Below are 72,089 nucleotides of genomic sequence, written 5' to 3' on the forward strand. Positions count from 1 at the left end.
TATTGCTGAAGCCTGGCTTGGAGAATTTTGAGCATTACTTGACTAGCATGTGAGATGAGTACAATTGTGCGGTAGTTTGAGCATTCTTTGGCATTGCCTTTCTTTGGGATTGGAATGAAAACTGACTTTTTCCAGTCCTGTGGCCACTGCTGCATTTTCCAAATTTGTTGGCATGTTGAGAGTGGCACTTGCACAGCATCATCTTTTGAGATTTGAAATAGCTCAACTGGAATTTCATCACCTCCACTAGCTTTGTTCATAGTGATGCTTCCTGCCCACTTGACTTCGCATTCCAGGATGTCTGGCTCTAGGTGAGTGATCACACCATCATGATAATATGGGTCATGATGATCTTTTTTGAATAGTTCTTCTGTGTATTCTTGCCATCTCTACTTAATATCTTCTGCTTCTGTTAAGTCCATACCATTTCTGTCCTTTATCGAGCCCATCTTTGCATGAAATGTTCCCTTGGTATCTCTAATTTTCTATATAGTCAGGAAGCAACAGTTAGAACAGGACATGGAACAAAAGACTGGTTCCAAATAGGAAAAGGACTACGTCGAGGCTGTATATTGTCACCCTGCTTATTTAACTTATATGCAGAATACATCATGAAAAACCTTAGGCCTGAAGAAGCACAAGCTGCAATCAAGATTGCCAGGAGAAATATCAATAACCTCAGATATGCAGATGACACCACCCTTATGGCAGAAAGTGAAGAGGAAGTAAAAAGCCACTTGATGAAAGTGAAAGAGTGAAAAAGTTGGCTTAAAGCTCAACATTCAGAAAACGAAGATCATGGCATCTAGTCCCATCACTTCATGGCAAATAGATGGGGAAACAGTGGAAACAGTGGCTGATTTTATTTTTCTGGGCTCCAAAATCACTGGAGATGGTGATTGAAGCCATGAAATTAAAAGACGCTTACTCCTTGGAAGGAAAGTTATGATCAACCTAGATAGCATATTGAAAAGCAGAGACATTACTTTGCCAACAATGGTCCGTCTAGTCAAGGCTATGGTTTTTCCAGTGGTCATGTATGGATGTGAGTGTTGGAATGTGAAAAAAGCTGAACACCAAAGAATTGATGCTTTTGTACTGTGGTGTTGGAGAAGACTCTTGAGAGTCCCTTGGACAGCAAGGAGATCCAACCAGTCCATCCTAAAGGAGATCAATCCTGGGTGTTCTTTGGAAGGACTGATGCTAAAGCTGAAGCTCCAATACTTTGGCCACCTCATGCAAGGAGTAGACTCATTGGAAAAGACAGATGATGGGAGGGATTGGTGGCAGGAGGAGAAGGGGACGACAGAGGATGAAATGACTGGTTGGCATCACCGACTCGATGGACATGAGTTTGGATGAACTCTGGGAGTTGATGATGGACAGGGAGGCCTGGCATGCTTCAATTCATGGGGTTGCAAAGAGTCAGACTGAACTGAACTGAAATGAACAGAATTTGGCAATAAGGAGTTCATGACCTGAGCCATGGTCAGCTTCTGGTCTTGTTTTTGCTGACTGTATAGAGCTTCTCCATCTTTGGCTGCAAAGAATATAATCCATCTTATTTCGGTATTTACCATCTGATGATGTCCATTTGGAGAGTCTTCCCTTGTGTTGTTGGAAGAGGGTGTTTGCTATGTCCAGTGCATTCTCTTGGCAAAACTCTATTAGCCTTTGCTCTGCTTCATTCTTTATTCCAAGGCCAAATTGTCTGTTACTCCAGGTATTTCTTGACTTCCTACTTTTGCATTCCAGTCCCCTCTAATGAAAAGGACATCTCTTTTGGGTGTTAGTTCTAGAAGATCTTACAGGTCTTCATAGAACCATTCAACTTCAGCTTCTTCAGCATTCTGGTCGAGGCATAGACTTGGATTACAATGATATTGAATGATTTGCCTTAGAAAGAAGCAGAGATCATTTTGTCATTTTTGAGATTGCATCCAAGTACTGTATTTTGGACTCTTTTGTTGACTGTGATGGCTACTCTATTTCTTCTAAGGTATTCTTGCCCACCATAGTAGATATAATGGTCATCTGAGTTAAATTCACCCATTCCAGTACATTTTAGTTTGCTGATCCCTGAAATGTCAATGTTCACTCTTGCCATCTCCTGTTTGACCACTTCCTATTTGCCTTGATTCACGGACCTAACATTCCAGGTTCCTATGCTTTATTGATCTACAGCATCGGACTTTACCTCCATCACCAGTCACATCCATAACTGGGTGTTGTTTTTGCTTTGACTCTGTCTCTTCATTCTTTCTGAAGTTATTTCTCCGCTTATCTCCAGTAGCATATTGGGCACCTACCGACCTAGGGAGTTCATTTTTCAATGTCCTATCTTTTTGCTTTTTCATACTGTTAATGGATGTTCTCAAGGAAAGAAAGCGGTTTGCCATTCCCTTTTCCAGTGGACCACGTTTTGTCAGGACTCTCCATCATGACCCGTCTCTCTTGGGTGGCCCTACATGGCATGGCTCATAGTTTCACTGAGTTAGACAAGGCTGTGGTCCATGTGGTCAGACTGGTTATTTTTCTGTGATTGCGGTTTTGTCAGTCTGCCCTCTGATGGAGAAGGATAAGAGGCTTATGGAAGCTTCCTGGTGGGGGAGACTGACTGAGGGGGAAACTGGGTCTTGTTCTTATGGGTGCAGCTTTACTTAGTAAATCTTTAATCCAATTTTCTGTTGATGGCTGGGGCTGTGTTCCCTTCCTGTTATTTACCTGGGGCTGAACTATGGTGGAGGTAATGAAGACAATGGTGACCTCCTTCATGCACTGCCACACTCAGTGCCCCAGACCCTGTAGCAGGCTACCACTGACCCATGCCTCCACCAGAGACTCCTGAACACTCACAGGCAAGGCTGGATCAGTCCATTGTGGAGTCACTGCTCCTTTCTCCTATGTCCTGATGGGCACAAGGTCCTGTTTGTGCCCTCCAAGATTTCTTTAATTAGTATCTTATATTTTTCTGAGTACCAGCCTTTTGCCTCCTTAGGTAGGTTTAATCCTAGGTACTTTATTCTTTTTGTTGCAGTGGTAAATAGGATTGTTTCCTTAATTTCTTCTTCTGATCTTTTGTTGTTAATGTATAGGGATCCAAGAAATTTCTGTGTGTTAGTTTTAAATTCTGCTACTTTACCAACGTTGATGAGCTCTGGTAGCTTTCTGGTATCATCTTTAGGACTTTCTATGTATAGTATGTCACCTGCAAACCATGACAACTTTACTTCTTTTCCAGTTTGGATTTCTTTTATTTCTTTTTCTTCTCTGCTATGTTTAGGACTTCCAAAACTATGTGGTGAGAGTAAACATCCTTACCTTGTTCCTGATCTTAGAGGAAATGTTTTGAGTTTTTCACCCTTGAGAATGATGTTTGCTGTGGGTTTATTGCACATGGTCTTTATTATGTTGAGGTAGGTTCCCTCTATGCCCAAATTTCTGGAGAGTCTTCATTGCAAATGGGTGCTGAATTTCATCAAAAGCTTTTTCCTTCATCTATCAAGATTATCATATGCTTTTTATTCTTTAATTTGTTGATATGGTGTATCACATTGATTTGCATTTATTGCAGAATCCTTGCATTTGGGGGATAAATCCCATTTGATCATGTATATGGTCCTTTTAATGTATAGTTGGATTTTGCTTGCTAGTATTTCATTGAGGATTTTTGTATCTATGTTCATCAGTGATACTAGCCTCTAATTTTATTTTTTTTGTATGAAATCTTTGCCTGGTTTTAGTATCAGAGCCATTGTGGCCTTAGAGAATGAGCTTGGGAGTGTTGCTTCCTCTGCGATTTCTTTGAAGAGTTTTGGAAATAGAGGTGTTAGCTCTTCTCTAAATGTTTGATAGAATTCACTTGTGAAACCATCTGATCCTGGACTTCTGTTTGTTGGAAGATTTTTAATCACAGTTTCAGTTTTACTACTTGTGATTGGTCTGTTCATATTTTTTATTTCTTCCTGGTTCAGTTTTGAAAGGTTGTACCTTTCTAAGAATTTGTCCATTTCTCCCAGGTTATCCATTTTATTGACATATAGTTGTTTGTAGTAGTCTCTTTTATCTTTTATATCTTTTGTATTCCTGTGGTGTTAATTGTGACTTCTCCTTTGTACTCTTCTTAATAGATAGAATTTGTATTGTTTTTTCAGATTATCCAAAAAATATTGTCTGACCCAGGGTAACGAGGAAAATGCTTTCTTAATGCATTACCTTGTCATCCAATGAATATTCTAAGCTACCCACATTAGGAATCTGGCCAAGCTATTGAGTCCATTTTCAGTTAACCTGGTGGAAAGTGTTGGGAGGGAGGATGTGGGGGTTGGGGGCTTGTGAGGGTGGGGGAGAGAACTAGGCAGAGAGTTAGAAAGCCTGACACTGACATCTGACACTCCCCAGTGACACTATACTGAACTTCATTTTCACATTCACTAATTCAGTGAGAAGTAGATGGTCGGACTAGGGAATTTCCTGAAGCCTTTCTATTACTGACATTCCATGAATCGTCTCTAATGTCCACCTATATCCAGTGCATTAGGTTATCAATTTCTGCCCTAGACAGGCACAAAGTAAGAGTATAAAGATTTCAGCTGGTCATTTTTTTCTTATAATGTATGACACGTGAGTTTAGATTTCAAAGAATTATACTGTCAATGAAAATAGACAAGGAAATTATCTGTGGATTTGTGGATTTACGTGGCATCTGATTTTCATGGAAAATTTAGAATTGGATAGTCTTTTTCATAGAATCATTGCTAAACAGACACAGATTTTTCTTTCTACTCTTCTTTGGCTACAATAATTTCTGAGTTCTCTCCGTGAAGTCATCGCTCATTCTAGTTTTCAAGAACCAACTAGTTTCTTAAAGGCTTTCTGTCCATTTACCTCTCAACTGTAATTATGACATCCTCATTTGTACCCAATCAAAAAACACATCAATTCCAATGTCTTATTACATTTGAATGATTTGTTAGATTCACTCAAACAGTGATGTCTATGGGATTAAAGTTGAAATCACTGGGGAAAAGAAGACAGAAGAATTGTGTAGACTTGGCTAAGAATTCCCAAGTGTGAATTGTTTTAATCGCCTCTTCTTCACCCCATTGGTGAATGAAGGATTCCCACCCGAGGGTCATGAGAATGGCCAAACACACGATATTCAACACTGGACAGATGAGACAGCCAGAAGTTTATTAGTCACATATACTCATAGCCTGGAGGAGCAGGATGCTATATAACATGGATATGTGGGATGTACCTGGGAGCAGAGTGAGCACTCAGAAGCTGTGAGAGACAAGCTTTGTAGTTTCAAGACAGTGAAATACTTTGTTTCCCACAGTAGGATATAGTTGTCTGGGAATAACCCACAGCCTGGCATGGAATCAAAAGTTGATACTCAGGGATAAACAAAAACTGTGCCTGGTCCCCTCAATATGATATGACTGTTTCACAAGGGGACCTTATTAGTAGGAGTAGAGTGGGGAGGGGAAGTTGAAACTAGGCCAGTCAAATATTCTCCCAATTTTAGCATATGTCAAACAGCACATAATATTGGACTTTATTTTCAGCCCTTTCAGCACATAATATATGAAGACTTTTTTATCTTAAAGCAAACTGATGAGAATTAAAGCAATCGTATTTAAATAAAATATGCATAATTTTATCAGTGAGAAACATAGACTAACTTTTAAGAAAAACATGCCAGAAGATAAAATGACATCAAAATCCAGGAGAAACTTTATGTTTGGGCAGAAAGAGCTGAGTGAATTTTATATTTTTTTCAGTTTTAAGCTTTTGTAATTTTTTAAGTTAGTTAAATGAACTTTGTTTGTCTTTCTCATAGATTTTGTTAATAAATATCTTTTGGGTTTTAATTTCCCTTTTTGTTCTAAGGTCTTTTACCCTACATAACTTATGCTCTTTTTGCAACTTGCAAGGTTGAACTTGGCTTTTCTAGTGTTTATTTTCCTTGGCTTTCACAGTGAAAATTTGTATTTGTGATTTTAGGTTTGCTCAGCATCTTTTCTATATAAGAAAATGCTTTGTAAATGGCAATTCAATAGATTGATTTGTAAATAGAATGTACATAAGTGACAAAAAGTTGTAAATGAGAAGAAACTGCTCAGAATAATAGTATTAATGATGAACCTAATGCTATTGAAAGGTTATTTTTCAATAAATACTACTGCCAAATTATAATCTTCTATTATGGGAAATGCATATAGACTGACCAGCTCATTCCAATTTGCCTAGGACCTATTTAAGCAGTGAAAGTCCTGCACCATCAGAAACCCTTCAGTCTTGGCATATCAGTGTAGTTAGTCACCCTAGTTGAATTCTTATTAGAATCTCTATTTCAACAGATCAGAAATAGGTGCGAGGTGACTAGCAGTGGCTTCATAAATGTATTTATTGATTGTTGTAACCCTGACACTTAAACAATTTCTGGGTACATATTAGATTTTCAAAAAAATAATTGATAATTGAATAACTGAGAGTATAGCCAACCAGTCAGTGTTTAATTAACTCAGAGGAGAAGCTTCATCTCCCTAGGAGAGCATTCTAAACTGTTAGGGACCATCTCTTCTAATTCAAGTGAGATCAAATAGTTTTCTGACTTGAGGATATGAGGATGACCCAGCGGATGCTGAATCAATGGAAAGGTATGTGTGTTTCAAAACTTGAGTATGAGTCAATTTGTAGTGAGTGTTGTTGAAACCTATTCCCAAGTTAAAAAGTCAAATGCTTGTTTATTGTGTTACTCAGAGCATCTTTCTGACATACCCCAACCTCTATAATTACAAACTTCACTGAACTCCTAATGAAGATTGTACATGTACACTCAGATCTGATGGTACAGATCTTGTGTAGGGTCTGTGAGGCTGCCTGAGGAGTCTGTCCAGCAGAGGGCATTGGTGCACCTATGCAAAGATCAGGGCTCACCTGGGATGAATGGCAATGATCAGCAGGGTGCCTAGGGCCTGTTTCTAAGTGCTGAAAACTAACAGCAATGGAAAAATATTTCCTGCAGAAAAGCAGTGAGACTTTCTGATAAAAATACAGCACCATCTCCCACAAGTCATGGTGGCCCGGTGAACTCACAAATGTATGAAGTCTCAGAAGTTTAACATAAAATAAACATGTACACACTACTTTATATAAAGTGGCATATATATATGTGTGTGTGTATAAACTATATATTTATATATATATAAAGTCTACTTTATATAAAGTGTCAAAATGGTTTCCCCAATGGCTCAGCAGGTAAAGAATCTGCTTGCAATTCAGGAGACCCAGGAAATGCTGGTTGGATCCCTTGATTGGGAAGATCCCCTGGAAAAGAAATGATAACCCACTCTAGTATTCTTGCTTGGAAAATCCCATGGACAGAGGAACCTGGTGGGCTACAGTCCATGGGTCACAAAGGGCTGGACACGATTGAGTGACTAACATTGTCAGTAACTTATATAAAGTAGATAACCAGCAAGGATCTACTTATAGCATGGGGAACTATATTCAATATTTTGTAATAACCCATAAGGGAAAAAAATTTCACTGTGTTGTACATGTGAAATTGAAGCATTGTAAATTAGCTAGAGTTCAATTTTTTTAATTGAAAAAAATAGAAAAAAGCAATAAAACTATGCATAAAAATAAATAAATAAAATAAAGGCAACACTCTAGTGAACTGTCATTCTTGAGAATGCACAATAAAGCTCATTTTAGAAAAAGCTTAAATACTCCAAAGCAAGAAAGAGAACAAATGTATAAAGTCTAAAGATATATCTGAAGATTCTGAAAATAATCTTAATTATTTTTCTAACTTCTAATGATGATAATTAGCATATTCATATTTAGTGTATTAAAGTTTCCCAAACTTATAATATTTTAAATATTTCAACCCTTTCAGGTAATTAAGACTCTGGCTACTACTACTGTTTTACATGTAAGACACCTATGGCACAGAGCAGTTAAGTGGTTTATCTAAGAACACATAGCTAGATGGATTAGATCCAGTTATTTTGAATACAAGTCTATCTCTGTTTTTTCTCTCTACTTACCTATGGGGCTCTCCAAAGACTCTTGAGAGTCTCTTGGACTTTAAGGAGATCCAACTAGTTTATCCTAAAGGAAATCAGTCCTGAATATTCATTGGAAAGACTGATGCTGAAGCTGAAACTCCTATAGTTTGGTTGATGCAAAGAACCAACTCATTGGAAAAGACCTGGATGCTGTGAAAGATTGAAGGTGGGAGGAAAAGTGGATGACAGAGGATGATATGGTTGGATGGCATCACCAAAGCAATGGACATGAGTTTGAGTCGGCTCCAGGTGTTGGTGATGGACGGGGAAGCCTGGTGTGCTGCAGTCCATGGGGTCACAAAGAGTTGGACATGACTGAATGACTGAACTGAACTGATATTAAATGACACATTACATTTATCATTAATTATTATCAAGCTTTTAACCAAACATAAATATTCCTTACAAGTATGAAGCTAATTTCACAAAGACTGTATTTGATATATAATCTGATTTTTGTCCTAAAAGATCAAATTACCTTGCGAATATTAACTTAGTAAGAATGAGTGAAGTTTTCCAAGGAGCAAAATTCTTTGTGCAAGAAAAAAACACTATTTCTAATTATAGGTAGACTTTTTTTTTTTTTTTTTTTTAGTATTTTAAGGAAAGACACAAAGCACCTTGGAAATGAGATGATAATGGTGAAACCAGGGAAGCTCCTGGTTCACCAATGATATGTAATTTCCTTTGCTGAGAATGAAGAGGAAGATGAGGTCCCTGGGGCAGCTTCCAACATGCCTACGGCAGTATGACATTGCTGAATGCTTTTTCTGACTTCCATTTTTTCAAAATAGTGACAGCTGTTTGGCTTTTCCCACTGGACCCCGGAGCTATTTGTACCCTACAGCAAAATCTGCTTGATCACAGTAAAGGAAAAATGGGTTCTGTGACTTAACATTTGCATTCTGTCCTAGTGCTGTTGGGCTGTATCATCAAAAAGAGACACCTCTGGGACCCTCTTTCCCCAGCCCTGGAAATGACACGGCAAATCCACAGCAAAACTATTTTAGTGCTTGTTTACTTACGAACACTTGAACACCACATGGCCCACCTTCCAACAGGAATCCACCTTAATCGAGCACAATCATCTGACCATCTAATGGTGTGCTGCTAGGCTGGGCTATCAGCTCAACTCTTTATATAATTTGGATTTATTTGAGTCCAAATGATAATCATGATGGTGTGATCACTCACCTAGAGTCAGACATCCTGGAATGTGAAGTCAAACGGGCTTTAGGAAGCATCACTATGAATAAAGCTAGTGGAGGTGATAGAATTGCAGTTGAGCTATTTCAAATTCTGGAAGATGATGCTGTGAAAGTGCTGCACCTAACATGCCAGCTAATTTGGAAAACTCAGCAGTGGCCACAGGATTGGGAAAGGTCAGTATTCGTTCCAATCCCAAAGAAAGGCAATACAAAAGAATGCTCAAACTACTGCACAATTGCACTCATCTCACATGCTAGTAAAGTAATGCTCAAAATTCTCCAAGCCAGGCTTCAGCAATACGTGAATCGTGAACTTCCAGATGTTCAAGCTGGTTTTAGAAAAGGCGGAAAAACCAGAGATCAAATTGCCAACATCCACTGGATCATCAAAAAAGCAAGAGAGTTCCAGAAAAACATCTATTTCTGCTTTATTGACTGTGCCAAAGCCTTTGTGTGGATCACAATAAACTGGAAAATTCTGAAAGAGACAGGAATACCAGACCACCTGACCTGCCTCTTGAGAAACCTATATGCAGGTCAGGAAACAACAGTTAGAACTGGACATGGAACAACAGACTGGTTCCAAATAGGAAAAGGAGTACGTCAAGGCTGTATATTGTCAACCTTATTTAACTTCTATGCAGAGAACATCATGAGAAACGCTGGGGTGGAGGAAGCACAGGCTGGAGTCAAGATTGCCGGGAGAAATATCAATAACCTCAGATATGCAGACGACACCACCCTTATGGCAGAAAGAGAAGAATAACTAAAGAGCCTCTTGTTGAAAGTGAAAGAGGAGAGTGAAAAAGTTGGCTTAAAGCTCAACATTCAGAAAACGAAGATCATGGCATCTGGTCCCATCACTTCATGGGAAATAGATGGGGAAACAGTGGAAATAGTGGCTGACTTTATTTTTCTGGGCTCCAAAATCACTGCAGATGGTGATTGCAGCCATGAAATTAAAAGACCCTTACTCCTTGGAAAGACAGTTAAGACCAACATAGACAGCATATTCAAAAGCAGAGATATCACTTTGTCAACAAAGGTCCATCTAGTCAAGGTTATGGTTTTTCCTGTGGTCATGTATGGATGTGAGAGTTGGACTGTGAAGAAGGCTGAGCACCAAAGAATTGATGCTTTTGAACTGTGGCATTGGAGAAGACTCTTGAGAGTCCCTTGGACTGCAAGGAGATCCAACCAGTCCATCCTAAAGGAAATCAGTCCTGAATATTCAATAGAAGGACTGATGCTGAAGCTGACGCTCCAATACTTTGTCCACCTGGTGCAAAGAGATGACTCATTAGAAAAGACCCTGATGCTGGGAATGATTGAGGGCAGGAGGAGAAGGGGACGACTGAGAATGAGATGGTTAGATGGCATCACTGACTCAATGGACATGGGTTGGGGTGGACTCCGGGAGTTGGTGATGGACAGGAAAGCCTGGCGTGCTGTGGTTCATGGGGTCACAAAGAGTCGGACACGGCTGAGTGACTGAACTGAACTGCAATATATGTTAACCATAACTGAGTTTTTTTTTTTAAATTGAGATTCATGACAACAATAAAGAACATTATTGACAATAACTGAACCCATAATGTAGAATGAACTATATTTAACATATTATATTGCATGCATAAATTGAATCTTATGCATGCATATATGAAACACCTAGAAACAAGGCTCAGATATAACCAAAATGAGATCCTTGTGCTTCCTACCATTTCTTTCTAGCAATGAAGAATTAAAAGAAAAAATGAACCCAATTTTGACCCTGATTCTCCTATTCTGTCATTATTTGTATTGTCATCATTGGCTGACTTAGTCTGTGCTCTTTTTCATGCTGACTGGCCTCAATGCAATCATGTCCCTGCATATGAGCAGATGATGTACTAGTTGAAAGAATTCATCTATTTGCAATCATTTGGAGTTTAGATAGCCTTTTTTTTTTTTTCTCCAGCTGACTCTCCACAACTTGTGTTTCTGTTCTTATTTACTACTATATGCAGCCCTGCAAAGGCTGGACATGTGAAAGTGCTCCATCTCTATGAATGGGCCTATATTAAATCTGATTATACAGTTTCTTCTTATCTCAACTATAGTAGCCCCTCAAAATTGGAATTAGGCACCTGTCCTAGATTTGTGCATCACACACTCTACTTGTCCTCTTACAGTGCTTATCAAACTGTATTGTAATGAACTATCTACTTATTTCTGTTCTCCACTAGACTGTAAGCTATCTTTAGTTATCCATTCATGCAACCAATGGGTTAATTGTTTTCCTGTGGCTTCACGTACCAACTATCTGTTGAGCATCCACTATGTGCAAGATGCATCTCTCTCTCTCACACAACACACTTACAATCAAGGCAGGCATTTTTATTGCACATTTCTTGTATTAGGCAGCCATTAAGCCTATAGTCTAATAGGGTAGGCAGACAATCAAACAGATAAAATGCATGATCATTAAATGTGATGAGAGAAAGAAAGGTATATGTTAATATGAAATTAATTAAATCTAGTCTGGGAGTGAGGCAGGGGGTCAGAGAAGAATGGTCTGTGAAAGTGACTTTTGAGCTGAAATCTGAAAGGTGGCTGAGTTCATCAGGAGGAGAGGTGGAAAAAGAACATTCTAGGTTATAAATCAATAGGCTCAAGATCTTAAGGCAGAATGGAATCGGGTAAGTTTTAGTGGCTTAGTGGTAAAGAATCTGCCTGCAATACAAGAGATGAGAGCTCCATCCCAGGATACGGAAGATCTAGAGAAGGAAATGGCAACCCGCTTCCAATATCTTTGCCTGGGAAATCCCATGGACAGAGGAGCCTGGTGAGCTATAGCTCATGGGGTCACAGAATCAGACACAACTCAGCGACCAAACAACAACAATAATGAAATGCAAGAAGAGCACTGTGTTTAGGTCACAGTGTAGAGTGTGGAGCGGTAGATAATGCTGGATAAACGGGAACGGGATGAATTGTGCAGGGCCTTTGAACCCATTTTAGAGGTGTTAGCTTCTGTCCTAAGAGCAAGAAAAACCCACTGGGGCTTTTTAAGGAGGGGGACCACTTCGGTGTGGAGGATGAATTGTATGGGACCAGAGAAAGTTTATTTTTTTACGTCAAAACTCCTTTTAGAAACCTTGTGTGGCAGGCGTTCCTGAAAGAAACTATGGGTCTTCATTGCTTCATGCAAGCTGTTTCCAGTAGTGAAGAGCAGGCAGTACTCTGTTGTGCATGTAAGAGCTTCTCATTTTGTTTCGGTGGCTGCTCCTGTTGCAGCATGCAGGCTTCAGTAGTTGCAGCTCACGGGCTTAGCAGTTGTGACACACAGACTTGGTTGCTCCTTGGCATGTGGAATCTTCCTGGACCAGGGATCAAACTGGTGTCCCTTGCATTGCAAGGCAGATTTCTTAGCCACTGATCCACCAGGGAAGCTCAGGAATATAGTTTTAAGTCTCTTGAGTTTGAGGAACGCCTGGAACATTCAACTGGAGATATTTAATAGGTAGCTGGTTACATGGGCTATAGCTCAGGCATATAGGGGGAAAAGAGCATATAGGTGATAGTTGAATCCCAGATTGTGCCCATGAGCAAGTGAGCAGAGTCCTGAGGAACTGTGCTTAGAGGAACATGGATATTTAGAAGCAGGTGAAGTAAATGAGAAGAAGACTGCAAAGAGGTTGGAGGAGAAATAGGTCTTGGAGTTTTAAGAGTCAAGGAAGGAGAGAATTTCAAAGACAAGGGAAGAATTAGAAGGAAGGCAGTAGCTTTAGAAGCTGGATTTTTTTTTTTTTTAATGTATTTAAATGCTTCTATGAGAGGAACCAGGAGATGCAGGTTTTGATCCCTGGGTCAGGAAGATCCCCTGGAGGAGAAAATGGCAACCCACTCCAGCATTCTTGCCTGGGAAATCCTATGGACAGTGGAGCCTAGTGTGCTACTGTCCATGGGGTTGCAAAGAGTCAGACGCAACTGAAGTGACTGAGCAGGAGCAAGCATGAGAGAAAGTGCAGAGAATTACCCAGTGGCTCCTGCAGCAATCCAGGCAAGAGTGATAGCGTTTAGACTGAAATTCCAGTAGAGATGGGACAGGGTACGATGAAATGAGGGCCATGTAGCTTTCTGCAAAGTGAATTAAATCTTCCCAGAAGGAACTGGTTTTGAATGATGAACTTTATCTAGAGTGTCCCCACTATGTCCGGGTCATCACTGCATCTCCACTCCCTGGCACAATGCGTGGCATGTGGTAAATGCTTGATTCCTGCTTGCTCAAGGAAAGGCAGAAGAAAGGAAGAAGGAAGTGAATAATCTTTTCAGGCTTTTTATGGAAAGAAAAATATCTGCAAAGGATTCTTCACCACCATTCAAAATTCACAAATTCTATGTTGACCTTTGACAAGAAATAACTTTTCAGTTGAATGCCAAGATTGATTTTGTAGTGACTGCTTTTTCTATTGGGCTGAAAGGGATGCTAAGGCCTGATCTGGGTTCCATGGGAAGAAAGTTATTCCCCTGTAATACTGTATTCCATTCATATGCGCAATAGACAAGGGGGTGGATAAGTGTTACATCCAGCTTCTTCTATAAGTTACTCTGTAATTTACGTGTGTGGCATTGTGATGGAAGCTATTTACTTCCTCTAAAATTTTTTTCTGCTTATCTGTTTTATGTCTACTTATACCCGTGTTGTTGTTGTTTAATCTCTAAGTTATATCTGACACTTCTGTGACCCCATGGACTGTCACCTGCCAGGCTTCTCTGTACATAGAATTTCCCAGACAAGAATACTGGAATGGGTTTCCATTTCCTTCTCCAGGGGATCTTCCTGACCCAGGAATGGAACCCCCATTTCCTGTATTGGCAGGTGGGTTCTTTACCGCAAGCCACTAGGGAAGCCCTGTACTTGTGATACATGTGCTCAGATAAGACACACACACACACACACATTCAAACACACTTACATACATATTTTGATATTGTTATGTTTCTGTCTCAGCTAAAATTGACACTATTAAGAAAATGATAGTTCAGTTTATAAGAGTGATTTTTCTTTGACCACCTGTTGCATTCACTCTTTATAATGGACTCAAAATACAAATGGTTAAATCTTTTTTAATGGTAAAATGATAAACTGGGACAGATTCAAGGACCCCTGCACTTTATCATTTTCCAAAAGCACTATTTTGAGATTGAGATCAATGTCTGTTTGCTCCACATCCCTACTCCACTGTTAATCAATTGCCCCCTTTTCCAACAAGCTTTTTTTTTTTTTTTGCTACCTCCATAGGAACTTCCACTTTACCAATGACTTGAACTTAACTCCTTTCTTTAAGTGTATTGAGTCTCAGACTTATTCCGTGGTGATGTAAGACTGCTGAAAAAGGATTTCTTTTCTCTTTCACTTTTTGTCTTCAGGGGTCTCTAAAGAATTGAGTGTATTTGCTCTCCCCCACAAAGTTCAGAAGTTCAGACTGCCATCTGAACCTTTGAGTACATTCTATCAACATAGCTAACATACAGAGTTAATTCCCTCTGCCATTAAAAGATGACATTAATTGCTCTCAAATTCCCAAATGAAAGAAGACTAAGCAGAAATGTGCAAAGCTAATCCCTATTCATTCCAAGATACCAAAATCCACCAGGAAATCCCAGGAAAAAACATTAAGCCCTTGGCAGGCTCTCTTTGCCCCAGGACAGCAATGTTCAGGATCAGATAATGCAGTTTAGTGCAAAGATGTGCTACTGTACTGCTTTTGCCTGGGAATATATTGCTACTTTACAGTGCAGAAGAATAAGAGTGAATGAATATTTATTTGAATAAGAAATAACAGAAAACACATAGTGAAATAAAATAAGAAGCAAGATACTAGAGGCTTCTAGCGCCTACCTTTCTCTGGTTATCCTCTTCTTCCTGGCACCAAGAGGGAATTTGTACTTCTCTGTCTATCCAATTAGGTTGAACCACATGACGATTTCCTGGGAAAATACCATGAAAGATATGATATGTGTGGTGGCTTCTAGGCTAGAACTTTTAGTTGCTGCTCAGAGCATTCCCCCTCCCCATTGCTTTGACCAAGACACCACTTGTTACAGCTGATATAACTACAGTATGGTGGAGACTAGCTCATCTGAGACCGCCAAGTGATTGCATGGGCCACAGTTGCTCTAGAGAGTCATCAGAAAATCGCAGTAGAATTTACATGAAGTAAATTTACAAGAATTAAATGTTTGCTGTGCTAAACCATGGAAATTTGAGGTTTGCTCCCATTGCATGACCTGGTCTATCCTGCTAATGTAGCAACCTCAGGGGAATTGCTAATTTTCTATCACGGGCAACAGTACTATCAAGTTTTGGATGGTTGCAGCCAATGCCAAAGAATTACGGAAAGCTAAGCTAAGCGATGATGATCTACATCTGTTCCCCTGATTACGGCTTGGTTCTGCCTGGGTGAGTCTGGGTTTGGAATGCACTACCTTGCATGTAGGAGTGGTCTCAAATACACTGTATCAATTTTTTAAAGCCAAGTTTCTTGAGATATAATTCATAAAGCTCACCCTTATAAAGCACATGGTTTTAAAAATCTTGATGAATGCATAGCTGTGCAACCACTGCTTCCATCATGATACAGACAATGTCAATTCTCCCTGTGCTCCTTTGTAATCAGTCTCCGTCCTCTACACCCAACCCAGTAGTCAGTACTCTGACTTTATGTCCCTCTAATTTTGCTTTTTCCAGATATTTATAAAAAAGGAAACACACAGCATAGAAACCTTTTTCGGTCTAACTTCTTTCAGTTAGCATAATGCTTTCGATATTCACCCATGTTGTGTTAATAGTTCATCTAATTTTGGTCCTGAGCAGCGTTTCATTTTATGAAGCCACTATAATTTGTTTATTAATTTGTTTATAATTTGTTTATAATTTGTTATGAATATCCAGCTGTTGGGAGTATTTATGAATTAAAGAATCCATGGACATTTATATACAGGTCTTTGTGTGAATATGTGTTTTGTTACTTTTAGATAAATATTTGGAAGAGATATTGCTTGATAATAAGGTATATTCATTAGTCAAAACCACGTTTCAAAGTCATTCCATTTTGCCTCGCCACTAGTGACATGTATGAGTTCCAGATTGCACATCCTCACCGTACTTTGTATTATCAGTTTTAACAAGTTTATCCACTGTAGGATGTGTATGATAATATCTTAATTTTTAATTGGCTTTTCCTTAATGAATAATGGTGATGAACATCTTTCCAGGTACTTACCATTTAAACTCTTCCTTGGTGAATTGTTTATTCAAATCCTTTGCTCGTTTTTCATTTGGTTCTAGGTCTTCTTCAGTTAGAGTAGTCTAGATTTCCTGGAGGATATATTCTATACACAAATCCCTTATCCACTATGTCTTCACTGCATCATATTTTTAATCAGATATATTCAGGTTGAAAGGGTGTTCTGAAGGATGAGATTAAATACGCCTCATTCTTTTCTCAGATTGACTCTCTAACCCTGCTGATTTGAGAAAAAATGAGGAGTATTTTGTCCCTCTGCCTTTCTGGAACTATGGGGAGAACATTGGATAGAGGCACTATTCATGGCCTCAAGTTCTCTTGTATACTAATGGTGTGACTTCTTCATCTCCTTTCTCTTCTCTGCCACTTTGAGGCAGCATCCAACCACATGCCCCAAATCTCTCAAGACTTTGTCCCAAGTCACAGTGTCTTTAAGACTGATTTGATAGGCACTATTTTGTACGATTGTATGATTTTAAGAGTTTAGCATTTCCTCCCACTGTGACATCTTACATTATTCTCAGCTTAATAAAATTATATTTACTCATGATGGATCCTTGGGGAGAGGGGGAGAACCTTAGTAAATAGAAAAGAATTCGTTTGTTCTGCTGGAAGTTTATCCTGGAATATTAATTTACATTGCTTATTTTCCTTAGTGTCAGAGGATTTCATCACTAAAATGACTTACAATAATGAGAAAGCAGAGTCATTCATGTTTATTTTTCTTTCTCAAAGATACTTTGTAAATTCATTCTAAAAATTTTAGTAACCTTATTTTCTACATTAGTTTTTACTTTTTTCACAGATTTTTTTCTATGTTTGAAACTTACTGCCTCTTTCAGGTAAATAACTTGTTAACAAAGAAGATCTGACTAATACTAACCTCATAATTTTTTATATAACATATGTATTTTTGCTCATTATCTTTTGGGTTAGGAAAAACTCCACTAGAGAAGTTCATTTTAATAATGTCATTGATAATATTTACAAAGTACTATTACCTAGCATTTCTTATTTATTAGATGGCTTCTCTGGTGGCTCAGCAATCAAGAATCTGCCTGCAATGCAGGAGACACTGGCAGATGAGGATTTGATCCCCGAGTCAGGAAGATCCCCTGGAGAAGGGAATGGCAACCCAATCCCATATTCTTGCCTGGAGAATCCCATGGACAGAGGAGCCTGGCAGGTCACAGTTCATGACATTGAAAAAGAGTCAGACATGACTGAAGCAACTGAGCATGTGTATACAGTGTGATCAAGAATATAAAAGGAAAAGTATTCATTGTATAGAATTTGAGTATCATCAGTCCTTCAGTGGAAACCTGCTTCCATGAGGGAACACTACATTCTTTTCACCCTGCTTGATTCATATCACATGAAATTATCCCTTTTCCCTTTCTATTATTCATACAACGATTTTTAAGTTCTTTATTCTGTGCCAACAAAATTCATTTCCATGTAATGTCAATATGATTTAATATAGAATGAAAGTAAATAGTTGTTGAAATAGAACTTGTAAAATGCAAAAGGAAGTTATGATCCCCAAAGCCAATAAAGACAAACCAAGAGATCAAAAGCAAGGCTTGCAGAAAATCTCTGGGGTTCAAGTGTTTTATTTTTTAACAGAGTAGAGGAAATTATAAGCAGCTTCTCTGGTTTAGAACACTGGAGCCTTTAAGGAGTTAGGTCAAAAATCAGATGAAAAGGGACATAAGAGAAGTAAAACAGTAGCAGTTTTACTGCTTTATAGCAGTAGTAGTCACCATTTATTGAACATTTACTACATGCTAACCCTCATTCTTTGTGCTTTACACATATTAACTACAGGTGGTTGCTGACTTATAATGGTTCAGCTTAGAATATTTCAACTTTATAGTGGTTCAGTACTGATATGTATTTGGTAGAAATCATATTTTGGACTTTTCTCAGGCTAGTCTATATGGTAAATTATTTTCTTGTGATGCTGGGCAGTGGCAGCGAGCTACAGCTCCCACTCCACCGTGAGATCTCTGAGGATAAAGAATCATTACAATCACTTTATACCAGAGTAACCATTCTGTTTTTCACTTTCAATACACTAGTCAGTGAATCATAGTAGGCTTTGTGTTAAGTGATTTTGCCAAACTTTAGGCTAATGTAGGTGTTCTGAGTACAATTAGCAGACTACAGTAGGATGTTTTGTAAGTTAGTTGTGTTGACCTAAAAGAAGTAGACTGCCAGGTATTTTTCCTGGCAGCAAAGATGGGTTTATTCAGGATCAGCAGAGAATTGCAACTTGGAATCTTCGGGTATAATGAGCCATGTGCAAGTACCTGCACACCAAGGGAATTAGAAAACTTTTATCAGGTGTTATGGTTTTAGCTGCTTTTTCTCACTCAGTGTCAGGAAGGATGTTTCCTGGGTGTACTGTCTCATTCTGGAGGAAAAGTACACAGATTGGAAACCTATTGAGGTCTTATTCAAGTAAAAATGAAAGCTTAGAGGGAGAATTCTTAGGCATTTTTTATCTAAAAATATGTTTTAAAGTGTCTATCTCTGTGTTAGGGTCACAGACATTGGAGATCATCTGAAGCAGTATGTCATCATCGAAAGTTTGGTGACAAACTCCTAATGGGCCTCACCTGGGTATCTTAGGAGAGTTGTCTCTTAATATATCACCTGCTTCAATTCCAGAAAATCTTTACTCTCAGGTTACCAAATGATCCAGCTCAAGTGCCTCAACTAGCAGATCCAGGTGGAGTTCAACTGTTTTCTTTAGCTATATCACTTAGACAAATCCAAAGGTCTAATCCTTGGAGTTTGGTGGCACAACGGTTTGTTAACAGTATCCATTATGGGTCTTTCAGTGAAGCTGAAGTGAGTTCACGTAGAGGTGTTTTTCTCAATAGATGAAACCTCTAGGTTATAAGATGTGATGCTTAAGATCTTCATCTCCTGAGAATGCACTGTGAAAAGATTGCTCTACCAAATCATGATATATTTTTTTCGTGATTTATTTTAATAGAATTATTTAATTTATTTTTATTTTAATTAGTGTTCTATTTAATTAGCCCTTTTCAATATAACAGCTGCTGCTGCTGCTGCTAAGTCGCTTCAGTCCTGTCCGACTCTGTGAGACCCCATAGACGACAGCCTACCAGGCTCCTCCGTCCTTGGGATTCTCCAGGCAAGAACACTGGAGTGGGTTGCCATTTCCTTCTCCAATGCATGAAAGTGAAAAGTGAAAGTGAAGTCGCTTAGTCATGTCCTACTCTTAGCGACCCCATGGACTGCAGCCTACCAGGCTCCTCCATCCATGGGATTTTCCAGGCAAGAGTACTGGAATGGGTTGCCATTGCCTTTTCCGCAATATAACAGCACCTCTCCTTTTATCAGTTGTGGGTCAAAAGAAGGAACCAAGTGCTGGTGTCTTATGATTAACTTAAAGGATGAGAGTTTATGAATTCCAAAAGGAGTAGATCTGAGATTAAGAACTAACAGCACTTTTAGCCAAAGTATTTGGAAGACCTTTACACATTTGTCAATTGAGTCTTAATAACGCAATTAGTGTATGCCACAAAACCAGAGAATGGAGAGTGGTAAGCACAATGAAAGAGTTGTAAAACCTGCCAAAGAGCACAGACTTGAAGCAACTGGCCAGTAATCTCGGTTTTTCAATTACTTTGAAGTTCTAGAGGAGTTCCCTGGGGATACTCAATATTTTCCAAAAGAACTTTAGCCATAAAAGAGGTAGTACCCTATCTGCAAGGGAAGACTTTAACCCAGTATTGAGTACCTTTTAGGCATGATCAAAGCATATTTATATCCATTAGATATAGGAATTTGCATGAAATCCATTTGCCAGTCCTTGAATGATCCATTGTGTGCTCAGTCACTCAGTCATGTCTGACTCTTTGCAACCCTATGGACCATAGCTTGCCAGGCTCCTCTGTCTGTGGGATTCTCTCGGCAAGAACACGGGAGTGGATTGCCATTTCCTCCTCCAGGAGATCTTCCTGACCCAGGGACTGAGCCAGCATCTCCTACATCTCCTGCACTGGCAGGCAGATTCTTTACCACTGTGCCACCTGGGAAGCCCTACATGATCTATTAGATAGTTTAAAATGCTTTGTGTGCAGTATGAACAGACTCCCTTGGGTTATACTTCAGACAAATCAGCCAAGTGTGGTAGTCATTTTCTGTAGCCTTGTTAATGTTTTTTCACCAATTTTCACACATGAAAGCTATCATTTTGCCAGTAGTCCAGTGAGTTAAAGCATGTTCTGTGGTGTGGACTGGGAATTTTAGTCTTTGGTAGTAGCATAAGTTTGTTATTTGGTCCAAACCAGAACTTTCTCGTTTTATTAACTCAACAATTGTTGATTTTGCAATCTTGTTTTTCTTTTTCTGTTGAGTTTCTATAGTCAGCTTTTCTAAATTATAATTTGGGGAAATATCCTTTTACACTGTGAGTGAGGTTTGGCTGCTGTTGGTCACTTTAAGGGCAGCACTCCTTATGGAAATGTCAGCAAGGTGGTTTTCCTTAGCTTCCAAAGAGCCAAGTGTAGAATGCCCTGGAATCTTAATAGCTAAACAGCCAGTAAAATATTGCATCTAATAATTTCTGAACATAGGAGCCATCTTTCATTTTATTTCCCCTGGAAGTGAGTAAGGAACATTGCTTTCACAACATTCTAAAATCATGAGCTACTCTGAAAGTATATCTACTATCAGTATAAATATTGGAAGTTTTGCCCTTGGCTAAAGCACAAGTGTATGTAAGAGTGTATATTTCAGCTTGTTGGGCCAAAGTAGTCATCACCTTGATAATATTAAAGAGAGTTATGATAGCATACTGAGCACAATATTTGCCAATGTCACTTTTTAATGAATCACCATTCATGAACCATGAGAAGTCAGTGTTATTCAGGAAATTTTTCTATAGACCATCATGAGGAGTCAAGAAGTGGTCCATCAGCACTAAGCAGCCATGAGACACTTCACTGGTGACAGAGAGGAGAAGAGTATCAGGGCTAAGATTATTACAGTGTAAAAGAATTATGTGAAGAACAGTTAATAAAAGGACTTCATAGGAGATGAGGCAGCTGACTGAGAAATGTTGAATGTGGTGAGAATTCAGGAGAGCTTTTACTGAATGAGGTACAAAAGAGGTATAAGGAGATTCCACAGCAATTTTCTCAGTGGTATTACCAAAAAGACAGTGCTGTCCTAGCTCTACGGGGTACCCCACACCACCATATCAAGTTATTGGCTATAACATCCTATGAGTTGATGTTGGTGGTCTCCACGTTTTGGGCTTCCCTGGTGGCTCAGATGGTAAAAAATCTGCCTGCAGTTCTTGCTGGAGACCAAGGCTTGATTCCTGGGTCGGGATGATCCCCTGGAGAAGGAATTAACAACCTACTCCAGTATTCTTTCCTGGAGAATCCCATGGACAAAGGAGCCTGGTGGGCTACAGTCCATGTGGTTGTAAGAGTTGGGCAGGACTCATGTTTTGAGATGAGTAGGCCAATGGCATTCCCTTTCCTTTCATATACAAAAAGGAGAAAGGGAATCTAATAATTGGGATGCCTGAGAGCAAATGGGTTCATTAAACTCTCCTTAAGACCTTGTGGGAGATGGGTTTGAACCCTAGGTCGGGAAGATTCCCTGGAGAAAGAAATGGCAACCCACTCCAGTACTCTTGCCTGGAAAATCCCATGGATGGAGGAGCCTGGTAGGCTACAGTCCATAGGTTGGCAAAGAGTCGGATACAACTGAATGCCTTCTCTTTAAGACCTTGATGACTAGGTTGTCTTTTTTTTTCCCACAAAATTGGGTCTGAGTTGCTATTTTTTAGTAAAACTTACAGACATTTGACTGTAAGAAAGAAAGTTGGAAACAAATTTCATCAGTAACCAAGTAGCCTGAGAAAACTTCAATTTGACACTTAGTTTTGGGTTTGGGGAAACTTAGGATACCATGAAGTTTATCTAAATATAATTAGCCCTTCTAGTATCAGATGGCCTAAATATCAAACCTAGGTTTGGGCAAATTGCCATTTTTCCTTGGTGAGTTTATGTTCCTATGAGGCTAAAAGTTTTAGCCATTGGATGCTCTCTTCTCATAAAGAGGCTTGAGAAGGACAGAAAAGAAGCAAATCATCCACATATGGCAACAGAGTAGAACCTCTAGGGAACTTTAAAGCATCCAGATCAGCCTCTAGGATTTGGGAGAAATACGAGGACTATAAGTAATATCCTGAGGCATTACTGTTCAAGTAAATTGTTTTTCTTCCCAAAGGAAGACAAAGAAGTATTGGCTGGCTTCATCAACTGGAATACTGAAGAATGTACTGCATAAATCAATTAGAGTAAAGAATTTACTTCCTGTGGGAATGGGTGTTACTGACATGTGAGGGTTAATAACAACAAGGATAAACCTCCAACCTCAGCCCTTAGGTTTTCTTCCTGGTAAAATGGGAATTTTACAGGGGTAATAGTACCCTGTAGTACCAGGAGTAATAAGGCCTTGAGTCCTATAATCTTCTATCATGGGCTTTATGCCTTGAAGGGCTTCTTTACTTACCGAGCATTGATTAATTTCTGAGAAGAGGTTTTGAGAAATCTGTCTGAATCTTGAAGGGAGGTGAGCTGTGAATTTTACTAATACAACTGGAGATTTTGCCCATAATGGGGGTGATAGTTGCTTCAGTAGGGGAAAATGATCAGTATTTCCAGAATGTCAGAGACAGAACAAATAAAAGATGTCAGAGAATATTTCAATTACTTGGTGGGTTGCTTTGATGACTACTTCCAATTCTAGAATTATTTTCTCATTTTGCAAGAAAGAGATTTCATCATGATACTTATAAATCTTGGCCTAATAAGTGGCTAATCACTGTTGTTTATGCTATTCAATGTAAAACAGATAATTTCTGTAATTTAACTTCATTTATGGATATCACATCATTTCTCTGTCCAACTCTGTTACAAAGCAACTCAATTTCTCCTTTCTGATTGAAAAAAAGACAAACTCCTGTCTATTTTTGAATAACAGAGAGGTAATTGGAAAGCACATTCTGAACTGTATTCTATCTTGTTACCTGGTCTGGTAGTTTGGGCGGGGCCATCTAAAACTGTGTATACACTAGGAAAGTGTTCCATTTATTCATTATTCTAAAACTGAAAGAAAACATTTTAAAATAATATTTTCAGGGTACAAGAGTTAGCCAAAGAAATCAAAGATATGTTTAGATAAGATTTAGTGTTTCTATATAATGTCTGAGTCCCATCTAGTTTGATGTGGACCAGTGGTTCTCATTAAAAACAGTGCCTTGACCTTGAGGACATGTAGCAATGTCTAGAGACCTGTTTTACTGTCATAACTGAGGGAAGTGCTACTGTATCTAGAGAGTAAAGGCCAGGAATGTTGCTAAACCTCCTACAATAAATAGGCTTTCCAGTCCAAAATGTCAATAGTGCCAAGGCTAAGAAATCTTGGAGTAAATGAACTGCTAATGAGGACAATAATAATAGTATGTTAACATGATTACATGAGTGCATAAACACAAAATGAAGGTAAGTAGATAATTATTAAAATAAGTTTTTAAGCATACCAAATGTTACATCACAGATTGTTTACCTCTTCAACATTTAAGATTCATTTAGGACACAGAGAGGATGAGTAGTTCCAACTCATCTCCTGTAGTGAGTTGAGCAGTGGTCCCCCAAATGATACATCCACTTGGATCATGTAGATGTGACATTATTTAGAAAAAGAATCTTTGTAGATGTAATTAAGTCAAAAAATCCTAAAATGAGAGCATCCTGAATTAGTTTGTCCCTACATTCAATGATAGCTGTCCTAATAACACACAGGAAAAGTCAAAAGACAGGGGAGAAATCTGCACATAGACAAGGGCAGAAACTGGAAGTATATAGCCACAAGTCAAGGAAGGCAAGGAGTCACCAAAAGTTGAAAGAGACAAAGAAGTTTTCTCCTCTAGAGTCTTCTAAAGGAATACAGCCCTGCTGACACCTTGGATTTCAAACTTTGGATTTCAAACTTTGGCCTCCAGAACTGTGAAAGAAAAAAAAAAAGAAAAAGACTACTTCATGGACACAAGAGGTCTGGGATAGTTGAAAAGATCAGAGTGGACCTATCAGAGCTCATTAGCCCTGCAAATAAAATGGGCCAAAAGGACAGCTAAGCCAAATCAGTCTCCCTGGGAGCCCTCTGCTGGACATTATGTTCAGCCAGACTAAACTGGCCATGAGAGATGAGCTCTATATAGACTCTTGTCCAAAAGCCAAGACCAGAACCAAAATACACTTAAAAGGTCAAGGCCAGCAAGGTGAAGTTTGTTAGAACATTTACCCATTGGACTGTATTTCATCTTGAATGTGAAGAACATAGTGTAGTTTGTAGCACATCCAGACAAAAATAAGCCCTATTGCAAGAAGAGTCTTTGAGGATTACCTCTGATCTGTTTTCCTCTTTTTAGAACACCAGAATTATGACTCTAACCATGGAACATCTACTATGTCCAGGATTCATTTATTCAGCAAATACTCATTGAGCCTATTGTTCTAGATATCTGTCCATAATGCAGGACTTTATGAAGTGGACAAATGGATTTGCTGATAGTGACTGACCTGAAGATCAATAGTAAGAACTATATTGAGTTGATCAGGTCTCCTTAGACATGAGAAACTTTATACAAATGTCAAATATGGGCATTGGAGTTTGGCAGTCTATTTCCTGTGGGATAAGAAGTTGGTGATAATTTTTAAGAGCATGGTTGAACAAATAGTATTTTTTTCTATTACCCTTTGCCTTACAAAGTCAGTCGAGATTTGTGTATCTTTCTTTAAAGATTTTATTATTAATCTAAATTATGCTTCTTACACCCTTATTCCAAATACAGCTTTTAAGCATGTATCTTTGGCTTCAACGTGGCGCTAGCGGTAAAGAACCTGATTGCCAATGCAGGAGATGTAACAGTCTCATGGTGACCCACTGCAGTATTCTAGAGATCCCATGGATAGAGGAGCCTGGAAGGCTACAGTCCATAGGGTTGCAAAGAGTCAGACACAACTGAAGTGACCTAGCAAGCGTGCACTTGATTTTTACTGAGAATTTGTTTTTCTTCAATACTTCTTAGGGACTTCTGGTTGGGGCTAAGATGAATACTCAGTGCTACACATACTTTATTTGGCAGCAGTCAGATTAGTATTCTTATCTCTGGAGTGGTACGGAAAGGCTGCTTGAAATCTTTTGTGGGAAAGTTACTCCTTGCTCAGAAAGAGATTACCAAATAGATTCACTGTTGGTTAAAATGTTGGGTGCCATGATACTTCCTGTTAAACAAAATTAACTTTCCTGTTTGCATTAGCTTATCAGGATCAGAGTTCAATGGTGATTTGGGCAGAAGCAGTATCAGCTTAGTCAGTTCAGAGCTCACAGTTTTTGTGTGAGATAAAAAGCATCATTATGTCTTTGGGAGCGAAACAAAGGGTTGTGTTTTAGGAAATCTTTGCTAACTTGATTAAAATATTGGGAATATATTCCATAATTTTAACTTTTAAAAACTCATTGGTCCACATATTTAAAAAGTTAAAACAGTCTTCTAGGATAGTTACATATCCTTACAACCTTACCAGCTCTTATAGTGAAGTATCTTAGGTTTGTTGCCTATGGAGTATTTTCCTTTCATTAGCTGAAAATAGTCCCTTATTGCTGTTGTTTAGTTGTTAACTGATGTTCAACTCTTTTGCGACCCCAGGGACTATAGCCCACGAAGCTCCTCTGTCCATGGGCTTTCCGAGGCAAGAATATTGGAATTGGCTGCCATTTCCTCCTCCAGGGGATCTTCCTGACTCTGGAACTGAACTGCGTCTCCTGCCTTGGCAGGCAGATTCTTTACTAGTGAGCCACCAGGGGGATCAATTATTTATATACCACCATTTCCCTCTTCTTTGTCTTGCCTGCTTTGGACTTAACTTTCTGTTTTTTCATCACTACCTTCAAGGAGTGGAAGGAGAATAAAGCTGAAAGACAAAGCCAGTAAATTTACCACTGAATTTAACTTGAAAGATGTGGAGACAGAATCAAATTTAATAGCTAAAATAGAAAGCTATCTCTGGCTTGATTTACCCATGCTGGCCCTGTTGCTCATTAGTGCTGACACTCAAGTTGATTGTAGTGAAAAATGCCCTAATGTGCAGTTTAATTTTGAATCACTGTCTCCTGGGGTTAAGGCACTCTGCTGGCAAGCCCTGGGTACATTTGTGGACAAACTCGGAAAACTGCTTCTTGAATATGCCATGATAGGAAAGCAACACTGTTATGTCATTTTGAGAATTCCTTCCAGGTTACTAAAATGTGCTTTGAAAGCATTTGCAAAACAAAAAATAATACATGCAAATCATACTATTTTTGTCAGATATCTCTGCCACAAAACCCAGTATGCAGTGCCTCATAAATTTCTTTCTGGTTAAAGAGCCATAGTTCTAATATGAACAAAAATGAATCCAACTCTTTAAGAGAGAAATAATTGGATTTCATTTACAAATGCTAATTAGAAAAGAATAGAATATTAAGGGGCTTCTCAGGTGGCACTAGTGGCAAAGAACCTGCCCACCAATGCAGGAGACTTAGAGTGTGGGTTCGATCCTTGGGTTAGGAAGATCCCCTGGAGGAGGGCATGGCAACCCACTCCAGTATCCTTGCCTGGGGAATCCCATGGGCAGAGGAACCTGGCAGGTTGCAGTCCATGGAATCTCAGAGTCAGACACGACTGAAGTGACTTAACATGCATGCATGCAGAGTATTAAAATCTTTTCCAATACTACCATGTTGCAATGAGGAATCTTTAAATGAATAGGTTACAAAGAAATCTGAGTTTCGGCATGTACCAGTTTCACTAGTTTGTAAAGAAGTATGTACAATATAGCTGCCACATAAAGTATCCCATGTAGGGATCCACCATTTCTTCTTCTGCTGCTAATAGATCACAGTGAGACTCTGAGAAGCAGTGTGCTATCTTCCTAGCCCACACCCTTAATGAACAAAAATAGCCAGCCCTTAGAGTAAATGAAGGGTTCTATTTAAGAGAATTTTCAAAATGATTGAGATTTATTGCTTTAAGCTAAAACTTTAAAAGACATTGAAACATGTATACTATCATGTAAGAAATGAATCGCCAGTCTATGTTCGATACAGGATACAGGATGCTTGGGGCTGGTGCACGGGGACGATCCAGAGAGATGATATGGGGTGGGAGGTGGGAGGGCGGTTCAGGATTAGGAACTCATGTACACCCGTGACGGATTCATGTCAATGTATGGCAAAACCAATACAGTATTGTAAAGTAAAATAGAGTAAAAATAAAAATTAAAAAAAAAAGATGTTAGCCATTTCACTAGAAATTTTGCAGAAATAAATGATAATCCACAGTGTTTTCTGCAACAATAAATCTAACTGCAGTGGACGTATAGTAAACATTTTAATAATCAGTGATTAAAGCAGGCTGTAGTGTGGCCCTGCCCTGGGGAGACTGAGGTGTGAAGAATAGCATTTCTGACACCCACAGATTGGGCTTCCCTGGTGGTCCAATAGCTAAGAATCCTTCTGCCGATGTAGGGGACACAGGTTCAATCCTTGGTTCAGGAACTATGATCCCACATGCCTTGGGACAGCTAGGCCTAAATATTGCAACTATTGAAGCCTGAGCGCTCTAGAGCCCGTGCTCTACTGTAAGAGAAGCCATGGCAATGAGAAGCTCATGCGCCACTAGAGAAGGCCTGCACACCGAAATGAAGAATAAGCAAAACCAAAAATAAACATAAGTTAATTAGATACCCACAGAATGTGAAAGTGGCTTAGTCAAGTCCAACTCTTTGCAACTCCATGGACTATACAGTCCATGGAATTCTCCAGGCCAGAATACTGGAGTGGGTAGCCTTTCCCTTCTCCAGGGGATCTTCCCAACCCAGGGATTGAACCTAGGAGGATTCTTTACCAGCTGAGCCACAAAGGAAGCCCAAGAAGACTGGGTGGGTAGCTTATACCTTCTCCAGTGGATCTTCCTGACCCAAGAATTGAACCAGGGTCTCCTGCATTGCAGGCAGATTCTTCACCAACTGAGCTATCAGGGAAGCCCTAAATACCCACAGAGGCACTATCAACTTGACTTTAGTCATTGGCGTCACAAAAACTTGTGTGTGTGCTCAGTAGCTCAGCTGTATCTTAACTCTTTTGCAATCCCATGGACTATAGCCCACCAGGTACCTCTGCCCATGGAATTTTCCAGGCAGAAATACTGGAATGGGGTGCCATTTCCTCCTCCAAGGTATCTTCCTGACCTAGGGATCAAACCCGCATCTCTTTCATCTCCTGCATTTGCAGGCATATTCTTACCACTAGTGCCACCTGGGAAGTCACTCCACAAACACTTATTGAGCATTTATTATACTAGATATTATGTGAATTACTAGAGCCACAAGACTGAAAAGATATTAACCCTGACCTCTAAAAGTTTACAGTCTAGTGGGAGATAGTGGCATGTAAAGACATGGCTTATAATTACAATTTAGTCAATTCTTCTAAGAGGAACAAAAAAATGAAGCTTTCTTGGGAGACTCATGAAATAATTTTCTACATTTTATTTTATTAAACATATCTGTATTGCTTCTTCTGATTTTTGACGTACAGCTGAAAAGTTTACAAAATATGAAAAAATATAAAGAAGAAAATAAAACCACTTGTAAGCTCATTATTGAGCCACAAGCACACATGACTTGTGGCTATCTTTTCTTCTGAATTGTTATGGAGATTGTTTATATCATGGATGTTTTTGTTTTTTTGTTTTTTTTCCCCCTCCAGGTTATCATGATGCAGCCTACCTCTAGTCTACCTATCTGTCCCACCCACATTGTAAATTCCTGCTTCTTATCTCTATTGGCTGGGAAATCAGAAAACCAAACTTGTTCAGATGGTGTCTAAAAGAAGAGTAAATTACAGTGAGTGCAGGTCTGAGGGCCTCTTCTCAGAGAAACAGAGCATGAGTTTTAGCACATGGTTTCTATTTTGGATCCTCAGAGACCTTTTTTTCCCCTTGCTTCCTGGGTTTCAGCTGTATTCCTGGTACTTGAGGTTATTGGATAGATGACCTCTCCATAAGCGAGCTGCTTTTTTCTAAATGTAGTTCCTGACTTTTAGAAACTAATGAGAATTTGGCAATGCCTGGCTATCAATAGCTTGTCACCATTAAGTGGGGAGCAAAAATGGCCTCAATTTTAAACCTCTCCTTCAGCCCAGGAAGAGCCTGACAATCTAGGCAGAAAAGACAACGGGCAATTTAAATATGATGCTAATTATGATGTGTACCTTCATCTAGGGTTGCCAGATAAAATGTAAGGGACCCAGTTAAATTTGAATTTAAGTAAACAATTGGTAGTTTTTTAGTATAAATATGTCCCATGCAATAACTGGGATTCACTTATACTAATATTGTGTGTGTATATATATATATATATACATATGTATATATATAATTTATCTAAAATTCAAATCTAACTGGATCTCTTATACTTTTATTTGCTACATCTATAGCAACTATACCTCAGTCCTCTCCAGGTGCCCAGTTATCACAATTAGACCTTTCTCCTTCTTTCTCCTTATAAGGCTAGCCAGAAAGGCTCAGTTGAATTCAGTTGACTTCACTTTCTGCTTGTTTATATTTCAAACGGTTTAAGATTTGTCTTAAATATATTTGTTTATGGAACAATATCTTTTAAATAAGAGAAATGCTTTAGCATAAATGCAGAGCCCTATCCTAAAACAGTTAAATTGAGGTCACAGCACATGTGTGTGTGTGTGTGTGTGTGTGTGTGTGTGTGTGTGGGCAAGCACACATTGAGATTTTAAAGGAGAAATTATTTCCCATTTTAACCTCATAATCTAAATCATAAAGATTTGAACAGAAAAAGTTTTGGACATTTCCAATGAAAGTTGAGTTCAAAATTATGGAGGAAATTACCTTTGAAAAAAGCTGTGTTTTTTTCCAATGCCTTTTTAGTGATTCTAAAATCATAGTTAAAGGAATGGACCTATTAATTCTTTTAAAGTTATTGCTAGCACTAAGCCAAGCGCATCGACATGACTGATCTACTTTGCTTCCTGATGATGACAGTGATGATGGTGCTTTTTAGAAAATACTTTCTTTTAGAGATAGAGGATAAGAGATATGTTCTTATTTTATGTTTAAAACTCTGAATTATTCTTTTATATTAAGGCTGAAAAAGCATGGGTTCTACAGTTCATCCTGGATTAGAATTCTACCTCTGACCCTTACTTACTGAGACAGGAGAAATCACTTAAATGCTTTGAACTCCAATCTCAGTATCTAAACAAGGGGCTTCCCTGGTGGCTCAGAGGTTAAAGCGTCTGCCTCCAGTGCAGGAGACCTGGGTTCGATCCCTGGGTCGGGAAGATCCCCTGGAGAAGGAAATGGCAACCCACTCCAGTATTCTTGCCTGGAGAATCCCATGGATGGAGGAGCCTGGTAGGCTACAGTCCACGGGGTTGCAAAGAGTCGGACACGACTGAGCGACTTCACCATCACCAAACAAGGGGGGGTAGCAATACTGAGGATTTAAAAAATGAGATGGGGTAATGTCCATGAAAGAATCTGGCCTTAAACAGTGTGCATAAGTGCACGCGTGCCTGCTGTGTCATGTCTGACTCTTTGTAACCCTTTGGACTTTGTATCCCTCCCAGAGGAGCCCACCAGGATCCTCTGTCTGTGGACTGTCCCAGGCAAAAATACAGAAGATACTCCAAGTATCTTTGCAACCCAGGGATTGAACCTGAGTCTCTTGTGTCTCCTGCATTGTCATGCAGATGCTTTACCACTGGGTACCCAGTAGGTATCTTTCAATTCTTTTAGGGATATAATTTCTGTTATTACTAAAATATTTGGCTATCAGAGGGGCATAAGTTTCCAAAGTTGGTCCCGACTTCTGGTGATCAATCTTGGACTGCATCATTCAAGTCCTCCTCCCCTCTTTTCCCTTTCTTCTATGTGTGAAGTTATTTTGAAGTCCTCATTAAACATCCCTTTTGTATCTTGACAAATGCCAAAGCTGTATATAGAGAATGATTTTGTTTTTGCTTCTAATCTATTAAATTACCCGACAGCTTATAGGACAGAGGTCATGTATCCAGGGCACTGTTATTTTGTTTAACTTCTTCTTTCTTCTAAAAAGCCTGTATCTACTTATTTTTTCCCCATTCTTGATGAAGGAAAAATATTACTGCCTCTTTTCACCCAGAAAAGAATTCAGCCAATGCTACAAAGGTTTAATATAAGACTTTGAACTGAACTGAACTTGTTTATATTAAATATTAAATGAATAGATCTATAGTCTTCCTGGCTCTTCCAACATCCGTTTTTATAATGCACTGCAGAAAACACTGGGGCATGTTTTTCAGTGAACAGCAGCATCTGTCGTTTAAGTTCTCACCAGTATTTCTCTTTTATTTGAGTTAGTCTCAGACAATGAAACCTGCACATGAAATATCTTGTGCATTTTGCTTCATATTACTTTTAAAATAGTAGCACTCTGGCATTGTATATTATATTAGTGATCATTTTATAAGGAATTATTGACTGAAACCATCCACCTTGGCCAGCCACAGTGACAACCACTTGCCTGAGTTGTCTCACAATAGAAGGTCCCAATAAGGAATATGGTGCTGTAGTCAACAGATAACCAGAAGAATTCAGGCAGGGCCAAAAGATGGAGGAGCGAAGCAACCTCCTAGACTCCTTCTTGCTAGAATCCATCTTGGCTAAAAGAGGTGCTTATCATCTGGAAGGGCCCTAAGTTGAAATGGAAATGATTGGTGAGAGACAACCCAGAAACCAACCTCATTATTATAAACACTGAAGGTTGTGAGCCACATGGCAGAGCAGTTTTCTTGGGTTCCCTTACTCTGCTACACTCCACCCAGGCTCCCCTTCCCAATAAAGTCTCTTGTATTGTCATCACATGTGTCTCCTCAGACAATTCATTTCTGAGTGTTAGACAAGAGCCCACTCTCAGGCCCTGGAAGGAGTCCTCCTTCCTGTAACAATTCCATCCACATTTGTGACCACTGGACTTCCCTGGTGGCTCAGATGGTAAAGCATCTGTCTACACTGTGGGAGACCTGGGTTTGATCCCTGGGTTGGGAAGATCCGCTGGAGAAGGAAATGGCAATCCACTCCAATACTATTGCCTGGAAAATTCCATGGACAGAGGAGCTTGGTAGGCTACAGTCCATGGGGTCGCAAAGACTCGGACATGACTGAGCGACTTCACTTTCTTTCACTTTCCTCTGCATAGGAACTGGAAGAAGAAAAGAAAGATCCATCCACCAAGAGAGTTCAGCCACTTCTGATTGGGGTGGGAGCAGAAGGGAGTGATCCCAAAGAAAGAGGAGAAATGTAGTCTAATCCAGCACTATGGAGCCAGCAATAGGGCCCAGGGGAGGGTGGGGAGGGGGTTAATGGCTGTGGGTATAGTTTGCCAGCTAATTATGGGAAGTGGACCAAACAATTCTAATTCATATGTTAATCAGGTGATCCATCAAAGTAAAAATTTGGAACTCAAACAGCCTTGTTCTAGGACCCCAGGTTGAGTATACCAGAGAAGAAACATTTTAACCTTCAATTTTTTTTGAAAGGGTTTTGTCTTTGAATCACATTCTAAGGATATCAGTTCTCCAGACAGCAGAAAAGTCTTGGATTTTAGGCAATGCTGGTTGCAATTTCACTGACATTGGGATGCAAGATAGCCCCTGTATCACTGGTGGGAAAGATGCTACTGGAAGCAGAGTCTCAGCCTGGAAATGGTCTTGGTGTTCAGTCCTGGAATTTTGGCATCCTGGCTCTCTAGCTCTATGGGGGTGATTGAGCGTGCTGGAGAGCTGAGTGCCCTAACTCTTGAGGTGCAAGCAAAATTGCTATAGAAGCCTTCGCTAAGTCTAATACAGAATGGACATCCTTTATACTATTCATTGACCCTTCACTTTCAGTCATAGAGGCATAGGTCCAATTTCACCGACATCACATGGGGAGATTTTTCCAGTGGCTATGACAGCAGTTGTCATGGAAACAGTATTTTAACCTTAAAGTATTTCTTCCATGGATCCAAGATCTAAAGATCAGAAAGTCCTGACTTTCTAGCCATGGCAGCAAGCAGCAAATACTAACAAGTGTCCCTGGAGATGTTAGAAGTATTTGAGAAGATAAACACTACAAAGCACTTGACTTCTTGGAGTTAGGTAGAAGGATAGTTTGGGAAAATAAATGCAGAATATTAATATCAATGAGAATATCTCTGTAAATGGATGGAGTCCACAGTACTTGTGTAACATTTGAATATATTAATATATTCCCACATGTTTGTTGATGTGTTAAAGACATAATATACATAAGCTAGACATGGCCTCTAGCTTCCCTTGATGAAATTTTTAGTCTAACTCTTATATACTCCAAGGAAACTTTACTGTTTTGAAAGGATGTTTACATTAATTTAAGGCACTGCAATCAAGGACTTAAATAGAAACCTTGAAAATCTGTGTAATAGCTAAGCATTTAGTGTGTAAAAATACTAATGGTTGCTATCGTCTTCCAAAGATGATTGTAAGGAGGTGGTTTCATTGATACTCTTGTCTATAAAATGGTCCATCTCGTCCAAGCGAGCTGCTCAGCCTCCAAATTCTATCTCATAACTTTAGCATCCAGGAATGAAAGTTAAACCTGGCCAGCCAGCCTGATAACTAAATCCACCTCAGCCATCAAATGAATAGTAGATAGTGCAATCGAATTATCCTCCCATCCAAAAGGCTGATGTTAGATATTTCCAATTCAAGAAAGATAGGTCAAATACTTTTCCAACTCCAGACTCTCATAAATAAAAAATCACTCTTCCATTTTATGATAAATATGTTTGCTTAGAGTACGACTACAATTTGAAATATAGCTTGGTCATTTGGATCCTCCATAATGGTATTATGTACATGTCAACACCTACCATGATAGGAATTCATAATCAGTCAAATAAAATAAATGGTTATTAGCACTTATGACATGTGAGATTCTATAGGCAACAAGAATTTATTCATCCTTTCAAAGGGAGAAGCAGAATTAATATATGATAAGGTTCAGATCCTCAAACATTTTATAATCTTGTTAGGAAGATAAAATTAAAATATATGAAACAAGGGTAAAAGGCAACAATAAAGAGTAAATATAAAAAGGCATATAATAGAATACTGAAGTATGGCAGGTGCCCAGGAGAAATCAGGTAAATCTGAAAGTAGCAATAGTTCAAGGATACTTCACAGCCTAGATTGCTGGGCCTTGAGAAAACATTAAGTATTTCATAGGTACAAATAAGGTTAGGAAATTGTAGTTGGGGTAAATAAGGTATAGGTAGTGGTATGAACTTGCTGTGTTTCTGAAGCAGTGAGTAGACTGATCGACCTAGAATGGAAGATAAGGTAAGATCAGTAGGAAGAGTGAGTGCTTTAGGGAGGACTAGAAAGCTAAGCAGATGCTTCTTTTATCAAAGTACTGTTGATTTACAATGTTGTATTAATTTATGTTTCATTGCAAAGTGATTCAGTCATGCATAGACATGCATATACGTTCTTTTTCATGAAGGTTTATCATAGAATATTGGATACAATTCCCCATGCTATACAGTAGGACCTTGTTGTTTATCCATCCTATACATGATCGTTTGTATCTGCTAATCCCAAACTTCTAATCCTTCCCTCCCCACCTCCTTCCCTTTTGCAACCACAAGTCTGTTCTGTGTCTGAGTCTGTTTCTGTTTAGCAGTTCATTTGTGTCATATTTTAGCTTCGGCATGTAAGTGACACCATATAATATTTGTCCTTGAATTACTTCACTTAGTATGATAATCTCTAGGTCCATCCATGTTGCCACAAATGACATTATTTCATTTTTATGGCTAATATTCCACCTATGTATGCACTACACCTTCTTTATCCGTTCACGTGTTGATGGACATTTAGGTTGTCTCCATGTCTTGACTATTATCAATAGTGCTAAGTAGCCACATTTTAACATGGATAGTGGGTAATAAGCCACAGCAGATTCTGATGCAGAGGAAACATATGCTATCATTAGTGGTTGGAGAAAAATTAATTTGATAACTGTGTGAGGGTTTGGAGTGAGAAGGACAAGTCAGGACAAATGGCATGCACAGCCACTGGTCAACACTGAGTCATTTTTCCCATATGTAAAATGTTAGGGTTATCTGTAAGTGACTTCTTGGCATGGATGGATCAAAGCACAAGTTAGGAAAGAACAATTTACAAAGTAAATGAACAATTCAGGGGTTGAGCAAGACTAGGGAGAATGTTGAGTTTGGGAAATGTGAGTTAGAAAGAGAAGACAAAATTTGGAATGTCTATATTTGGAAGGTCCTGGGTACACATGCTTTATGTTGAGGGAACTATCTTGGAAATCCTGTTAATAAGCCATAATTGGAGGGCATTAAAAATTATTAGCAGAGCCCTGCCTCTGAATGACCTATATCACCCTGGTGAAATAAATACATTCATGGAGCAATGTTTAGAGAAAAGAGGAATATTGAGGTCAATGTAAAACCAAGTATCCAAAACAGGTCATTATCTGAGATCATTCTAGATCAAAATGTGAAAAATGTACCATGTTCAAATTAGTATGCAAAATAAAGCACCAGTATGGAGTGAATTTATGTGATTATACCATGAATAATTCATTAGCATAAGCAATACAATTAGCTTCTTATAATATAATGATACAACTATTGCATTCATGTACAGTAAGCCTGACCCAAACTGTCATAATAGAGAGAAGTTTGAAAGCAGAACAAAGCCCTAAATGTCTCAAATCCCAAGGACAGAATGAAATTTGCTATTAATGGGACAAAAATGTGATAAGTAGTCAGGACAAGTTCTTGTCTAAAATTGGTAAAGAGTGGTATAATTTATTTATTTATTTTTAATATGTATTTTTAATCGATTGATGGTTGCTTTACAATATTAGTTTGATTTCTGTCATATATCAATATGAATTAACCATAGGTGTGCATATGGCCCTCCCTCTTGAATCTCCCTCCCTCCTCCACACATTCTTCTCCTCTAGGCTATGATTTTTATATGAACACTTTATGAGACATCAGACAAAAATTACTTTTGTCAGTATGAAAGATAATTGATGTGTTTGATGAATATATCTCAACATAGTTTACAAAATATTATGCGTAAAGCACCTGGTTAACACTTGAACAGCTAGCTCTTCTGAATAATTTGCATTTTCTTTATTTTTGTGTTATTTTTTTCCCCCACTGAAGCATAGTTGATTTATAATGTGTCTATCTCTGCTGTACAGAAAAGTGACTCACTTATTATACACACACACGTGCACACACATATACATTCTCTTTCATATATTCTTTTCCATTATGGTTTGTCACAAGATATTGAATATAGTTTCCTGTGTTACACTTTAATACCTTGCTGTTTATCCATTCGAAATGTAATAGTTTGCTTCTACCAACACCAAACTTTCAGTCCATCCCTCCCCATCCCCCTGCCCTTGGCAATCACAAGCCTGTTCTCTATGTCTGAGTCTGTTTCCATTTTGTGGATAGTTCATTTGCTCCATATTCTAGATTCCACATATAAGCAATATGATACAGTATTTGGAGAAGGAAATGGCAACCCACTCCAGTATTCTTGCCTGGAGAATCCCAGGGACAGAGGAGCCTGGTGGGCTGCCGTCTGTGGGGTCGCACAGAGTTGGACACAACTGACGCGACTTGGCAGCAGCAGCAGCAGCATATGGTATTTATCTTTCTCTTTCTGGCTTACTTCACTTAGTATGATAATCTCTAGTTGCATTCAAGTTGCTGCAAATGGCATTATTACATTCTTTTTTTATGGCTGAGTAGTATTTCATTGTATTTGAGTACCATGTCTTCTCTATCCATTTGTGTGTCAATGGACATTTATGTTGTTTCCATGTTTTGGTTATTGTGGATACTGCTGCTAGAACACAGGGGTGCAAGTATATTTTTGAATTAAAGTTTTGTCCTGGTATATTCCCAGGGTTGGGGTTGCTGGATCATATACTAATTCTAATTTTAGTTTTCTGAGACACCTCCATACTGTTTTTCATAGTAGCTATATTAACTTACATTCCTACCAACAGTGTGGAAGGGTTCTCTTTTCTCTACATCCTGTTTAGCACTTGTTATTTGTAGACTTTTTATGATAGACATTCTGACTGGTATGAGGTGGTAACTCACTGTAGTTTTGATTTGTGTATCTCTAATGATTAGTGATATTGAGCATCTTTTCATGTGTCTCTTGGCCATCTGTATGTCTTCTTTGAAGAAATGTCTATTTAGGTCTTCTTCCCCTTTTTCCATTGGGTTGTTTTTTCGTTGTTGAGTTGTATGAGTCATTTATATATTTTGGAAATTAAGGCCTTGTCTGTTGAATCACTTGAAAATATTTTCTGTATATTGTCTTTATTTATGGTTTCCTTTGCTGTTGAATAACTTGCATTTTAACTATAGAAAAGTCTTTCTGAAACTTTCAGAAGGCAGAAACCTGATGATTGAACAGACACAGAATAATCAGTGCCTGAAATGGATCAATAAGTAACTGGCATTGGCAGTTTGCTTCAACAGAATCGTTACTTTGAAGAATAGAGGTTCAATTCACTTTAAAGTCCTATTTTGGTTATTTTCATAATGAAATTATATCTCTCCTGGACTTTTACTGTATTGGTTTAATCTGAGCTTGCCTATTATAGATACCCCATGTGGGCTTCCTTGGAACTTAATTTTTCTGCTCTTCTTTTAGAGTTCCCATGGTTTCATGCATAGGAATCCAGCAGAGTGAAATATCTGAACACAGCTTCAGGTTACTTCTAGTTGGTTTTGCTTCAACGCTAATTAATGGACAACAGTAAAATATATAAATTGAGAATGGTGAAGCAAAATACTCATTTCGACAAGGTAAACACCAAAAATAATGAAATGTTTTTGTTGTTTTCAGTGTCATCCATATCAGAGAAACTTTTTTGATGGTAGGGACCTGGAAAGTAGCAATGTTGCAGTGAGTTTTGAAGGACAACTTTTACATAAAGTCATATCTCTCAAGCAATATTCAAGTTTACATTGAATTTGCAGTAGCAGTTTCAGTTACTCTTATTTCAAAGCTGGGCTTCCCAGTTGGTACAGTGGTAAAGAATCCTCCTTCCAATGCAAGGGATAAAGCCACCAGGGAAGGCATACCTCAACAGAAATTAACTTTAAATGGATCAGCAGTCTGAAAATGAGACCTAAAATTATAAAATCCTTAGAAGAAAACATGCAGGTAAATCTTGATCTTAGATTTAGCTAGATGCTTAGATATGACACTGACAGCACAAGCGACAGAGAAAAAAACTGGCAAATTGGACTTCATCAAAATTAAAAACTTCCAGGCACCAAAGCACACTATTAAGAAAGTGAAAAAAGCAGACTACAGAATGGGAGACAATATTTGCAAATTGTATATCTGATAAGAATCTAGTATCCCGAATATGTAAGGGTCTTTCACAATGCAAGAACAACCATAAAAATAACAAATATTTAAAGGGAAAGTTTGGTGCTATTATATTTACGGCTTACTGCTTGCTACAAACTCATTTTGCATCCATCTCCTCTCTGCTTTGTTCCTTAGGAGGTTTACCTCTGCAGCAGCTCTATTCACTGGCAAATTACTGATTTATTTTGGCCCATAGGATGCGTTGGCAAAAGATCAACAGATTGGAGGAAAGAAAAGCCAGGGTATTTCTTCCCTGCTCCTCCCCTGCTTTAGCATCTTGGGCAGTTTCTCCGAAACTACAGCTCTGATTGGGAGTCCTTCTTCCGTGGTTACAGGTTTCACTGGGTTCTGTCAACCTCTATTTCTTCTCCTGGTCCCTTCAGCCTAAGAAGTAGTAATGTTGCCATCCCTGGGAGACTCACTAGCTCTTATTTGTTCCCGAAATCCTGTCCACAACTTTGTAACGAGTCCTATCATTAACATCTCTTCTTCATTTAGGCCCTATGCAGAATGAATTCTCTATCTTGCCAGGACGCAGGAGTCAACTAGCCTTGCTTAAAGATTGTTTCAATTTAAAGGTCAGATAATACCATTGATACCAAGACATATGATACCATAATTACAGTACTATCATAATACCAAAAAAAAAGGGACTTATATGCTGTTCCACTTCTGTATTTGGCTTTAAAATTATGTGCAGAGACATCTATTTCATTTAGAGGGGAAAAATGAAAACAGGCGGGGGAAATGCTAGGAATGAAAGGGCCTTTGCAGACCTGTGTAAAGAAATTGTCCCTGATACCTTCAGAAAATCTTCACTTGCCAAAGAGCCTCTCCCAAGGGAACCATACAGAAAAAACACCCCTTTTTCTTCTTATGAATAAATTGAACATCATTACCCAATCATTGTCCATTCCTCTAATGGAAAGGTTACAAGAGGAGGTCGTTCATTTTCTTTATGACTCATTTTCTTCACTTTTTCACCTTTGGATTGAGAATAAGTAGAATTTTTTAGTATTTTAGTTTAAAGTAGGTCATTCCCCTCTCACTTTGTTAGTGAAGTCTTGCTTCCTTAAATTGGGTGATTGGGTGTATTCAGGGTGTTTCTCTAAGTGATAGAGCTGAGTTTCAAAATCAATGTTATTCTCAGTGTTGGAAATGCATGGTGGAAATCCGTTGGGATTGCTTGGTAAATGAGAAGTAGGTCATGAAAGTCAAAAAGAGTAGGTTGGAAAGAGGACAAGGAATTGCCTCTACCAGAAAAGTCATACCAGTGGATAGTGGGCAAATGCAATCAGGTTCAGATGCTGTGAAATCAAGGTTAAGAAAGATCTAAAGAGAGGAGCAGAAGGACAAGGAAGGGAATTCTCCATGGTAGAAGGTCTCATTGCTATTTAGGAGATTCTTTTTTCCACACAATAGAAGAAGTCCATAAGAGAGAAATGAGAATGGCTCTGAAATTTCTATGTTCATTGAGAATCTGAAAATAAACTTATATTATTTATATGATATAGAAAGATTATACTCTTAAATTCCCCAATGCTGCCTTAGTTATGCCCTAAACCATCAGTATGTGACACAAAGCGGGGTCAAGGCAGGAGAGGGCAGTGAGTCAGGGAGGGAGGAAATTGTTTTTCACTGAGATAAATGCTTTGTACCCTCGGTCCCCAGGGTGGTGGTGACCCACGGAGGAAGTAAAATTTAACAGCAGGCAGTGTTGCTGGGAACTCCAGAGTAGTGTTCTAACCCTCTTGTTAAACACCCTGAATATTGGAAAACATGACTTCATGATTGTATTCTTAATACCCAGAACTGCCTTTGCCTTCTAATAGGTAAACAATAAAGGTTGACTGAGTGCTAAAACATTCCCATGCCTGACTCCTCCTGTTCTTTCATCCCCTAGACTTATCTTAGAATTGATGGAGGAAAGGAGCCTGGACCTTGCCTGGACCTCCCACCTCGCCCGGGCCACGCCAGCCACTCTGCGGCTGTGTTTTGTTGCTAAGTTTTAGCTAAAAAGATAGATAAGGAGGAGTATGGGGCAAATTTTTCGCCAGTGTTTGGCCTGAGGAAAGACTTCCAAACTTGCCCCTGCAATGCTTTAAACAGTATTAAGCTCTATTGGAAGCTTTGCATAAAGCGAAATCTGGGGCCGTTCTCTCTAGGTAGGGCTACCAGCCCGAGGTGCCTGAAAACAGGCGCTTGCCTTGCGCGCGCATGCGCGCTCTCTCTCTCCCGCAGAACGCTAATCCAGGGATAACATAGGGAAATACACAGGATGAATGTCAAGTCAAAGAAACTGTAGATCTCTTTGCTGCCTTTTCTGACCTTGTTTCGGGGTAAGTCACACCTGCAGGAGGGACGTTCAGAATAAGCATGTTTGTCATTTGAGGCTTCTGTCTGCTCCGAAAGGAACTCTAAATCTTTCTTATGGAGGCACTGACATTTAGTTTGGCACATTTTCAGATACTAGAAAAAGAACCATGACTTGGCAAAAAAAAAAAAAAAAAGTCAAGTTAATATATATCAGAAGAGTCGACTATTTCAAGGCATTTAGAGAAAAATTCACATATAAGTATACAAATACACAAATTTTCAGGTATTGGGATCTATTATTATTATTTTTCTATCAACAAGTACCATGTACAGGAAGTAAGATAAATGTGACTTTTCCAAGCCTTCTAAAATCAAGATTTCTTTTTCTTTGCAGTATTTAGGGGGTTTGGTTTGTTTGCTTATTTTGTTGTTAATTTTTTGTTTCCAAGTTCAAGAGCATCATATAAAGATAAACTTCTTTGCATCTGAAGATCAGGAGATGTTTTATCAGAGAAGCTATAGTATCCATTTTAGAGTAGATATTAATCTTAAATTTGACTCACGTTGTTCTGATGAGCTTCCCTGTTTCAAGTTTCAATTAAATCCCTATGGAGCACCAGACCTGTTTGTTGATTTGGGGGGAGTGTTACACCTTTGTGTTTATGCTTACAACTTAGAATGAAAGTGATACACAAAGACTGAGGGGATATAAAACATTTTCCAAAAGAGCCATGCAGTTTTGTATGTGTTGATATTCTGCAGAATATTTAGCTTTCTTTTTTCCCAGAGGGTCGTCTAATTCTACATTCTCACTTTTTTATTTGCTGCTGGCCAGTTTTTGCATCCTTTTACTTCTATGGTTCTGACATTTTAAGGCATTATTTGATCCCTCAAGTCTTCGATTATAATTTTAGTTTCCCTAGACTAGTTCCTCCATCATTCTTTCATTTAAAGGCTGGCCCATGAATGAAATTAGAAGGGGAAAGTTCATTTTTGTAGTCCCAGCAATGGAATACCTTCTACATTTGTTACTGCTTAAGTATCAGTTGGGCTTTCCATGTGGTACAAGTGGTAAATCCACTTGCCAATGCAAGAGGTACAAGAGATGCCTCCCTGAGTCGAGAAGATTCCCTGGAGTAGAAAATGGCAACTCACTTCAGTATTCTTGCCTAGACTATTCCGTGGACAGAGGAGTCTGGCAAGCTACAAGTTCATGGGGCTGCAAAGAGTCGGACAAAATTGAGCATAAACAAAAAATACCAGCTTTTTGAAAGCAGATTTAAAAAAAAAAAAAAAGCCCTAGGTCAGAAACATTAATATGTCATGCCCAAATCATATGGAGTCTCTTGAACTCTAAGGGGAAAAAAAGAAAACGTGCTTTTAGACCTTCTGCTTTCCTTATTAACTTCGACCTTAGCTATTTCTCAATCCACTGCTTACATATCCATTTCATACACTGGAGGTGTAGAAAATTTCATAAGAAAAGCTACCAGCATAAAAATGACTTTTTAAAGAAAGTTCAGCAACCTCTGTATAGATCAAATATGACATGTTCGAGTCACTGACTTCATTTATTAAATGCACTTCCCTGATGTGTTAAATAACTCCTTCTCCTAAGTGCAGAGGGTTTGTGTGCCTCTACTCAGCCCCTCCCTTCTCATCTCCACGATTTACGACGTTCTCCTGACAGGCCTCATACATCCAGGGTCCATTAGGTGGGAAGATAGTTTTACCTCTGGGTGAGTCCTGAAGTAATCCTGGGGTGAGTGTTATTGTTTGGCAGTCTCCCTGGAAGTTTATAAAGGAACAAAGAGACAAAAAAAAAAAAAAACAAAAACAAAGAATTATCTGGAATAGAGACTCAAGGCAAGAGTTTTCTCTTGCTTTTGAAATTGTCTTTACAATTTTCTTTCTATGAGAACTTTTTATTATTTTTATTTTATAAATACACAATGTTCTCCTTTTTAAGAATGTGTAGAATTGGAACAAAGGTGATTAAGAAAGAGGCACAAATGTTTCAGAAAGATCTGTGGAGAGAAAGTGGGGCTGCCCAAGTCACAAACTGGGGCCACTTGTTGGAACCCTGAGGATGGAAAAGTACATCTTGTGTTTAAAACATGTCTTGTGCCTGTGAATCAGTAAAGGATGTTTATAGATGAGGAATGTTCCAATGTTGTCTGGAAACAGCTGATAATTCTGGATCAGTATCAGGTGTCTGTGTCTGTGTGTGTGTAAAGCAGACCCACATATTCATAGAAAACTAGTACAGATCAACCTTAAGTTAAGCAGCTGAATAATTCAGGGTACCTGTTTCCTCTGAATTTCTTTCTAGTAGAGTTTGACATCAGAGAGTACTTGGGAGCCCTATTCCTATCTGCTACCATGGTTCCTTCTAGGGCTGGTACTTAAAATGGAAATCACTGTTTTGAAAAAGGGATTGATACTTAGATAAGGATTTATCCTGCAGGTGTTTTGCACAAATTCCTGTAAAATGGAGCTGCACATGTGTCACTCTTTTTCTTTTCTTTGAAGGGATTTTATTACTAGATCAAGAACTTTGAATTTACTGATCAAGCTCAGTAAGATATGAAATCATTCATATCTCCCAGTCCTGTAACAGGCTGAATCTTCTGAGTACCTTTTAGTTAAAAGAATAATAATAGTTCTTCAAAATATGAAAAGACTGGTTACTGATGGTTACCTGTCCTCAGGCCTCATTCTAACAGAATGTCACTGTGAAAGAACTCTGATGAAATCTAAGTTTGATGTTAGAAGTCCACGGCTGTATTAATCTTTTGAAATAAAAATGTCATGGTTATGACTCTTTGGAACTGCTGCACTTAACTTCCAAACTGTTGCTTTTAAAAAAGGCTAATTCAGGGTTGGGTACATTAATGGCAATGTCCTATAAAACTGCCAGCTTAAAAAAAAAATGTCAGCAGAGACATTTTTTCTGGCCGATGTCAGCACAAAAGGGTGCCTCAGTTGTTTTCATCTCCAAACAGCTGCATGCTTTCATTGACATTTGGTGACCTTTCTTTGTGCACCAGGCTTAACCTCTTAGGTTATTTCCTGGCCTCCCTTCTGTGACCTTTGACCAAGGCCGACCTTTAGCTGGAGAATGTGACATTTTGTTCTCCTCTAGCTGACATGTGATGCTCTCATTATTCAAAGGTATGTGAAAATAATGACCCCAGGTGACCTTTGAGTTTCCTTTCATTTATTGGTTGTTTTTGGTGCTTGTTTGGCGTGTACTGGCCGAGGTGAAGGGGGGCTGAGTAGGGACTGGGCTAAGATAAGATGGCCAGTATCTCTCTTCAGTCTGTTTCTAATCCCTTTTACTGTTGATGACTAAGCCTTAGTATTTTCTGTTCATTGATTTGGAGATGATTTTGGCCTTTGAGCACTAGATCTTTTTGAAACTTAAGAAATTTGGTACAGTGAGTGAAGCTACTTGTTTCTTTCTTCTTCCTACTAATGACATTTATGTAGATAATAATGCCAATGCTTTTATACTTAGAAAATGAATAATTCATACAAAGGTAACGTGTGACAAAATAAACTGAAAAATTTATCATTTCTGCTTTACATATAAATGGTCTAGTCGGATATTTCACTATATAAACCTTGATTATTCTAATAGCTTTACTGTTATATTAATTTAATATGTATATTTATTAGCATATGAATATGAACATTGGGTATGGAGTGTGGAGAAGGAAAATGAATTTGAGCATTGATGAAATAATAGTCATAAGTTGTTTAAGTTAAATTTGAAATTTCAGACTTGAGTTTATATATACTATTTTTTTTAAATCTCAAATATGCTACTAAATAATTTATGACATCTGATATCCACTTTTCAACAAGACAAAGTTATTTCCACTTTAAAAAAATACAGAGTAAGGAATCATCACCCATTTTATTTAATGTGTGTCTGCTTGTATTTTGCTCAAAGTCTCACCTCATATAATTACATCTAGAATGGATTTAGCACCGTACAGAACTGCAGATGAGAGTCTGGGTTGCTTGCCAAAATTTAGCACGGTCATTAACTCTGAGCTTTCATAACTTTCCAAGACAAGCTGTTGAGATGCTGATAATAAGTGACTTGAGGGTTATTATAAGTACAGTAACAACTACATAGTCTTCAGCAAAAACACAGAACCCTCTGACTGTGTACATTCAGATAAAGAGAAGGCCATCACTCACAAGCTATCATACCCTCCTAATTTCATCTCTGAACACTTGAAGAAAAAAATTATTATACTATCTTATGCTATACTTTAGGAGAAGGAAATGGCAACCCACTTCAGTATTCTTGCCTAGAGAATCCTGTGGACAGAGGAACCTGGTGGGCTGCTGTCCGTAGGGTTGCACAGAGTCAGACACAACTGAAGCAACTTAGCATGTATGCATGCATATACTATACTTTGAGTATACAAAAATATTAGACCTTTAATATCATGAGATTTTTTTCTTCTTGTGACTCAATTCATTGTTTGAGGCTGAATTTAAGAAACACGAACACAGAATATTACTTTCCTCCAAGGACCTACCTTAAAGCCATCCTTCTCATTCCTGAATTAATGAGATTAATTTTAAAAGGGTACAAGAGAGGTAGATGCTTTGAAGAATATGGTTGTTTCAAAGCTAAACATACTTGCTCATCATCTACCCTGATACAGACTGGTATCTTCTTAGCGGAAGCATGCTTTCAATGCTGCTTTGTAAAACGGTACCATAAGGGTTCTGCATTCAAATATTTGAGTCACTACCTTAAACAGAGACCTCTAGAGGCATGGAGATAAAATCTAAATCAGACATGATTATGGTTATGATCTTCAAGAAAGATGCAACCTGATAGAAGAGAAAAACCAGTACAGCAAGCTGAAATTTTTAACTACTGTAAGAAAGTTCAACAACAACAACAAAAATAAGCTTAAAAACAAACAAACAAACAAAAAACTTTCAACTTAAGTCAATGTATTTTAAGCTATATTTAAAGCATTAAAATTTTTCATTCACAGGTAAATTTTTTCTTTGTCTATAAAATTCATTTATCATGCACTGACCTTCTCCTAATTATTGCATATTGCTTTATCATCCACTAACCATCTAAGCAAGCTCTTCAAATAATTAGATTTAGGTCCATCATCTCCTACGGGGTGAAAATTGAACTTAATGACAAAGCCAGAACTTCTACATCTCAAACAACAACAACACATGTTTAAACTGGCTACAAAGTCAACTAGAGAGGTAACAATTAAAGTGTGAGATGAAGTTCACTGAATTAATGTGACCAAGAGATGGAAAGGAGAAGAAATGTAGGGTACCTCCACCATGGCTACAGGTTTACTCATGAGTTTCAGCCCTAACCATATTTATTCAACATGACTATCTACTTAGGAATTTTTTTTTAAATTTCTTCTGTCTCTTGCTATCAACTTACACAACCTTTTATCTTTTTTAAACCAATGATACGTTCCATACATTTAGAAGGAAGCCTCAAAAGTTACCTTAGAGAATGTATATTATGATTTGCACTGTGCAAATATGATTCTCATAAACGTTTTCTATTTTGTTTATATATATATAGTTTATATTTATTTTGTTTCTCTCTATATAAAGTTTTGCTATTTTGTTTCTATTCAAATAGATTTAACCCCACAAAGGACCAAGTTAAAATTTCGTGGGTCCTGTATTGAACTGAAGCTCTGATTAATACATGGAAGTGTATACAGAGTAGATCTGCAGCCAGGGTAAAAATATTTCAATGAAAGGAAGCTTCTGCAGAAAAAAAAAGCAAAGAAGTGAACAATATGTTGATGATTACATACATTACATTGAAGGGATATCTTTATTCTTTCATTTTGTAGGGTTTTCTAAAGAAATGATTAAATTTACTTTAAAGATGTTTTGGGTTTCCTGATTTGGAAATACTTGGTGCATTAATCTCCTTTATTCATTTGTTATTTATTTTTGGAAACCTGTGTTTGCACTTAGCTCATTCTGTTCTCTGTAAAGATTCTAACTTGTCAGGCATTTAATCACCATTAAAGACAAATCTTTTCACTTGTTCAAAAAAGTTTTCACCTAACAATGAAATATGACTTGCCATACAAGTGTCACCCTTCATGGACAAAGTGGTTTAAAGTGATAACGGGTGACCAAGTTATAAATATTTAAAAATTGTGTCTGGCAGGAGACATAAGTTTCTTTCTCCAAACCCCAGTAGCCCAAACCTGAAAAGAGCCAAGGTCTGTTTCCTGCTTTGTGAGACTGCCTTTTTGTTATCTAGATGACTTTAACCACAAAGGCCCCATGTTCCCATGTGGTAGATTCATAAGAAAACATAAATCTGCCTCCTTGACCAAGTGCAGTTTTTCAGCATCTGTTCTGTTAGGTATCAGAAATGTGCACACAAGTAGTGTAGTAAAAGAATTACGCTTGTCTGGGTGACCCTGGTTGTCGGCATTGTTGTTTAGTCTCTAAATCATGTCTGACTCTTTTTGGACCCCATGGACTATAGCCTGCCAGGCTCCTCTGTTCATGGGATTTCCCAGGCAAGAATACTGGGATGAGTTGCCACTTCCTTCTTCAGGGGATTTTCCTGACCCAGGGATTGAACCTGCAGCTCCTGCTCTGTCAGGCGGATTCTTTACCACTGAGTCGCCAGGGAAGTCCTACAGTAACCCTAAGCAGGTTAATGTTAGGATCTTTTGGTACCTAAACTCTCAAATTTGGCTCTAATTTGTATATTATCTGAACTAATATATATTCTAAAAGTCAACACTCCAAATGAGGAAATGGAGACCCTACAACAACAAAAAGAAGTAACACATTTTTAGCTTTATAGTGAAAAATCAAAACCAAAAATCTACTATCCTATGGGTTGTCTGATTATATGTGATAAAACCATTTTCCTATAGTTCTTTATGCAATTACCACTTTGTCTCTTTTACTCTCAACCTTGCAGTTAAGATATATTGTAATTCTTGCTAATTTCACTGAAATTTCTTGCTGTTTCTTGAGAAGCAGCCTAGACACTGTAAATATTTATGTATCATTATTGATTTAAAAGAATATGCTGCTTTTCTCCCTTGTAATAAGAATTTATTTTAAATTTTAAGTATAAAATACTTAAAAAATAATAATGACTTCTTTATTTTGATCCCATTAATTCCAACATAAATGATCACTTAACTTTGAGCTGGGAGAAGTGATTTTATAGGAGAAGCTTGAGAGAACCAAATTGATTGAATTTTTAAAGCATGTCTGGTCAAGCAGCAGTCTCAGGAACTACCAAAATCACTGCATTTTGCCAGTGGATCTCCTTACTTTTATTTTAAAACTAATAGTAATGTATTTTGAATATCAGATTTTTGTTCTTTCAGATCCTGATTTCTTACAGTGATCATATATTTCCTTAAGTGAAGAAAGTACTTTTTTATTTCTGAAATTAACAATAAAATCTTTTTAATAGTATAGTGGTGATTTTTACTCTCAGAGATCAATACATTCTTCTGTGGGGCATAATATCTCATATTTTTTCTTGAATGAAATGGAAATATTCTCTATATACATAAAATCTGCAACGGAATTTATCTCAGCAAGATAATAGTTAATTCATACTGTGAAGTTCAAAAGGGCAGAAAAAAGATAATAACTCAATTTAGGTAAAGATGTAGCACATGTATGTTCGAGGAAAATAAATGTCAAATAGAAAACTGTATCTGAAATTTGGATCACATTTAGATGTGCAAAAAAATGTTAAGAGCATTTGGGGGGCAATTGCACTCCAATTAGATTTCTTACACTCACATCAACCAGCCTTGGTTTGGAAGTTAATCATATGATTTACGGGGCTCCTTAAGGAGTGAAAAGGAGGAAGCAAATAAGAAGAAGAAGGAACTGACAGTGTAACATTTATGAGGAGCCCATCAATTACAAAGTTTGGTCTTGGGGTAGAGTGGAGGTAAGTCAAAAGAAAGTTATTAAAAATCAGAATTTTTTACATTTTGTTCTTTATTGTATGTAGTATCACTCACTGGAGTTTATTTTTGAAGAGAAGAAAAAACAGATAATGAATTCCAAATTTTATGAAATCCTTAATGAAACTGTAAGCCCAAACTAGAGATTTCTTAAGGTTTAGAGTTGCCTCCCAGCAGTTGCCTGTGCATAGGTTGGGAATGGACATGCTGCTGCTGCTGCTAAGTTGCTTCAGTCATGTCCAACTCTGTGCGACCCCATAGACGGCAGCCTACCAGGCTGCTCTGTCCCTGGGATTCTCCAGGCAAGAACACTGGAGTGGGTTGCCATTTCCTTCTCCAATGCGTGAAGTGAAACGTGAAAGTGAAGTCACTCAGTCGTGTCCAACTCTTAACGACCCCATGGGCTGCAGCCTACCAGGCTCCTCTGTCCATGGGATTTTCCAGGCAAGAGTACTGGAGTGGGTTGCCATTGCCTTCTCCTGGGAGTGGACATAAAAGGGCACAAATTCATTACTGGCTAGGACAAATATCTATATCTATATAGAGATATGGTTATGAGAAACTCAAAGAGTCTGGCTGTATCAAATTGCCCTTGGGTTTATTTTGGGAAAAAGAACAGTAATTAAGTGAGTAACATGGAGGAATAAAAATGCATTTCAAAGATGAACCAAGAAAATAAGTAGACTGATATGTGCTTCTTTCAAAACCCAAAGGACAACAAATAATGTGAAGAAAAATATAAATTGGAGATTTGGGGACAGATCTAATGAATTACTTATTTTTCCCAAAGGCTCTGTGTGCTATATTGAACTGGTACCAGTTTTATAAGACTGATAGGCGATAGTTAACTCTGTAAAAACGGAAAAACACACAGCTGATTCAAATCTCCACAGATTCTAGGAAAATTTCAGATTGCCATGGTGGCTTTTGGTTCCTCTTATCAGTATAAGAGGAATATATACTTCTCTTATATATAGTCAGTATATACTGACTAACAAAGGCCATATACATTGTTTTGACAGACACCTAAGATACTAGAAACATTTTGTTGTGAACTCTTTTACAATTTTCTTTGAATTTTCTTGTTCTCCTCACACTGTGGTTGACCCATTAGAGGTCATAATTAGGAAAATTACAAGAAAGGAGACTCAACTGAATACTTTCATTTTAGTGACACTATCACCATCTTCAGTGACTTCCAATGTACTTGTTTATGCAATAATATCTTTTGATATTCTAGTAGTGTTTGTCTTAGAAAGTATTTCCATCATCATGGTGCATAAGATGACATTAGGGACAGAAATAGTTATGAAAAAACCACTAGGAGTTATGATGTAAATATGTATATAAGATCTTTTCATAATGCAGATTACATAAATTTGAATTAAGTGACTTTTAAGAACATTGATTATTGATCTGATAAACTATTATATCCATTAGGGCCTTTTGTGTAAATAACAATTTTTAAAATGCATGCTGCTTTATAATAAAAATTCTTATGAAGTGTACTTATGATCTCTTGCATGCTGAATAGCCACTTTTCAACATTAAATCTTGGCCAAAACTACATTTTAAAATTAAGAACCATTTAAGTTATACTACTACCAAAAAAAAAAAAAATCCTCCTGGAATTACTCAGCATGTATTTTAACATTTATGTTACTTTAAAATGACCAAGGCATATTGTTTTAAATCCCTGTAAGGGTCTTTCCTGGTGGCTCAGCAGTAAAGAACCTTCCTGCTAATGTAGGAGATGTAGGTTTGATCCCAGGATCAGGAAATTACACTGGAGAAGGTAATGGCAACCCACTCCAGTATCCTTGCCTGGGAAATCCCATGGACAGAGGAGCCTGGCGGGCTGCAGTCCACAGGGTCACAAAGAGTCAGACACGACTGAGAGACTAAACAACAACAACCATGACTTACATATTTTCTAAGTGACAAGCCATTCTATGCTCTATTGATTATAGTATAGACTCTGCCATAAAAGAAAATTATTCTTGTGTTTGTGGTGTTAATCCTTATTATGGAACATCTATAGGTGTCAAGGGGCTTCCCAGGTGGCGCTAGTGGTAGAGAATCCGCCTGCCGAAGCAGGAGATCTGAGAGACGTGGATTCTATCCCTGGGTGGGGAAGATACTCTGGAGGAGGGCACACCTCCCACCCCAATATTCTTGCCTGGAGAATCGCATAGACAGGGGAGCCATGGATCTATAGTCCATAGGTCTGTAGATTGCAAAGAGTCAGACACGAGTGAAGTGGCTTAGCTCACATGCAGGTGTTAAGGAAAGTTATGTAGAGATAAGCTACATTCATGCTACATTCATAAAAACACACCATGGAAATATGTCATTATTCTGAGAGAAACATGTTCAGTCTGTGCTGGAGATGAAGACTGAGCCGGAGATGAAGACTGAGCCTGATGCTTCGCAACTCTTTGTGACATTTCATGCTGGTGTGTTGACAAACTAGAGAATGTGTGTCCATTTGTTAAACTTTCCATAAGGCATATTGATGAGTTAATTAACGACCCATTCTTGTTTCCCTGGTAAGTTTCTTGAGGACGAGAAAACAACTACAATTTACTCATTTTCACACACTAGCAATGTCCTGCTCCATAAATGTCTGGGGAATGAATGAATGAAAGGTGAATGCCTATGTCTAAAGAGGAAGGAAACTTCTTTTCTACGAAAAGGGGAGGTCTACAGGTTTCACAAAGAAAATATATCTTTGCATAGATTTTTTTAGAATCATACAATTTTTAGAGTTGAAAAATTTTACTGATGGTTACAGCAATTTTATCTACATACTCAATATCACATTCACTCAACTTTTATACATTTAAATTTGGAGATTACTTTTTAAAAATTGGATTTCCTCCTTCCCCCTCAATTTGAGACTTTTCATCTTTCAGGGATGAGGAACCAGCTCTCTGTTTTTATTGTTTACCTAGTTTGGCACCAAGTCCATAGGCAATTTTCACAGATTCACCTTACCTGGGAGTTGAAAAGGGAATTGTTTCTCTAAGCTGTTTGACTCACTTGGTTTGAGTTCGGTGTTAATGAGGCCAGAGCAATGCATTTTCTTTCTGTAGCTGCACTCTGGCCTCTTCCTTCATTGCTCTCATTGAGAGGTCAGGAGAGAGTAGCAGAACCCAGCACCCTTGAAAAAACAAGTCACTACGTAGGCCCTACTGTCAGGTGGTCATTAGCATCAATTTTTTTACAGGAAGGACAGCATGATGATAATTCCTTGCAGGTCAGCCCTTGGTACTATAGAGCTATGATTAAGGATGCATATATCCAGATCTGCCCTTTGAATGGACTGTACAGTATATTGTTTAACAAGTCAGACACTTATTTTAGAATTTTCTTTAGTCCTAGTAGCGATTAAAATATTAACAAAAACTGCTCGGGTTTCAACCACTCTGAATGAAATCCAGCTGTAAATTCTGACTGGGCTTCCTTTGTGGCTCAGACAGTAAAGATTCTGCCTGCAATGCAGGAGACCTGGGTTCGATCCCTGGGTCAGGAAGAGCCCCTGGATAAGGGAATGACAAACCACTCCAGTGTTCTTGCCTGGAGAATTCCATGGACAGAGGAGCTTAGCAGACTACAGTCCATGGGGTCACAAAGAGTTGGATAAAACTGAAGCGACTTAGCACGCAAGTGCACAGTCAGAATTCTGATCTGTGAGTTATGCTTCCTACCCATTCTACTTCCTATTCAACAAAATGTAAAAGAGTGAATGATATGTTCATTTCAGTTCAGTTGCTCAGTCGTGTCTGACTCTTTGTGACCCCATGAATCGCAGCATGCCAGGCCTCTCTGTCCATTACCAACTCCCAAAGTTTACTCAAACTCACGTCCATCGAGTCATGATGCCTCCAGCCATCTCATCCTCTGTCGTCCCCTTCTCCTGCCCCCAATAGGAGTGAGGAATCGTTAGCACAAAAAGAAAATCCTGAATCACCACCGATGCATTACTCTGGGGTAATTTTAGGACACTGATAGCCCAAGTTTAAACATGTTTTTGATATCATGTGAACTCTGAAAGATGCTTGCATCTTTTTGGAGCCAAGATAAATAGCCTGTATTATGTAAATGTTTACACTGGTATGAGATTCTTGCGAGAACTTAAGCCAGCCCAGGGCCCCCAGCTGGCGTGAACACAGGGGTGGGAAGCATGACTGAGGTAAGCTTGCTCAATGCCGATTCTTTCTCAGGTCACTGAGCTCCGTAATTACTGAAGAATCAACATTTAGTGCCAGTAGTCTGACTCTCTCTCGAGACTCCTGGGCCATGTGTTATTTTAATGCCAGTTCTCTTTGCCACCTGCTTTACATTCGACATGCTGCTTCATTGCCACTGTTCTTGCTTTTGTTGTCATTGTTATCTTTCTTTGAGCATCTTTTTTCTTTTGTTCTAAATATTTATGTCCTAAAAATAATTTTAAACTTTGTAAGTATCTGAGGTATATCAGATGCTCCATAGAAAATGGGATTGACAGTCCCGGGAGAAACATCATTTATTCAAAACCTGATAAACAGGAATTAGTGAGTGAAGTCGCTCAGTCGTGTCTGACTCTTTGTGATCCCGTGAACTGTAGCCCTCCAGGCTCTTCCATCCATGAGATTCTCCAGGCAAGAGTACTGGAGTGGGTTGCCATTTCCTTCTCCAAAACAGGAATTATCTTCGTAAAATAAATCCAATAGAAAAACACAAAGCATTCCTGAACAAGAGTCCAGAGTAATTTCTAAGCCTAGTGAGCTTCAATTAGACAAAGAGTGGGACGAACAGAGAAAGTAGCACCACCAAATGCACATTGCTGCTGCTGCTAAATTGCTTCAGTCATGTCTGACTCTGTGCGACCCCATAGACGGCAGCCCACCAGGCTCCCCCATCCCTGGGGTTCTCCAGGCAAGAACACTGGAGTGGGTTGCCATTTCCTTCTCCACTACCTTGTAAAATAGATAGCTGGTGAGAAGTTGCAATGTAACACAGGGAGCCCAGCCTGGTGCTTTGTGATGACCTAAATTAAAAGACGTTTACTCCTTGGAAGAAAAGTTATGACCAACCTAAATAGCATATTGAAAAGCAGCGACATTACTTTGCCAACAAAGGTCCATCTAGTCAAGGCTATGGTTTTTCCAGTGGTCATGTGGGATGTGAGAGTTGGACTGTGAAGAAAGCTGCATGCCGAAGAATTGATGCTTTTGAAGTGTGGTGTTGGAGAAGACTCTTGAGAGTCCCTTGGACTGCAAGGAGATCCAACCAGTCCATTCTGAAGGAGATCAGCCCTGGGATTTCTTTGGAGGGAATGATGCTGAAGCTGAAACTCCAGTACTTTGGCCACCTCATGCAAAGTGTTGACTCATTGGAAAAGACTCTGATGCTGGGAGGAATTGGGGGCAGGAGGAGAAGGGGACAACAGAGGATGAGATGGCTGGATGGCATCACTGACTTGATGAACGTGAGTCTGAGAGTGAACTCTGAGAGATGGTGATGGACAGGGAGGCCTGGGGTGCTGTGATTCATGGAGTCGCAAAGAGTCAGACACAACTGAGCGACTGAACTGAACTGAACTGAGAGGGGTGGGATGGGAGGAAGGGAGGGAGGCTTAAGAAGGAGGTGTTATATGTGTGATTTTATGGCTGATTTGTGTTGCTGTATGGCAGAAAATGACAGAACATTGTAGAGCGATTTTTCTCCAATTAAAAAAATAAATAAGATAAACACATTCTAGTCAATGTTATATCCATGAAGGTAAATGTATGGAGGATTTGGGAAGTGGTCTTTACCCTGAAGCTAAGTCTAGTTTTCACCCAGGAGAGGCTGATGGTACAGCTAGATCAGAATTTACAGCTGGATTCCTTCCAGAGTGGTTGAAACTCAAGCAGTTTTGGTTCTTTAATATTTTAATTATTACTAGGTCTGGAGGAAGTTCTAAAATAAGTGCTTGACTGTTGTTAAATAAGAATATACTGTACACTCCACTGGCTCGTCTTAAAATTTCACAGCCACGCTGGGAAATAAGCAAGCAGGATTCATTATCCCCACCTGAGCGATGAAGAAATAAGATTTAGGGAGGTTGGAGAGTGCTTGTTTTGTGTTTTTCCCACACTAGTAAACCATTATTCCTCACAGTCTATGCACGCATAGCAATGAGCTCAATCCCCTGCCACCACAGCTCTATTCTGTTTACGAGTGAAGGCAAATAAATGATTCTTTCAGGCTGCAGGCACCATTTTGTACATTAAAGAGACATACTCTGTCTGTGCTGGCAGAGTCCTTTGTTTAGTCGCTCAGCCATGTTCAACTCTTTGTGACCTCATGGACTGTAGCCCGCCAGGCTCCTCTGTCCATGGGATTCTCCAGGCAAGAATACTGGAGTGGGGTGCCATTTCCTTCTCTAGGGAATCTTCTCAACCCACGCTTCGATCCTGCATCTCTGGCATTGACAGGTGGATTCTTTATTGCTGAGCCATCTGGGAAGAATTCCTGTGCTTTCTGTGTTAGTTGCTCAGTCATGTCTGACTCTTTGCGACCCTGTGGACTGTAGCCCACCAGGCTCCTCTGTCTAACAACTCTCAAATGCTCGGGTGAGAAAAGGTCAGAGGAAGGGCTTGGAGGAGGAACTGAGTTCTAGTTTCACCATGTGAAGGTGGGTCAGCTCACTTCTTGGTGTCCACTCTCCTGCTCCACCATGATCCTTAACTCCTATGTCTCAGGCATACTTGATCCTTTCTGAAACTTTTTTGGGGAAAGGTATAAAGCTGTTTTGCTAGGAAATCAATAGATTGTACCAACTTAAGGGTTGAATGCATGCATGCGTGCTAAGTGGCTTCAGTCCTGTCTAACTCTTCGCAACCCTACGGACTGTAGCCTGCTAGGCTCCTCTGTCCGTAGGATTCTCCAGGTAAGAATACTGGAGTGGGTTGCCATGCCCTCCTCCAGCAGATCTTCCCAACCCAGGGATCGAACCCAAGTGCCTTGCATCTCCTGCACTGGCAGGCTAGTTCTTTACCACTAGCCCCACCTGGGAAGCCCAACTTAAGGGTTATTTCTCAGATATATTTGCTTTAAAATGAATGTCTGAAAGGTGAAATTTCAGTAGGCATTCATTCTTGTGTGGTAAACAGGAGTACATGTTATGGGGTGATGTGGGGAGTGGTAGTCACTCTTATGTACAATCCTGATTCTCTCTCAGCTCCAGGGCAAATGATGAGCAGGGAAACTCCAGTTGGCAGCCCTGTCAGAGTCAAGCTCAGCTGCAGAGTGTGGCCGGTTTGCTCAAGGGCCCACCCTTGCCAGATTACCTTTGTCTGGTGGTGAGCAAAGGTGTGGAAGCCTAAAGACCCAGTCACTTGGGCTACAAAGGGGAAAGGATACCTGAGGCTTTGGTTGGCCTCTGGCATCACAGATCAGCCTCTTTCAACTCACAAATAATGGGAGTCTGGACCGTGCTGAGGGAGGGGGTTCTTGACGAGGGGAGGTGCTGTAGAGAAGGATAAGATACCAGGTAATCTATTTTCAAAAACTTCAACTGATGCGGAGATATGAGGAAACACATGCTAAATGGACCCCAGCAAGAAACAGATAAAGTATGAATATAGGCAGATATTGGGGTTCCCAGGTAGCACTAGTGGTAAAGAACCTGCCTGCCAGTGCAGAGACGAGGGTCTGATCCCTGGGTCGGGAAGATCCCCGGGGGAGGGCACAGCAACCCACTCCAGCATTCTTGCCTAGAGAAGCCCATGGACAGAGGAGCCTGGCTGACTACAGTGCATAGAGTTACAAAGAGCTGGACATGACTGAAGCGACTTAGCATGCACTCACACATAGGCAGATGTCAGTGTTTTTTAAGGAAAGTACCTAAACATGGAAATCCCAAGAGACCGTGATGTAATGGCTAGGAATCATCTGGAAGGCCTTCAGGAAATGTAAGGCTTTGAATAGTCTGGCTGGCCTCCTGTCAACCCCAGGTTTCCGTTTAGGACTGTCTCTGAGAAGGTGCTTAGTTCCTATCAAGCGGCATAATAGGTTTATGGTCACAAACTTGGCTTCCCAGATTGCTCCCAGATTTCAGTTTTCCTCCAGATTCTTACAGGAGGTTTTGCAGGCTATGTTTGGCTTCCCATCACCAGACACACTTCTGTCACACTAAAAACATGTATGATATTTTAGGACAGAGTGAATAACCAGACAGTTTGATTTCTTAGGCTTTACAAAGGACGTTACACTATCTTTTCTTAAGAGACAGAGAACATAGAATAGTGCAGGAAATATGCTCAGTGCCAGGAGGTGTTCCCCAAACAGTCCATGGAAAGGTCAGAGCTCAGTGTCAGAGGTCAGGAGAGAAGTCACGTGACCTTTTAATGAATGCAGGATGGAATATCATTCCAAAGAAACACTGGCAATCAGAACCGGAGGGCTTTACTACTTTGGCAATTATTAGTATTGAAGGAGGAGCCACTCTTGGTGATTGCACTAGTATCATCCAAAAATGGAACTTTTGAGCTTGCTCCAGTTTTTGATAAATTGATTCTTACTGAAGAGGACTAAAATCTCCAAGTAAGCATTCAGTGTCTTAACACATTATCTTCTCATCTAGAGGCGGCCTGAACCAGTCTTAAGAAGGGCTGGAGGCCAGGAATTCTGCGGCTGGAAATAGTCCAGCAGAAAAAGCATGGGTGATGGGTCATGATATAAACTTGAATCTCACTTTACCACCTCACTGACTCTCAACCTGACGCCTTTTAAATTACCTCTCTGAGCCTCAGTTACTTAATCTGTAGGAGAAGGGTAACTACACTTGCCTTGCAGAGTCACTGTGAACTTTACATCATGTGTGCTACAGACCAAGACATATTAGGCATACGAAAGTATTGACTTTTCTTACTGCTTGCTGATGATCTAGCTCGAGTTCATTCCCTACAGGAGACAGTTTTCTGGATCTGATGGATGTTTCTTGTGAGAAATTAATAATTAAATGGTTATAACTTTTTCATCATTATGATATACCAGAAAAATACTGACTGAAGTAACGTGACATTTACAGTCTTATTTTGAGTGGGTAGGTTCATAAAGATAGCATGCTTTCTTGCCAAAATTAGAATGGACTTTTTGGCCAAACCAATATGTCTTAAATGAAATGACCAAACTTGAGTAACATTTTCTTTATAATTTAGCACACCATTGATGAGATCCGTTGCAATATATGCTCAGCATTGAACCTCTCCAGTATTCCCTGATCCATCTAAGACCAGCATTAATAGAGTTTTGCACATCATAGATGTCAGTAAATACTTGTTGAGTTCTATGTGAAATGTCCATATATTATTATTTTCCCCACTTTAAAGACAGATGAACACATCCTCTGATAGGGTAATTGTTCACCCAACCAAGGTAATCAATAAATCATAGCGCAGAGGAGACCAGAATAGTGGTCTCCTGACATATTCTGGGCAATTTCTGCCAGTTATCCCCCAAAATGAAAATTTTTTCTCTTCTTTCTTAAATTTTACAAGTTATCTTTCTTTTGAGAGTATCTTTTAATCCAACCAAAATTAAGTGATTGTTAATAAAAACTCACATCAATTCAGTTCAGTTCAGTCACTCAGTTGTGTCTGACTCTTTGTGACCCCATGAATCACAGCACATCAGGCCTCCCTGTCCATCACCAACTCTCAGAGTTCACTCAAACTCACGTCCATCAAGTCAGTGATGCCATCCAGCCATCTCATCCTCTGTCATCCCCTTCTCCTCCTGCCCCCAATCCCTCCCAGCATCAGAGCCTTTTCCAATGAGTCAACACTTTGCATGAGGTGGCCAAAGTACTGGAGTTTCAGCTTCAGCCTCAGTTCTTCCAAAGAACACCCAGGACTGATCTCCTCTAGAATGGACTGGTTGGATCTCCTTGCAGTCCAAGGGACTCTCCAGAGTCTTCTCCAACACCACAGTTTAAAAGCATCAGTTCTTCAGTGCTCAGCTTTCTTCACAGTCTAACTCTCACATCCATACATGACTACTGGAAAAACCATAGCCTTGACTAATGGACCTTTGTTGGCAAAGTAATAAACAATAAAAGAAAAAGCAGGTACATTGGATTGTATCAAAATGGAAAAAGTTTTGTGCCACAAGTTGTACCATAAAGAAAATGATAAGGTAAGACATTGAGATACAAATCGTATATTTGGTAAGGAGCTACTATTTACAGTACATGAAGAATTCTCACAAATCAATAACAGGATAGATAATTCAATGTAAAAATATGTTTTAAAAATCCTATTTAAAAGGGATTTAAATAGCCATGCAAAGGAGCTGTGCAAATTGCTGAGAAGCACATGAGAAATGCCCAATATCATTATCCGCTAGGGAAACACAAATGAAAACCATATTGAGACACTAGTCAAATAACAAAACAGAAGGAAGAAGAAAGAAAGGGAGGGAAAGAGGTGGGGAGCGAGGAAGGAAGGAGGAAGGCAGGCAGGGAGGGAGGCGCTCAGGACAATCAAAGAAGAAAAACAGTGAGTGTTGGAGCTTCCCTGGTGGTCTCATCATTAAGAATCTGCCTTGCAATATAGAGAATACCGGTTCAATCCCTGGTCCAGGAAGATCCCAGGAAGAAGTTCTTTAAAACACAGAGATACAATGTTTAACTTTTCTATAACAGAGCCGTTCTATTTCTAGATATATACCCAAGAGAAATGAAAAGATATAGCCACACAAAAACATGTGCATGAATGTTCACAGCAGCATTATTAATAGAAGCCCCAAAGCGGGAATTACCAAGTATTCCTTTACTGGTGAAAATATGGTATGTTCGTATGTTGCAGGAAGAGGGAACCCTTCTAGGGTCCATGAGCGGGCTCTTGTCTAACACTTTAATGAAGTGTCTGAGGAGAAACGCATGCTGACAAAGCAAGAGATTTTATTGGGAGGGGGGTACCCTGGTAGAGAGCAGGCAGGTAAGATAACTCAGGAGAACTGCTCTGCCACATGGCTCACAGTTTCAGGTTTCATGGTGATAGGATTAGTTTCTTGATCATCTCTGGCCAATCATTCTGACTCAAGGTATTTCCTGGTAGCGAGCACATCGCTTAGTCAAGCTGAATTCCAGTGAGAAGAATTTTGGAAGGACATATGGACTGGCATCTCTTGTCTCCTTTTGACTTTTTCAAAATTCTTCTAATTGGTGGTGGCTTGTTAGTTCTGAGTTCCTTACTAGGATCTCTTGCAGTAAAATAAGCTCATGCAAATAGTTTCTGTGGTGCCTGACCAGCATGGGTGGTTTCAGTCAGTGCTTCCTCTAGCACATACAGTAGGATATTTCTCAGCAATGAAAAGGAATAAATTACTAATACATGCACAGTCAGACACGACTGAGATTGAGCTACTAATGCACACACACACACAACTGGAATAAACCTTGAAAACATGTGCAGTAAAAGAAGGCAATCACCAGAGATCACATATTGTATGATTCTGTTACTGAGTCCAAGCATGACTGGTCAATGAATTGAGAGATGAGTTGTTGGGGCAAGGAACAGCAACTTTATTTGGAAATTCAGCAGACCAATAAGATGGTGGACTGGTGTCCCAAGAGTCATCTTAGCCAGGTTTGGATGCTGTTTTCTTTTATAGAACAAAGATGGGGAAGTAAGGGGGTAAAGCAAAAACAGGTGATAAGTTTTTGAAAATATTTCCTGATTCCGGCCAGATTTCTGAGGGGATGTGTTGATTTCTTCTTTCCTGTGGCCATTCATAGGTGGGCCTGGTCAGGATGTTTCCTAAGAGCTTAACAAAGGTATTTTAGCTTAAAGCTCAGGCATGGGAGGCAGGATTCCTTCCCTTTCCAAAGATGGACCATTATGTATACTTGAAGCTATAGTTGAGATCCTTTTAGTGACTAATTTGTAGCAAAAGCAATAGAATAAAAAGGTTAAAGTAAAAGAAATAAATCCAATATGGAATCAGATTTGTTCCTCCTTATTACAATTCTCAAGATTCCCTGGTGGCTCAGTCAGTAAAGAATTCTGCAGTGCAGGAGACCACTTGCAATGCAGGAGACCTGGGTTCATTTGATCCCTGGGTCAGGAGGATGCCCTAGAGTAGGAAATGGTAACCCACTCCAGTATTCTTGCCTAGGAAATCCCATGGACAGAGGAGCCTGGCGGGCTACAATCCATGGAGTCAAAAAGACTCGGACACAACTTAGAGATTGAAACTACTACCACCATTACAATTCTATTTACGTGAAAATCCAGAATATGCAACTGTATAGGGCCAGAATGTAGACTGGGGTGCCTAAGACATGGGTATGGATCACACTCAGGAGATACAGGGCTGGGCTGAGGATGGGCGGCTGCTGAAGTGTGACTCCAAGCTGGCAAAGGAAATGGGCGTGGGTGGGAGGGTGGGGAGAGCACAAGGGGACTATGTTAAACTTAGATTGTGATGATGGCTACTCAACTTTCTGTATATATTAAACCATTCTATTTGGTGAATTTTATGACGTGTGAATTATATTTCAGGGGGTTGGTGATGGACAGGGAAGCCTGGCGTGCTGCAGTCCGTGGGGTGGCAAAGAGTCAGACAGGACTGAGCGACTGAACTGAAAGATATGTTTACAAAACCAAACCCATATGGGGGCCCATGCATCTTTGTCAAAAGATGGTGGAAACTCCAAAACTCATTGCACTCTTGAGATCCTTCTGGAACATTGTCGATATTTTAAGAAATGTATGTATGCATGAATTCAAAACATCCTGATGTATACATCAAGGTTCTTTTTTATTTAAGTGAAACACATTGAGGAAACTCAAAATTAAGTTTGTTCAAGTGATATGATACCACTGTAGAGTTACTTGACGTTCTCCATTTATCATGCTAAATTTTTATAACATCTGAATTACTCATTGGGTATGTAAAGTTGTGGTACTGTTTTGCTGGAAAATATTTAAGTATTAAGGCATCATATTCAACATTACAGTCAGATATGATTATCCTATTCTTCTAGCCAATGGTAACAGATATACTTCCATTAATGTAAAAAAGATCATTTCATAACCATTTTGATGAACCAGCTGGACATAGAAAACAATTTTGATTTCTTGTCCACTGTCCATTTAGGCCTTAGCTGGAAACTTGTTTTTGCTTGCCACTTGGATGATACCTTGAGAATTTCATAATAAATCTCACCCAGTCACTATTAGGTGCAATATAATCTCATTTTATCAACTGAAACATCTAGTGCAGGATCAGATTAAAAGTTCTAGACTCATGCCCACTTAGTGCTTCCTACTTCTCACAGCTGAATGTTACATGGTACCTGAACACCTACAGCAGGAAAGGGATAAGCAGATACATTCCCTTCTTCAGCTGACTCACAAGCTAAGGTTTCTGATCCCCCCAGATCAGGCTGCAGACTATGGATCAGGGACCTGGAGGGGAAATTTAAAGTCACTCAGCCAAGAGGGCATGAAGGGACTGACATTCTATTTATATTCTTTTCATCAGCCCATGTGCCCAGGCATGGACTGTGTCCAGTGGGAAGAAGAAACACCCTTCACATCAGCAGATGACCATTATCTGTTCAGCATCCCTTCAGCTGTGGGTGGGGCTGTATCTTCTTTAAGAAAGTACCATTTACTATTCTTTTTAAACTAGGAAATTTGCAGCATCATAAAGATAAAATGCCTGTATACCATCACTCACCCTTAAATGATTACCAAATCTTGAGGGGTGTCTTTGCATGTTACATGAAGGCATTTTTCAATAGGCTACCAGAAGCCTTGAAAGCACTGTGTGAAGGCTTGCTTCAGTGACTTTCTCACACTGTGCCTCCCAGCTAGGTAATCCCTCTCCACAATCCTCACCACTAGTCTAAATCACACCTGCCCTGACTGCCCTGGTGTACTCATCCCTCCATCCTTTAGAAACCTAAAGCTCTAGGTACTGGTTGATTGGAAACCTTTCTAATGAGAAGCTACATTCTTCCCATCTTTCCTCTTCCTTCTTCTTCTTCCCTCCCTTACACCCTGTCCTTTTCTCTCTCATTTCCTCTCTTTCTCCCTGCTCCCCTGCTCTTTATTTCTCTTTGTTTCTCACCTCATTTTTCTTTCCATCTAATATATGCACTTAGTTTAAAAAGGCAAGTGATATCATTCTTTTAACTAAAACAAGTTCTAGACTTCTTTTTCCGTTTTTATCAATTTTCTATTTACATCCTTCTAAAAAAGGCCATGGGGTCGCAAAGAGTCAGATGCGACTGAACAACTGAACTGAAAAAGCCCTAGGATTTAGTAGTCTTATGTCAATGCCACCCTGCATACTTCCCTTCCCCCAATCATTCCATAATACCTGCATGGTACGTTTCAAAATCAGCACTGAATATCTGCATTGTCATGTGTAAACATCATTTTTGTTCACTTTGAGACTCGTAGTTATCAATGTATATATAGTTACCCATCCTTACTTGTGTAACTCTTAGTTTTTCCTGGATTTAACAATTACTGCATTTATTTGAGCATAATGATTACATATGACTATATATAATTATTTTGACATATATAATAACTATATAATGACTCTGTTGTTAATGTACCATAATCTGTTTTCTTAGGCCCTAAACTAAGAATGCAGCTGAGCATAGTGATTTTACAGTTTTCTTGGTAAATGCCTCCTAGAACCCTCTGTTTTCCCATTCTGATCTGTATTTGTCACTCCATTACTCTCGGCACAGTTATATTCCTGGGACTTTCCTTTAATTACAGCTCGAGAATTCCCTTAGCTTCTCTCTCATCCCATTGCCTGAATAATTTGTCTTCCTTGATTTTTCTCAAATCACTAGAATATCATTCCATTTCAGAGTAAGGATCAGAGTAAGCTAAGGAAGACCAGGTTTGTGGATTCCAAATGTCTTCTCTCAGACTAGTAAATTCTGCTGAAACTGATCCTCTGTTCTCCTGCCAAGAAGGATATAAGTCTGGCTGCTGTGATTGGGGATCTCTGGGAGAAGGTAGGAGGAAGTGTGGCCCAGGCATGTCACCCTTTAGAATGCAGACGATTACTTAATGCCTTCATTTTTAGTGCTGGCCTTCCTTCTGCAGACAGCATGTCTGGTGTCCACCAGGCCAGAGCTTCACGTTGATGAGACTCTTGATGATAACTTCATTTCTCCTGGAGTCTGGAAGGACAACTGATCAACTGTGTAAATGAGGAAAGGCATCAGTGGATCCAACAATTCCCTATGTGTTTTCGATCAGTCCACCTGGGGATAGACTCCTGTCCACCTCCTCTTTCTGTGTTGCCTGATGCCTCCAGTTCCTGAATCTTTAGGGTTCTGTGATTGCCCTTGGCTTCTCTCCATCAGCCATGTGAATTTCCAGAAAGGTCAAATCGTCTTGAGTTACCACTTGCCCATGACTCATCTGCTTTTTTATCTGCTCTTCTCTTGGATCTTGTCATTCTGGGGCTTTTGGGAGATAAACGTATGTGTTCAAGCTGCCACATTTAATTGATGTCTATTTCACTGTTTCTTTCTGGCCATTTAGCCTTTGGTCAAAATATTTTCTCATCCTCGCACTCTATTCTCATCTCCAATGACAACAAAGCACTTAGCAGGGGTCTGCTACCGGGCTAGGAAGTGAATGGGAAAGTCATGGCAGGACTGGTTTTCAAGATGACAAGGAGTGAGGGGGAGACTGAGGAAGGTGGCCTGACTTCAGGGACATTACATCCAACCATGTGGACATGGATCACATTCAAGGGTTACAGGCCTGGGCTGGGGATGGGCGGCTGCTGGTTTCCAGTTGCTCCAGCCTCCCTGGAGAGGAAAAGGCAGGCCTAGTAAGGATTGTCTGGACTGGTCACAGGAATGTACCAGAAACTGTAAGAATATCTAGAGGCTGCCATTGTCATTAGCCCCCAGTTTCACCACCGGTGGGCACGTAGTCAAGACATCTAGAAAAACCAAAGTTGATTGATTTCTGCTGTATTCATGTCACAGCTCCACAGTTTGCTGGCTGTGGGCCCCACCCGCCGGATAGCTTGCATAACCATCTGACCTTGTTTCTTCGACTGTAAAAGAGGATCATTAAGCATATCTTTCTCCCAGGGTTGCTTTAAAGATTGAATCTGTTCATATACATAAAAGGTTTAAAATAGTTTCAAGTACTTAATAATGAGTCAATTAGAAAAAATGGCAAGTGAAGGAGGTGCTTCGTGTCTGACACATAGTAGGTACTCAGCAAATCTTTTTTGACCGTGTGAGTAAGATATATCTGGAGATAATCACATGGGACTATCTCTGTCTCTGAATTTTATGATCAATTTCTGTGCTTGGCAACAGAACTTTCAAATAACTATTTTCATGATTGCTTTTAGTTGGAATAATTAGGCACATAGCACTGCAATTGAAGAGACCTGCACTTTCAAGTCTTTTCCAATCATACCACCAGATAGACAAATCATGACTGATTAACCAAGAGCTACGCTTTGTTTGGTCCAGTAACAAGACTGCCCCAGGCACGTCGGCACAGTCTTCCAGGACTCGAAACGATCAGCAAGGAACCAAATGGCTGGTAATTTCTAATTTATAAACACTGCTTGACGTAGGCAGTTGGGCATTCTGCCACACTGCAATGGCCTGAAATGGCCTGACCACTTTCCAGTGCACTAAAAGCAATTTCAAGGGGCTTAATGACTCTTCCCCCTTCTCTCTGTTGGGGTCCACAGACACCCTTGGATGGAGCCGCCTTCAAGTGGCCTGAGGACAAAGGGTTCAGGTTACAGCTTCATGGGGTTTCCAGCTGAACAATGAGTATATTGTGAAGGTCCCATCTGTCAAAGTAATCAAAGTATAAAGAGGGAAATAATACAATTAAATCTTTAAGATATGTACATTTATCTTTGGTTTTTCAAAACTGATCTCCATTTGGCAAGAATTTTTTTGGCAAAGAAGTCAGAAATTGGCATTCTTTGATACACAGTGAGACCTTGCCTAAAATGAGTCTCTGGGTACAAAAATGAAAACAAAAAGAAGCAACTAATACTATTGGGGAGGAGGAGAGGGAATTCTGTTTATAAAGTAAGTGTTACAATAAGACAGGTAACTAACTAGCTGAAGTTAGGCACAATTTTTATTGTTTAAAAGAAGGAACACTTTCCTCTTGCTGACAGCATGGGAAGATTATACATGGGAAAAGGAAAGAACTAAGATCATTTCAGATGGTAAAAGAATGCTCTCTAGTTGCTGTGACCCCTGGAGTATCAACCCTGGAATTGCCTCTGCAGGTCCATTCTGTTCTCTGGGGTTCATGCAGGGTCTGAATGCTCTCTCACTTTCAGTTTACTTGGCAGCTACAGTCACCTCCCAGATCCCTGCTATCAGAGCCTGGTTGGGGTGCTCTTCTATCTGTCAAATGCCTTCTCTCTGGTTGCCCGAAAGTCATTTCTCATCTCCTGTCATCATCCATTTATGCAGCTGCTATGCAGAAGTCCCACTTCAGGGCAGCCATCGTTCTTCTGTGACCCAAGCCTAGGTTGCACACTCAGATGACCCATCCTGGGGCCCTGCTTCAGTCTCATGCTGAGGTCACATGATACTGTCTGTTATTTCTCCACACCTGGTTTCGGTGAATTGGCAGAAATCATTAGGAACTTAGCCTCCTCTTCTATATTCTCCAGTTCCTTAGATCACGCCAAATTAGACACATCATCCAGGTACTATGGCCTCTTCCTGCTTCTCTGGTGCATGGATTATTGGATATTCGGGGCACCTACAACCTTGTCTGGGTCTGGAAGGACAGTGGATGAAAGGCAGACACCCAGACATCCCTTAGCAATGCTGAATGCCATTAGACTGGTGTCCTTCCTCCAGCAAGGTGCCTTCAAGCAAGGACTCATCATCATTTGTCTAGACAAGATCCTGATCTGTTTAATGAATCTAGTCTTACAAGAACCTTGGGTCTAAGCAAGAGCACTACCCCAGGACCAGCCTTAAAAAATGTGTGCTCAAGAACCCTAATGGAGTTTCTAGGCCATGTTTTGTCTGGCCAACATGATAATATGATATAGGACCACATAGTGGTGGAATGTCCCTGAAGATGATTAGAGATATGCAGTAATTTATGAGGTCCACTGCTGATTACCAATGACTTAGTTTACTTTTTTATTTCTATTTTTTTAGTTTATGGTAGAAATCACCTCTCTGAGAAAGGAAACAGTTTGCCTGGTTCTAGACACATCTGTAATGTGCTGACATTTCAGATCTGGGTTAACATTTCCTGTGATCCAGGTCTATTCTATCATGCATAAGCAGACACCAAGGATTCTGACTTTGAAGGAGGTAGGAAATTCCTTCCCACGACTGATGTCTTAAGGAAGCAACATTGACCAAAGTTAATCACCTAATCCTAGAGCAAAGCTTTCCATGATCAAGACCTCCTTTGGTCATCCAGACTGAGACCTCTTGGAAATTTAAAACAGATCTAGAAACTCATGTTTCAAGGGATCAAGACAGTGCTTTGATTAACTTGATCGATCACTTCTCCATCAGATAAATTAGGAGCAGCCGAAGGAGCTGCCCCACATGCGAGGTCAGGGGTGGCGGCCAGGAGGAGCTACCCCACCCCCAAGGAGCAGTGGCTGTGCAGGTGCAGGAGGGCCTAGAGGAGATACTCCACGTTCAAGGTCAAGAGGGGCGGTGGTGAGGAGATACCCCTCCTCCAAGGTAAGGAGCAGCAGCTGCACTTTGCTGGAGCAGCCATGAAGAGATACCCAACGTCCGAGGTAAGAGAAACCCAAGTAAGATGGTAGGTGTTGCAAGAGGGCATCAGAGGGCAGACACACTGAAACGATAATCACAGAAAACTACTCAATCTAATCACACTAGGACCACAGCCTTGTCTAACTCAGTGAAACTAAGCCATGCCCTGTGGGGCCACCCAGGATGGGCGGGTCATGGTGGAGAGGTCTGACAGAATGTGGTCCACTGGAGAAGGGAATGGCAAGCCACTTCAGTATGCTTGCCTTGAGAACCCATGAACAGTATGAAAAAGCAAAATGATAGGATACTGAAAGAGGAACTCCCCAGGTCGGTAGGTGCCCAAAAGGTTAGTTCTACCTTTTAGAACTAAGACCCAAAAAAGATGTCCTTTTCATTACAGGGGACTGGAATGCAAAAGTAGGAAGTCAAGAAACACCTGGAGTAACAGGCAAATTTGGCCTTGGAATACGGAATGAAGCAGGGCAAAGGCTAATAGAATTTTGCCAAGAGAACGCACTGGTCATAGCAAACACCCTCTTCCAACAACACAAGAGAAGACTCTACGCATGCACATCACCAGATGGTCAACACCGAAATCAGATGGATTATATTCTTTGTAGCCAAAGATGGAGAAGCTCTATACAGTCAGCAAAAACAAGACCGGGAGCTAACTGTGCCTCAGATCATGAGCTCCTTATTGACAAATTCAGACTTAAATTGAACAAAGTAGGGAAAACCACTAGACCATTCAGGTATGACCTAAATCAAATTCCTTATGATTATACAGTGGAAGTGAGAAATAGATTTAAGGGACTAGATCTGATAGAGTGCCTGATGAACTATGGACTGAGGTTCGTGACATTGTACAGGAGACAGGGAGCAAGACCATCCCCATGGAAAAGAAATGCAAAAAGGCAAAATGGCTGACTGGGGAGGCCTTACAAATAGCTGTGAAAAGAAGAGAAGTGAAAAGCAAAGGAGAAAAGGAAAGATTTAAGCATCTAAATGCAGAGTTCCAAAGAATAGCAAGAGATAAGAAAGCCTTCCTCAGCGATTGTTGCAAAGAAATAGAGGAAACAAGAGAATGGGAAAGACTAGAGATCTCTTCAAGAAAATTAGAGAGACCAAGGGAACATTTCATGCAAAGATGGGCTCGATAAAGGACAGAAATGGTATGGACCTAACAGAAGCAGAAGATATTAAGAAGAGGTGGCAAGAATACACAGAAGAACTGTACACAAAACATATTCAAGACCAAGATAATAACAATGGTGTAATCACTCACCTAGAGCCAGACATCCTGGAATGTGAAGTCAAGTGGGCCTTAGAAAGCATCACTACTGGTGGAGGTGATGGATTCTAGTTGAGCTATTTCAAATCCTGAAAGATGATGCTGTGAAAGTGCTGCACTCAACATGCCAGCTAATTTGGAAAACTCAGCAGTGCCCACAGGATTGGGAAAGGTCAGTTTTCATTCCAATCCCAAAGAAAGGCAATGCCAAAGAATGCTCAAACTATTGCACAATTGCACTCATCTCACATGCTAGTCAAGTAATAATCAAAATTCTCAAAGCCAGGCTTCAGCAATACATGAACCATGAACTTCCAGATGTTCAAGCTGGTTTTAGAAAAGGCAAGACAACCAGAGATCAAATTGCCAGCATTCACTGGATCATGGAAAAAGCCAGAGCGTTCCAGAAAAACATCTATTTCTGCTTTATTGACTATGCCAAAGCCTTTGACTGTGTGGATCACGATAAACTGTGGAAAATTCTGAGAGAGATGGGAATGCCAGAACACCTGACCTGCCTCTTGAGAAACCTGTATGCAGATCTGGAAACAACAGATAGAACTGGACATGGAACAACAGACTGTTTCCAAATAGGAAGAGGGGTACATCAAGGCTGTATATTGTCCCCCTGCTTATTTAACTTATATGCAGAGTACATCATGAGAAATGCTGGGCTGGGAGAAGCACAAGCTGGAATCAAGATTGCTGGGAGAAATATCAATAACCTCAGATATGCAGATGACACCACCCTTATGGCAGAAAGTGAAGAGGAGCTAAAAAGCCTCTTGATGAAAGTGAAAGGAGAGTGAAAAAGTTGGCTGAAAGCTCAATATTCAGAAAATGAAGATCATGGCATCTGGTCTCATCACTTTATAGGAAATAAATGAGGAAACAGTGGAAACAGTGTCAGACTTTATTTTTTGTGGCTCCAAAATCACTGCCGATGGTGATTGCAGCCATGAAATTAAGAGACCCTTACTACTTGGAAGAAAAGTTATGACCAAACTAGATAGCATATTGAAAAGCAGACATTACTTTGCCAACAATGGTCCATCTAGTCAAGGCTATGGTTTTTCCTGTGGTCATGTGTGGATGTGAGAGTTGGACTGTGAAAAAAGCTGAGCGCCAAAGAATTGATGCTTTTGAACTGTGGTGTTGGAGAAGACTCTTGAGAGTCCCTTGGACTGCAAGGAGATCCAACCAGTCCATTCTAAAGGAAATCAGCCCTGGGTGTTCTTTGGAAGGAATGATGCTGAAGATGAAATTCCAGTACTTTGGCCACTTCATGAGAAGAGTTGACTCACTGGAAAAGACTCTGATGCTGGGAGGGATTCGGGGCAGTAAGAGAAGAGGATGACAGAGGATGAGATGGCTGGATGGCATCACCAACTCGATGGACATGAGTTTGAGTGAACTCCGTGTGATGGTGGTGGACAGGGATGTTGGCATGCTGGGATTCATGGGGTCGCAAAGAGTCGGACACGACTGAGCGACAGAACTCAACTGAACTGCATGATGAGTTGCTTTTTATTGAATCATTGTCATTCAGTATAGCTAGAAGTTGTAGGGACAGAAAATTTCTGAAATTGGAATTATCCCATTTTCCTAAATAATCTACCTTGATAGACCTGATATTTTCTCAGTTCAGTTCAGTTCAGTTCATTTCAGTCCCTCAGTTGTGTCAGACTCTTTGCGACCCCATGAATCACAGCACCCCAGGCCTCCCTGTCCATCACCATCTCCCCGAGTTCACTCAAACTCACGTCCATCAAGTCGGTGATGTCATCCAGCCATCTCATCCTCTGTCATTCCCTTCTCGTCCTGCCTCCAATCCCTCCCAGCATCAGAGTCTTTTCCAATGAGTCAACACTTCGCATGAGGTGGCCAAAGTACTGGAGTTTCAGCTTCAGCATCATTCCTTCCAAAGAACACCCAGGGCTGATCTCATTTGGAATGGACTGGTTGGATCTCCTTGCAGTCCAAGGGACTCTCAAGAGTCTTCTCCAACACCACAATTCAAAAGCATCAATTCTTCGGCGCTCAGCTTTTTTCACAGTCCAACTCTCACATCCACACATGACCACAGGAAAAACCATAGCCTTGACTAGATGGACCATTGTTGGCAAAGTAATGTCTGCTTTTCAATATGCTATCTAGTTTGGTCATAACTTTTCTTCCAAGTAGTAAGGGTCTCTTAATTTCATGGCTGCAATCACCATCGGCAGTGATTTTGGAGCCACAAAAAATAAAGTCTGACACTGTTTCCACTGTTTCCTCATTTATTTCCTATAAAGTGATGAGACCAGATGCCATGATCTTCATTTTCTGAATATTGAGCTTTCAGCCAACTTTTTCACTCTCCTTTCACTTTCATCAAGAGGCTTTTTAGCTCCTCTTCACTTTCTGCCATAAGGGTGGTGTCATCTGCATATCTGAGGTTATTGATATTTCTCCCAGCAATCTTGATTCCAGCTTGTGCTTCTCC

This window comes from Capricornis sumatraensis, chromosome 1, assembly GCF_032405125.1.
Source record: "Capricornis sumatraensis isolate serow.1 chromosome 1, serow.2, whole genome shotgun sequence".
Taxonomy (NCBI): domain Eukaryota; kingdom Metazoa; phylum Chordata; class Mammalia; order Artiodactyla; family Bovidae; genus Capricornis; species Capricornis sumatraensis.